The sequence below is a fragment of the Anabrus simplex genome, chromosome 14, assembly GCF_040414725.1.
Source record: "Anabrus simplex isolate iqAnaSimp1 chromosome 14, ASM4041472v1, whole genome shotgun sequence".
Lineage (NCBI taxonomy): Eukaryota > Metazoa > Arthropoda > Insecta > Orthoptera > Tettigoniidae > Anabrus > Anabrus simplex.
In genome coordinates, this window is record NC_090278.1 from 21,204,277 (window position 1) to 21,272,563 (window position 68,287).

General features: G+C 40.7%; 1 protein-coding gene across 1 annotated transcript; it reads right to left on the bottom strand.

Moving 5' to 3' along the window:
* Positions 1-375: 375 nt before the first annotated feature.
* Positions 376-41,685, bottom strand: LOC136885501 (zinc finger protein 182-like). Its single transcript, XM_068230334.1, has 4 exons — positions 41,604-41,685; positions 38,429-38,558; positions 24,624-24,706; positions 376-2,288 (listed from the first exon to the last, which is right to left on the bottom strand). The coding sequence occupies exons 2-4, from the start codon at positions 38,492-38,494 to the stop codon at positions 1,343-1,345; spliced, it is 1,095 nt and encodes a 364-aa protein (XP_068086435.1). The 5' UTR covers positions 38,495-38,558; positions 41,604-41,685; the 3' UTR covers positions 376-1,342.
* Between the last annotated feature and the right edge of the window lie 26,602 nt (positions 41,686-68,287).

Genomic DNA, 68,287 nt, shown 5'->3' on the forward strand with positions numbered 1-68,287 from the left:
TGTAATATAACCCGTTAGTGGCAATTATGAATTATAAACCGCCGGGCTGAGTGGCTCAGACGGTTAAGGCGCCGGCCTTCGAACCCCAACATGGCAGGTTCGATCCTGGCTCAGCCCGGTGTTATTTGAAGGTGCTCAAATACGACAGCACCATGTCGGCAGATTTACTGGCACGTAAATGAACTCCTGCGGGACTAAATTCCGGCACCTCGGCGTCTCCGAAGACCTTAAAAAAGTAGTTAGTGGGACGTAAAGCAAATAACATTATTATTAATATTATGAATTATGAACCGGATACATCAGAACCTCTAACGATCGTAACACATCCTTTCGTATCATTTATTCCATTTTAAATCTTGCAAGTACATGGAAACATTCTAAATCTATAATGTACATGCAGAGGAAAATTATTTCCAGGCAACAGTTGTTACTTAATCGCCTACAGTATTTAGGTATACGTTACTGTATAAACGAAAACCAAAGCTTTGTTACTGGTAAGAAATGACTTGGTATCACAGTCTGAAAGGATGTAGTACATTCTTACACACAGAATTCAAAAATTTGAACACTACGATTTTTCAACAATTATACACACTATATTCAAGTAAATATTCCTCTAGTGACATTACAATTGATCATTTTAGTCTATTATTGCTTTTACCAAGAAGTAAAATATTTTCCTTAATCAGGGAAATCACTCCCCACCTTGGAGTGAGCCAGTGTTTACCGAGCTTCCCACCTGGAGTTAATTTACTCGATTCCCTGTATATTTCGGAGCATTACTTAGCACGCGTTTGCGTTCACACACGTGTTCGTTCGCATGTGAACTGTTAGACTGAGTTTCCGGTTGAAGGATTTGCCACAGACATTTCATCAGTACGGCTTCTCTTTTCGTCCTCATGTGTTTCAGGGCGTGCACATCCCCCAGTGAAGAGTTTGGTACAGATAGTGCTGTGTGGCGTCTCGCCGGTATGCACCCGCTTGTGAGCTGCTACGGGAAATTTCTTGCTGAAGGATTTGCCACAGATATATAAAAGTTTCGGCTTCTCTTCTGTATGCGTCTGGATGAGTTTCCAGAGTGCACTGCTGCCGGTTTAGAGCTTAACAAAGATGATGCAGCGGTGTGGCCTCTATACAGTGAGAGCTTCTCTCCCGTGTGAGCCGCATGTGTTGTGTAAGGCTGTCTTCCCGGCTGAAGGATTTACAACAGACATGCACCAGTTTGGCTTCCCGCCCGTGATATATCCGCATGAGAAGTGTCAGACTGACTATGTGGCTGGAGGATATGCTACATACTTTGGACAGTGTGGCCATCTGTCCGTGTGAGACCGCATGTTATCAATTATACCGACTTTGTGGCTGAAGGATTTACCACAGACACGGCAGCAGTGTAACTTCCCGCCACGTGAGTCCGTATGTGAACCATTAGATTGTTCTTGAGGCTGAAGGACTTGCCACAAGCATTGCAGGAGTAAGGTCTCTCGCCCGTGTGACTCCGCATATGTACTTTTACATTGCCTTTCTGGTTGAAGGATTTACCACAGACATTGCAACAATGTGGCTCCACGTCCGTATGGTTGAGAACATGAATTTTTAGATATACTTTCTGCCTGAAGGTTCTTCCACAGATATTGCACGAGTATGGCTTCACGCCCGTATGAGTCAGCATATGAACTTTTAGATTGAATTTCCGGTTAAAGAACTTGCCACAGACATTGCAGCAATACGGCTTCTTGCCCGTATTTGTACGAATATGATCAATTAGACTGACCTTTTGGCTGAAAGATTGATCACAGACAATGCAGGAATAAGGCTTTTCGCTCGTGTGAGTCCGCATGTGAACTGTTAGGCCGAATTTGTTCATGAAGGAACTACCACAGACATTGCAAAGGTGTGGCTTCAAGCCCATGTGCGTACCCATATGAAGTTTAAAACAGACTTTCCGGCGGAATGAATTGCCACAGACATTGCACCAGTGTGGCTCCTCGGCCGTGTGGGTAACCATATGAACTTTTAGATAAACTTTCTGGCTGAAGGATTTACCGCAGACATTGCAGCAGTGTGGCTTCTTGCCCGTGTGATTTTGCATATGAACTTTCAGATTGGACTTCCGGCTAAAGAACTTGCCACAGACATTGCACCAGTGTGGCCTCATGCCCATGTGAGTCCGAATGTGAACTGTTGCAGGGGCTTTTTGGCTGAAGGACTTGCCACAGACATCGCACAGGAAAGAAGCTGCTCCTTCATCCTGATGTTGATGGTCTGCACAGGTCACCTCGCGTCGCGATCTACAATAAAAACATTAAAAAAAGACGATGTTACCAATTGCTTGACAGTGAAATCCGCTACAACTGTCACTAAAAGGGAATGTTGCTGAACAATTCACTCAAATATATCACATGCAGAGAACTCATGAACATCAATTTCCTGAGGGTAAACATCATCTGCTGTCAATTTCACAGTGTAGTCGTAAATTTGAAAAGCTCTCACTTGTTACGAGGATGTGTTGCGTCTTATCTCTTGAATCATGATATCACGCGCTAGAAACTTCCGACGATTTAGGTATGTATGAGCTCACAGACCTCACTTAGAGAATTCATGAGAAGAAGTTGTCTTCGATAAAGGAAGGCATATACTTTGGAGATCTGATCCTGTTCAACTACTCTGCAGTTTGTGACAGGCGTGTTGTTTCTGAGGTTGTTTGAAAGAATCTCAGTCCTGCAGACATTAATAAAGTTGATAACATTGTTTCCGGACAGTCAACAAAATCTGTTAAACCATGGCAAATCATTTATAAATATTGCTTACTCTCACGAAAACATACGTATAGTATTTGTACTATGTTATCGTACCAGTGCAACATTATATTACATCACACTGTGGTTATTACATAGCTATGATGTGCAATTAAACAAAGCCGACATAAGTATAGGACGGTAGGTATATACAAGGAATTTCCTACAACTACCAAGTATTACATCAGTCTGCATGTTAACTGCTGTCTTTAACAGAGGCCGTATGCAATACAGAAACAATTAATCCTGATGAAATCCTCGAAAAGCTGCAATATTACATGCAGATGATGGCGGTTTCTCTTACCGTGATGCTTTCATTACACCTACAGATACTGCTGTCACAGACATTATGATTACGACAAAGAATATGGTTTTGGTTGTAGCGTCTAATTACAATGTTCTGATGTCCTGAAATATCTGTACCAAAATGCAAGCTATCACACTTTCTTGTGGGTGTTCCTTTAAGACTACAGTTAAAAGGAGCATGAAAATCAAAGTATCAGCCAGAATTCGAGATGACAGAACATTGAAGTGGTACGTAGTGGATACTTGTGCTATGTAAATGAAAGAATGAAATTCCTTAAATTCAGAAACTTCATGGAACAAATCATCATTTTGAGTTGAATGATAACATTGTTGAATAACATCCAAGTCTCCGCCAGTGTCCCCACCGCACTGTGGTTCTAGATATTCTAGGAAAGAAGAGCGAGGAAAACACATTTCTAGGTGAAATGTGAGACCCGCCTGAAACAGACATGTGGAAAAAGTCTATCACGCAGGAGAAAATACATCGTAACATGAAGTGGTACTTCCAAATTTAAGCTATATGCAATGTATTCACATGTACTGGTTTAATGCTTAACTTCCTGAACTCTTACAGGAAGATAGGTGGACAAATAAAACGGGGACAACGGTTCCAGATAAAACAAGCTACACCGTTTGATCATCACACAAGATATCGATACTGCTACAACAAGACAACACGGGACAGGAAATAGGACACTGGTTTGTATGTCGTATGTTTTGTGGCATATCACGCCAAGCAAAAGGTGCAATACTCTGCGACAATTCTTCATTACGTGATTATGTTATTTTTGTGACAAGTGATTTATCAGGTTATCAATTAATTTTTCACTAAAATGGTATTTAATTTTGTACTGATCAATATTCTCAACGAAACATCACGTGGTTCGTCCCAGGTGATGGATACGGGTATCCCAATGGGCTGCCAGCAGCCTTGAGCGAAATGTAATTGCTCTCGTAGACCAAAAACACCGAAGCCCTTAATGGCAACTTCGGCGGAGATAGAGACGTTCGGTACGGAGCAGTACGCAGGCGATGTACTCTACCTTTCTGGAAGTTAATGCAGAAAAGATCGTAGCGTACCTTCTCCAGAGGACTGCAAAAGGCGTGTGTTTTCCATGTCCGCAATGACATAACTACCTGCTGTCAAGAGTTCTAAAACTCTTCACAACATGACAGCCGTGATATAACACCACCACATCCTTATGGAAATACGTCTCATGGAATCGGAACCAAGCCTAGGGCGTCCCACGGAAGGGACGCACGTTGGCAGGTCCCAATCAGAGTGAAAATTACGCAACGGTTACCGTCGCACGGGCTGTGAAGGCTACGCAAGCGAGAACCCCCATCCTGTACCACATCAATGAACTAAGTCTGGGCGAAGTAGCAAATTAGCCAAAGCACTTGAGAGAAGGCACATAGGCATCTGTAAGGTGCAGGAAAAAGGATACAGTGGAGAAAAATCGTGTGAAATGTGGTACAGTTACTAAATGATTTACAACGGAAACTGAATAACTAATTGAGTTGTCTTTGTTACATCAGCAAAATTTTGACTGCTTAGTCCCAGAGGGGCAAATGTATGACAATCCCTTGATGCAATATGTCTACGTTGGGGTTAGAAAGAAAATCCACGTTTTCAGTGCAACGCTCCACACACTGGCCTGGGCAAGTAAACCGAAGATGCCTTCCGGCCAGTGCTTGACAAGAACACCGTTGACTTTCTTATTGTTGCCGGTGACCTGAATGGACGTCAGACGGAGGGAACAAGGCCACACAGCCCACTGCGGTCATAGATATGGACAGTGGAACGATGAAGACGGCCAACGATTATGTACAAAGTTATCATCGCGAACACACGGTTCAAAAAGCGTGATACTCATCCAGTCAGGTACTACAGTGGCCGCGACTCACAATGACTACATCGTCAAGTATTAGCAATGACACGTGGCTTCGGAATGACAATGTTATTATCCAGTAAAGTAGAAGGAACATCTGTTCGGCAAGTTTCATGCGCGTTGGAATGCCTACTAAGTGGCCAGTATTGAAGACAAGGAGGTCATGGGCATAACAAAACCAAAAAGCTATGCAGGTCTATATGTGAAACTAGACGTGTGCGAATACGAGCGGAGTATATTTAACAGCTAGTCAAGTCGAAGCATCATGAAACGGAACAAATCCAACGTTTTTACGGCATCAATAAGGTAACAGACCATTTGCTACTCGACTGGCGGGAAGCGCGAGAACACTGGCGGAACTATTTCGATAATATTTCAATCTTGGAAATTCCGTATCTACCAGTCCCAATCAACTCCGCTCAAAAATAAGGGAAGCCCTGCCGATTTTTATAATTACCGCCCGAACGAACTTCTAAGCCACGCAATGACAGCTTTCGAAGAAATTCTCGACAACAGGATTAGCAATTTAGCCAAAATTGCAATGAGCCAAGCTGTATTTGTGTAAAATTGTGGCACAACCGGAGCGTTTCACACTGCATGGCTGTTAGTTGATAGACAATGTGAAAAGAATAAGAGACTTCATCTCGACTTTCTGGATGTTGAGATAGCCTTCAATCGGGTACCTCGTGACGTTATCTGGTCAGCGCTTCAAGAACGTGGCATTCCAGAGCACCCTGTTGAGATGGTAATCTTGCTCTAGGTAGAAACAACGAGTTATGTTCAAGCTTCCGCAGGAGCATCTGATGACTTCCGCATAACTGTAGGAGTCCACAAAGGCACTGCCTTATTACCACTGCTGTTCATTCTTGTGATGGCTACCATTACACCAGACCTGCACAGGCCAATTCCATGGACACTTCTCTATGCAAATGATGCCATTTAGGCTGCAGAGAATGAGCTTGATCTGCAGCGCCAAATCGAAGATTGAAACAATCAACTAGCGCAATATATCCCCCGCCTCAACAAAAAGAAGACAGAAAACATGACATTACCTCGTCAAGAAGTTGCAAACATACACGTTGACGGTGCAGATATAGCACGAGTAGTGACATTCAAGTATCTGGGCTCCACAACCTCTGAAGGTGACCGACTTACTGATGAAGACAACTTAAGGATATACAAAGTCTGTATGATGTGAAGAATGACAACGGGCGCCCTTGTGACCGTCACATGAAGGACAATCTGAAATCTACTATCCACTGAACTGTTATCTGTTCTGTTGTTTTCCACAGCAACGAATGCTCGCCAGCTAGAATGGAGGTAGAACGCCAACTAAGCGTCATGGATACGAAGATGCTTAGGTGGAAGGCTGGCATATTTAGAGTGGATCACGTTTCGAATTATGTTATTAGGAAATGTCATAGCTTTGCACCGATCCAGGGGACAACTGAGGAAAGCCGTGTGCACTGGTTTGGACAATTGTTGCGTGCAGAGTGATTTGTTGTGAAAGTCAGCATATACACAGGAAGCCAGCGGAAAGAGGCGCAGGGGACGAACAGGACAGCGAAGGACAGATACAGGGCACAGCAAACCAAAACCTGTGGGACTGATCTGACTGGAGACATCGTTATCATAAAGCCGGACCCTGCCACCAGGCAGGACTAACACTAAAGAAGCAGAATAACAAGAAGCAGATTGATGAATATTCTACTGTAAAAATGGGATACAATTTATATTTTATACATCCTAGGATTCAATGTTCAAAATCCCTCCGATAAAGCCTATGTCCATTATGTATAAATGGCTTATTTTCAAAAAGCGTTTGAATGAGAGAACTCTTCTGGATTTCGTGTTTACATAACTGCATTAAATGTATTTTATATACAAATATCTAACTCAACAAAAGAAAATTTTCAGGATTATCTGTATAAATCGGGAGTGCCAGTTTGTAAATCCAGTGAAATAAGATGGACCAAAAGGGGGAAACACGTCAGTGTATTCTAGGCTGAATGGAATTACGCAAATCATACGTCTGCTTACATCCGTCATAGATAGCAGATGATCAGATTAATCAATTTATTTTCACCCTGATTAAGTTCATAAATAGGAAGAACATGGAGGAGTGGCACAAGTGGTCAGCTCAGTGCCATGTGACAGTCGACACACTAAAAGTGGAGGGGAACCGTAGCTGTATGTGGTTAGTTCAGGACCATGTGGCCTACACAAACGGAAGTTAACCTCATCACTAATTATTTAGCTCATGGCGATGTCTCTCCATAAGTGCAAGGCAACCTCATCGCTAATTGGAAAGCTCAGGAATATGTCTTTCCACAAGTCAGCAATTAGGAAATTTTATGAACCCTAAAACCTGTTCTTATGTAATTCAATGCCAAACTGACATGCCAGATCTCTTAGACATTTGTTAAAAAGTCATTAAGGTGCTGCATATTTGTAGACTATTGAAATGAGAGTCAGGATAACCGAGGACCAAGGGTGAGATAAAATATAATACACAAAAGGCTTGTCACATTGCTGGTTCGAGAGTATTTCTGCACAAGATACGTTTAGGGAGAATAAAGCAAAATTAAATTCCATCCAAAAATAATATTCATTTTGTGTGTGAAAAGTTTAATAAGCAACATTTTTATTGGTGGTCATATTACACGTATTAACGTAGCCTATTGTGTCCTGTTACACACAAGAATTACAAAGAAACAACACAATCCGAACCTAGAAGAGATGACGTATTTGGGCGATCTTCAGTTGTGTGCATGGTTCTGCTCTGACTACTGAGAGAGTGTAAGCTGGTACTGGGCAGTTCTGAGGATTGAAATTAATATTTCTTGCCACTAGTTGTGAATGTACAATAGGAACAATTCAATGCATCATATAACAGACGAGAAGACTAACCACTAAGAAAATCAAATAAACCTTTTAGATTTCGTACTTTACATCAATAATCTGGTTTCTAATCAAATATTAGGCTATGACTAGCGATTGCCGAACCTGCCGATACAAGAGCGTGGCTAAGAGCACAAAGCCCGAGCTTATACAAACATTCCCAGGGATTATCAAAGATCGTTCCACACAGTAACCAACAATGGTGTGACAGCAAAGAATTGATTAACAAATAGTCCAATGGCACACTTAAAAGTTCAAAACACTACGGCATTAAAAGTTTGAAAGCAGGATACATACTTGCGTTACTCTGTTATGTCACTGATAAAAATAACAATTTCGAAATAATATTCTAACATTACATCATTATTTACCTATTCCGACGAGATAATGAATACACTTACTTGACGAATTCTGTAATTTTCATGCAAACTTCACACATTTACAACCCCTCTAGTACCGGCCATTTTATTAGTTTATAATAATACTGCAAATGTGTTTGCAAACAAGTTACATGCACGACAATGAGCACTAAAATGAAAAGTGGGAAATGCGAGTGTGACCACAAAACTGGAACGAGTGGAGGCCTGCTACCCGAGGTTGTGCCGGCAGTACATACATACATACATTTATTGAACATAACAGGCGACTTCACCCCTATACATGTTCACATGCAGAGTAAAATGAATAATAAAGAATAATAATAATAATAATAATAATAATAATAATAATAATAAGAAGAAGAAGAAGAAGAAGAAGAAGAAGAAGAAGAAGAAGAAGAAGAAGAAGAATTAGCAGTCATTAGCTGTAGCAGTCACTCACTCAATGTTCATCCAGTGTCCTTATTATGCTCTGTACTTGCGTCACATTATTGTTCCTGACCTACACCTAATCAATAAATCAAACAACACCACTCAGCATTTCAGCACTTGGATTCCAGCTAACTTTAAAATAAACAGACCATGCAATCCTGTCTTATTACCCAACTCCACATAACTAAGTACTCGGTACCTATATTCCCTAATCCATTAGAATTTTATCATACTATCCCCTTCCCTTATACACATAACTTTTCCACCCCCCTATTCCCCTGCCCATCCCTCTAACTCACTCTCCTTCATTTTACTCTCACAGGTCTTTTTTGTCGCACAAAAATACCTGTTCAATTCACCCCCTTTTTCCGATTGTTTAATAATCCATCTCAGGATTGCGTTCTCATCCCCTCTCCCCAATATTTCCCGATGCTCGGCACTCAATAATCCATGTCTTAACCCCCTCGTTACCTCACAGTCTCTTAGCAAGTGAAAATCATCATTCACATCTCCACAAAGTACACACCTTGTCTTATCTCCCCCCTGTATCCACCCTGTATTCCTTGGCAAACCTAAAAGCCACCACATCATCCCATATCGTTTTGACCTATCGACGTATCTAATATTCAACCCTGCTATCTCCTCTATTTTCGTCAAAACAGTCAGCGAATTTCATAGTCTGCTTTCCCCCAATAATTTCTGCCTATGGATATCTCTAATTCTCCTTTCCAGTATATTCATCCCTCTCACTTCTGTCTTCGACCAAACCTCCCCCCACAGGTGTCCTAATCCTATCCTCTCCAAATATCCCTTTATTTTTCTAACCATCCACCCTTATACATGCTCTTACATTGCTGTGCATACGCTGCCCGTAATACCCTCCCACCTTCCTGTCTTTTTAAATTCATCCAGTATCTAACTATTCTTTTCACACCCTCTGATTCCAAATCCTCCCCACACATTAATTCCGCCCCTACATTTGCTGTACACCTCGGTAAGCCCATTACTAACTTAGCAAAACTACTAACAATCCTTCTTAGTTCCTCTCTTTTCTCATCCAGCCCCCAAACTTCTGAGCCGTATAATACCCTCCCAACGATTACCGACCTGAACACTAACCTCAGTGTTTTATAACTGATCCCCGGGTATTTGACTAGCAAATTTCTGACTGAGGCCAAGGCTGCCAATCCTCTATATTTCACCCTTTTGATCTGGTCACTCCAAGTTCCTTTATCATTAAAAATAACTCCTAGATATTCCAACTTCCTTACCTGTTCCAATCTTTCTCCCTGAATTACCCAATTACCTTCTATCTTTCTTCTTTTGTCCACCTGGACTACTAATATTTTAGACTTATTTCCATTAATTCTCAATCCCCATTTCCTCGCAAATAGCGTCACTGACTTTAAGGCCCTATTCATCGCCCCTGCAGTTAGCGTCATCAATAACACATCATCCGCAAATATCAGTCCTGGTACTTCTAAACCAATAATTACTGGCACAGCCCAATTTTCTGTCCCAAACCCCTCTAAAATATCGTTGATAAATAAAATAAACAGTATTGGCGATAACTTGCATCCTTGTTTTAAACCCACCTTGGACTCAAATGGTCCACTCAGTCCCCCTTCTCCCAATTTTACACAAAACCTGACAACCCTATATATTCCTTCCACTGCCCTCAACATCTTCTCCGAAATCCCTAGCCTGCCTAATTTCTCTAATAGGGCCTCTCTATTCACCTTGTCAAAAGCTTTCTCAAAATCTATTGCTGCTACATAAACCATACTTCTAGCCATATTCTTATACTTTTCTAGAATAGTCTTTACTATCATTATATTATCTATTGTTCTTCTGTTTATCCTAAATCCACCTTGGTAATCTGTCAAAATTTCATTTTCTTCCGCCCACCCGCTTATTCTGTTCGCTAAAACCCCAGTATATATTTTACTCAAAGAATCCAACAGAGATATACCTCTATAACTGTTCACATTGTTCCTACTACCCTTCCTCTTGTATATAGGGCATATAATTCCTGTTTCCCATTCCTTAGGGTAATTACCTCCCTCAAATATCCTATTGAATAGTTTAACCATTCCCTCTATCATTATCTCATTTTTGCTAATTTCCTTCCAAAACTTGTTATTTATACCATTACAGCCCCCGGCTGACTTTGCTCTGGCTCTGCTTGTGATTTCTTTATCCAGGTCATAAATTGCCATTCTCCTATTCCTCCAAATTACTTCTTCTCCCGAACCTCTCCATCTTTCATCCCCCTTATTCCCTAGTAATTCGTCAAAGTGTCTGACCCATTGCACTTCCTCAATACTCGTTTTCTCTGTATTCCTTCCACCCTTAATAATTTTATTAATCTTATCCCAAACTCTCTCAAAATTATTTGTCTTGCAGTCATTATTTATGGCTTCCATTTGTTCCTCTAACCACATCTTTTTTGTCTCATAAATTTTCTTTTTATACTCCTTCCTCAATCTACAGAAAAACTCCCTTTCTTGGCTCCCAACTTTCCTTCTATATTCTCCTAACGCGTCCATCACCTTCCTCCGCATTCCTTCACACTCCCTATTAAACCATTCTTCTCCCTCTTTCTTATTTCCCTTTCTAGCTTTAGCCTTCTGTGCTATTATCTTTATTGGATGTAGCAACAATTCCAAGGCACTTCTCTTCCCCCCTTTTCAGCATAACCCTCACCGGGAAATGGTGTGATTCAATCCAGTCTCTTATTTCCATTCTTACAATATCCTCAATCGTCCCTTCCGAACTTAAAACCATATCTATCACACTACCACCCTTCTCAGTAACATATGTCAATTTCCCCGTCCTGTCACCCTCTATCCACCCATTCAGAATATACAAATTTGCCACAGCACACATCTCTAGGAGCTTCTCTCCATAACTATTTGTAATTTTGTCCTCACTCCTTCTACTTTCCAACACACACATTCCAACCTCCCTACTATAAACTGGACTCTGTTCCCCTATTCTCGCGTTCCAATCCCCGAATAACAACATATCCTCCTCACCTGGAAACATTCCCCTTATCCTACCAATATCTACCAATAACTCTTTAAAAAAATATTTATTTGCATATGCTGAATTACTAGGGTTAAGCCGGCAGTAAAGTTCAACTGTGTGGGCGAGTGTCGAGTCCGAACGTCGAACTACGTACCCACGAGGTACAGCCGAGAACTCTAACTTCCACAGCGGTATAAATCCTGCATTCTAAGTCTTTCCGAATGTTTAACATTTCGCGTGACTTATAATATACAAGTGTTAGACATCGGGCGTGTTAATACCGTGTGTGATAGAACTGTTGATTATCTTACAAATAAATACGAGACTACGTGCTAACTTCCATGAGTGAATTTACCAGTTAGGACCTTCATTTTGGAATCTACATGCCTAATACTTCATGGTTAAAAGTAAAGAAAGTGCCATTAACGATTTAATACATCGTGGTGTTAGAGTGATAGTAGAAAGTTTCTCAATGAATCGGGAACATAGACTGAATCCTAAATTAAGATCCCGTGTAAAGTTGGGTTAATTGACTTTATTTCAATTTCCTTGAAATGCATTAACCTGACAGTCAGAACTTAGTGAAGTCAGAGTACCGTAAATGTTCAATTATCTTAGCGTAGGCTTTGTTTAAGACTTTTTGAATTGCATTAAACTGACAAGTGGAACTTAGTAAATTCAGTTTCTCATGACATGGTGCAAATTACTGCGCATATTTCACGTGCTACTTGGAGCGAACAGTGCAATATCACTCGAAGAGGTGTGTGTAAGCCAGTGCCCCATGCCTACTCCGACCACCCGTATTATCATGTGAAATTCCGCCGATGAAAACGTTGTAACGTCGAGGGATACTTGATAATGGTGTTCCTGATCTATGGTGTACGTGGTAACTTCCTGGGACGTAGTGATGGTGTTCCGGTCTATAGTAGACGTAGTAACTTCGAGGGATACATGTCATGGAGTTTCTGATCCATGGTAGACATGGTACTGCAGTCTGTGAGCACACAATCAAGCGAAGCCAGTTCTTCAATAAAGTGATATGCCTGTGTCATTAAGGAATAAAGTGAACTGTGTCTTATCAAATAACTTTCAATTGAGCAAGTTACTTTAAACTTTTTAGGGATTTTAATTCTCATTCAATATGATTCCGAGCTCAAGCATTCCAATTTATCAAATAATTTGCCATTTGTTAAACCCAGTGTAATAGTTTATTTATTTAGCATATGGCTAGAGATACAGCGTCTATTGTTACAAGATCTACACTACATACATATGTCCAAATTGTTTATATAGTCTACAGCCTCTGGAGTTGCAAAAGCAAAGTCACTAGCACTGTCATTGTATTTTCTAGTCCTGCATTCTTCGATGATGTGCTTCACTGTCTGTTGTGTAGCGCTACCGTTACACTCAGGCGTTGGGATTCTGTTCCACTTGTAATGGAAGGCTGCACAGTTCCCGTGGTTTGTTCGGATCCTGTTCAGTGCCGACCATAGTCTGCGAGGGTGGTTGAAACCAGGTGGCGGCGTCTTCTTCACAGAAGGCATTGTCGGGCAGTATTTTTCATTCAGTCAGTTCTGCCATTCAGCAGAAGTTTGATAGTTGTTGTTCCACAAGTTCATGGCATCTCTAGTTGGTGGTTTTCTCGAAAGCAGACGATTAATATTCGCATCGTCGATGTCATTATGTATCGGGAGTTCTGGGTTGTTCATTATTTTACTGAATTCTCTTAGGAGAGCATCTTTACGTCTGAGATCTGGGGGAGGGATATGACTTAACACTGGCAGTTACTGCGTGGGAGTAGATTTGATTGTGCCAGTGATGAGACGCATTGTAGTCTTTCAGCTGGGTATCTATGATGTTTGTGTGGGCACTATTCACCCAAACAGCAGCACATCGTACCAACAAAATAGCTAACGAGTAGGAATTTTAAAACTTAGCCACTTCGTTAATATTTCTACGAATCAGAACTTCGTTTGTCGCCATATTATGTTACTTAGCTAATTGAAGAATAAACTTTAGATCGAACGTTGATAGGCATATCAAGGTTGAATTTCATTTGCTCGCACCAATTAGTAATTCAAAAGAAACTCTAATTAATTTCGTTACTTCCATTTTAAGAATGATCTTTATTTTTAAAGGTGAACTTAATTAATGTAATTCATGAACTTCAAGAGTGAACATTATTTACTTAAAATAGCTAATTAATTTGCGGTGATCTTAATTAATGTTGTCATTTACAAACTTCAAGAATGAAATTTATCCAAGTTAATTTATTACATCAAGAAGAGATTTTTATTAATTTCATTGGTGAACTTCATTATAAATATTTGTCGCCATTGAGATTGACAATGTATTGAGTAATAAGTATGCATGAGAGTCCAATTTGACAAATATTCAAGGAAATGATAGGCAATTCATCTATTTTGACTGATTTTGATAAAGTTTATGTTGTCAGCATATAATCTCCATGCATAAGACCGCACACGCCCTGCGAAACACTCATGCTCAGTTGCACGCGTCAGTGAGTGCGTGTCAGTTGCTGATATTTAGAGAGGAATAATATACGTGGCGCCACAACGTGTTACGCTCGAAAGCAGAACTCATACTCCACAAGTAAGAGATATTCATGGCCAACCCTAACGTATTAGGCAATACTAACCGTAGAATCTTTTGCAATTACCCACGTAAGCAACATGGAAAATATACTTGCTGTTACAAAAGCCCTTCAGCTTAATACGAATCAACAACTCGCCGAAGCAAATACTAATATAAATGCTACTCTCAAAAAGAAACTCACCGAGACAAATGCCAACGTCACCTCTGAATTAATAGCATTACCGATGTGAACTCATAAATTGCGGTGGTAAATTCTGACATAAATAAAGACCTTGAATTTAAATTTGCCGATGGGAACTCCAGAATTTCAGGGGTAACTTCTGACATGAGTAAAGACCTTGAAACTACATTTGCCGAAGCGAACTCCAAAACTGAACCGAAATTCGCCGAGGCAAATAAACGACTTTCTGATTCTAATGCTATCATTGAGCAGGGGTTTTTTGGTGACTCTAATGCTACAATAGAAAGGAGGTTCACAGGAACGAATACTCAACTCGTCAGTAACTTCGAAGCGATAAAAGAAGAATATTACAGGTGGTGGATACCATCAAGGATGGTTAACAGGCTATTTTACTAGCTTGAAATAAAATATTAAAATATCCCAAGAATTAAACGATTACGTGCATAAATTAGGGAATCTCATGCCAACCTTTCATTGGGACAAGCTAAGACAGCTTCAGTCCAGGAGACATTAAGAGATTCACTCAAGAATTATATAGGTATGATTAATAGTGAAGTTAGCCTCTTTAAATGTAAACAAGGAGAAAATGACAAACGCTTCACAACTCAACTTGAAACTACGCATACTCCGATCACCCGCCTCTGTAGGGATGTAATACAGGTAAGGACGGACCTTCAAGAAGAAGTTAGGGAAATGGAAACGACGATGCAGACGCAAGTAGATGCCCTTGATAATATAAGTATCCCATTACGGCAGAGGATTGTTTCATTTTCACCCTCATAATTTCACTGGGATCATGTGGTGACAATCCTAATTTAACTACTATTACAAAGGTAAAAGATGATAGACCTGCGAAATTTTCAGGAAAAGAGAAATATACTGCTAGGGAATTCATGGCAAATGTTGAAGAGTTTTTCTAAAAAAATCGCGTTAGTTCTGATAGGCGAATTCGCACTGACTCAAAACTAGTAGAAGGACGCACATTCACATGTTTTACAGCCTTTAAATTCAGCTTCGCAACTTACTCAGAATTTAAAGATGCTCTTTCAAAAAGATTTCGGAACACTGAAGTTCAGCACTTAGTTAAGATGCAGTTATACTCGAAACGATTTAATACTTCTATTAATATGTCGAGGTACTCAGACTATTTTGTGCCTCAAATTAAGAAGATGAAACTCTTAGATCCGCCGATACCTGAAAATGAATTGATCCAAGTAATTACTCTAGAATTTCCGGCCCTTGTCCAGGAAATTTTGGTCATTGCAGACATTAAAGTCTTAGAACAACTAGATTCTCTATTGAGAAGACTGGACACTGTGAACATGCAGCCGACGCCCAGGATCAACAGGAGTACAGATATTACTGCCAACTCCGTAGAAATTAAACCTCCAGACCGCCAAGAGAGCACTTTCAGGACAGGGAAGTTAGGCAAAATACCCTCACTCGATATAGAGGATTTAGAAGACGCCCATGTAGAGGAACTCTACCTTACCGACCAACGACTACATGGAAAAAGAAGGATGAGACTCAAGAAAGAGACCAAGGCTTACATCGGGCAGAGATTGAGAAGGGGTGGCATAAAACCAAGGAATACGTAAAGGAAGGAAACCAATCCGACGACTTACCTAGAGCAGCATTCCTGGAGTACCAGGAGCACTCAAAACGGATAGAACTACCTGATCATGACTTTAAAGTCATAGTTGCGAAAAACACCGATCTAGATGAAAGGAGATCGCATGAAAATCACAAGGAAGATGATAAGGTAAAACCAATATGTAAAATGGAAATCAATAATCGGCACATAGCAGACTCAGAGTTATTATGTGAGGATGTTTCAATACCTCAACCGAAAATTCAGCGTACATTACCTATCGTTAATCTGAGGATAGCCAGAATGAATCTCGCCGCATTGATTGATTCTGGTGCATAGATGTCGCTCATATCTGAAAGATTTATTCAGGCCTTAAGGGACAAACAGGACGTGTTTGTGATTCTTGAGCCCAGCTTAAGGTTAAAGAGATTGAGTCTGATAAGGTTGTTGCAAGAAACAAGCTTTCATCGAACGTTACCTTGATGGCGTACTCTTCGAGCATATCTTCTTGATATTGCCTCGAATGAAATTTAATCTGATGTTAGTGTCTGATTCTATGTTGAGATGACGTAGGGTATTAGATTATTCTGCTAGTGTCATACAGTTTTTAAATCCGGACTCTGTGGAAACGCGAATGGTAGAGGAAGAAGAAGTGATACACAGGTTAAAAGCACTTGACAAAAAACTGGACGGTGCAATAGAAGAGCATAATGAGGATGATGCAAGGCCAGTCGGAGTTAATCCGAATGAATAGGACGTCCGGAAGGAAGGGGGATCCCTGGAGAATGAGTTTGTATCCATAGTATATGAGGTGACAGATTTTGATCAGGAATACTTCACCTCGATTACCTACGCGATGATTGACCCAGAATACCCTTCAGATATAGCAGAAGCAACTAATCTAATCTTTGAAATTTACCCTAACGTGTTCGATAGTAAACCAGGAGAAATCCTTGATTGCGAATACTATCTCAACGTTAAGGATCATTCGCCATTCGGACATAAGGCCTACCCAATACCAGAAAGGTACCGTGAGGAAGCCAGAACACTAATTCATCATATGAAAGAAATGGAATAATTTCGCCTTGCATCACCCCATTCATGAACCCTTTAGCGAACGTAAGAAGACCCAACAGCTGTTTGCGCTTTTGCCTAGATCGGAGGCGCTGAATGACAGGCTAACTTTGGAACATAACCATCCTTCTTTGCTGCAAGATATCACCAGGCGTTTCCATGGGAAAAAGGATTTCACGCGCCCAGATATGACTTAGTCATGTTACCAAATCAGGCTAGATACGAAGAGCAGATTATACACCGTTTTCTTATTCTAAAAGGTCACATATAACTTTAATCGTCTCCCATTCGATGTTAAGAACTCGGGAGCAGGCTTGATTAGGATTTTAGAGAATCAGCTGTCTGATAAAGTGAAAACTATCACTAGATTTACGTCGATGCTATTTTGATCGTGTCAGAGACGTGGGGGCAACATCAGGCAGACATTCACAAGATATTTCAGGAGCTAATGGAGAAGAATTTCAAGATCAATGCCCGCAAGAGTCAGTTTTTTTACACTGAACTTTTGTTTCTGGGACATGTATCAGTGGCAAAGGCATTAAACCTAACCCTGCAAAAAAATCAATGTGTATTGAAGTTTCCTAGGTCTAATTGAATCAATCATGTATGGCAATATTTAGGACTTTGCAAGTTTTTTGGCCAATGTTGTCCCTCAGTACACGGAAACTGTATCTGCAATCCAACAGCTGCTTAAGACGAACAACAGGTGGAAACAGATCCGATAGCGTGAACAATCGTTCATTGCTACTATGGACATGCTTCGAGATAACGTGCGCCTGGCTAATCCACATTTCTTTTGGCCATTCTATATTGAATGTGACGCAAGCATAGTGGGAATAGGGGCAGCCCTATACCAGATCAAGCCGGAAGGGCCAGATATTAAATTATTCATTTCTTTCATGAGTCGGAAGTTGAGGCCACAAGAAAAGTGTTAAATGAACACCGAATTGGAAGCTCTCGCGATTGTGTACTCGCTCCAATATTGGGAGAAACTTCTCTATGGCTACCACATCCCAAATTTCTTAGATAATAAGGCTTTGAAATGTATCATGTCTTCTAATCTAACGAGTGAAAGGATAACCCGATGGGTCGAATTTATCCCACAATTTGATCTGACTGTCATCCACAGGCCCGGACGTAAAAATTTACTAGCTGACGGCCTTAGCAGGAACCCCACCGAAATTATTGTGCTATTTCCCATTCAAATCCTTGGGGAAGAGGATGACGATTTCCTCTGGAATATACGATATCTGCCGCAGATGCAGAGGAGAAATGGCAACACCCACGAATTAATCAAGGGATCCGTTCCGGCAGATGATGAACTTCCTAGCATCCAGCAAGTAGCCCAACTGTTTTGCCTTGTTAACGGTTTATTGTACAAGTACATCGACTCTGCCAAAACTAAACGGCGAATATATGCACCTCTTAAAGTTAGATGAGACATCATTTAGCATAGACATGTTTATCTTAGGACATACCAGGAAAGATAAAGTGTCAACATGATCAGGGAGAGGTTCACCTGGGAATATATGCGGAGAGAGGTGTGTATAGTCATGAAGACCTGTGACTTATGCCAACATTTAAAACCTAGCAACTGAAGGAATCCCCCAGGCCTTTGATATCAGGGGAGGCAAGGGAATTGATGCCTGAACCATGCTAATATAGCATGTTCATTGAGATGTTGTTTCCCGTATTACAAAGAACTTGTATTGGCCTCGCCTCTATTCACTTAAGTGTTTCCATGTGTGTATCAGAGGGCAGCTCCCTCTGTCGTGAGCATGAGAGATCATTCTTTCGGCGAGAGAGTACTTTTATCTCCTTGCAGTTTTTCCTTGCATTGTTACTTGTATGAAATGTAAACATGGACCCCGTGCATAATGGAGTGGCATTTTTGTGCCACAAATGGATCCTTAACAGATTTAATCTTGATCCATATTACCTTTCTTCTTGATGTCTTAACTATTGATATGGCAGGTACAGTAAATCTTGTATTTATATTATTACTATGCATAAATAATTTGTGCACTTCCCCTTTTAGTAATGATGGCCAGTTGATATGCATCCTTGTGCTCTACTGCATGAATGGGCCGTGTGTCTGTGGTTGATGTGATTGCAATGTATTAATAACTGGGTCTCTGATTATTTTCGTGCACTGCATGGTATTGTGTCTAGCCGTCAATGAATGCACACCCTGCGTGTCAACGATCCATTCGTATTGTATGGAGTGCGTGAGACAATGGTTTCTATGTGTGACTACTGAGTCTGTATTATCTTGCTGGTAATTGTGCGTGCAAATGACGCTGCTCTGTCATACGCGAGACCCTGGTTTGTGACCGTGTGAGTCATACTACTAGTGATTGAGTTCGACTTATTTATGAGAGCTAATGCTCAGAGATTTTGCCGTTCCAGCGATGTCTGAATGTTTGGAAGTGTGCTTGTGAGTGAATGGGGAGAAGGGATAACATATCGATCTGCTTATTTTATATTTTAACCTTGTTTCTGTGCCTCATGTTTGTTTCCGGCATGATAATAATGTTTTGCCTTGGTTTTTATCGCGGCCTTTGTTTGCCTAGGAGGCCGCCATTTTCTGTTCTTATTCACACCATGGGCATGCTTGTGATGCTCCTTGAGTTTAAACTTTACTTCCGTGGTCCAGAGATGTTTGTCTATTGTTATGTCGCGATCTCTCGCATTTTTTGTACTTTTGCCCCCATGCTGCGTGTAAGCTTTGATCTGTGTTGTAATTGTTGTGGATGTGGAAGCTAAATAGACGGGTTCATAATGTTTGTTATCAATCTCGCGGAAGAATGACTGAAATAAGCCGTATGTATTGTATTTGCATTACCAGATTATGCTGTGAGATTTGAAATATAACGGCGAGCCCATGTTATGAATAATTTGAGGTTGGTATTTGATAAGTTTGTGCTCACGCATTAGCGTCATGACTTCAATTGGATGGGCTGTGTACATGCACATATCATTTATATATTTTATTTAATTGCTGGCCGCATTTCTTGTTTCCACTTGATTTTTTAATTATAATAAACTCTCATTTAAATTTTCTTGGCATTTTTTTGCTAGTAGCTTTGTGTTTTTCCTGTTATGATTTTGATATGAGCACCGTTTCCAGTTCAGGGCTATGTTTGGCCTTTCCTAGTCGAGGTCCACGCCTCGAATCTTCGACGTGTGCGTTTTATGTGTAGGTGTGTTGTCGGTAAGGGTATTGGTGTGGCTCATGGCTCTAGACCTACATGGGCCACTCCCGAAAGCAACACGGGGGTATAGGTACTTTGTTGTTGTTGTAGTAGTAGTAGATGTGTTTAACAATTATATGTTGTTTATGCCCATATAGAAGGACAATGCTGGTAATATTCTTCGCAGTATTAGGAAGAATGTCATCCCAGAAATGGGAAAACCAGAGATTCTCTTGACAGATCATAGTACACCGTTCACCTCGATGGAATTTCAGAATGCTCTTGAGGGACTAGACATTAATCACATCATGAACTCCAACATGCATCCTGAAGCCAATACTGCAGAAAGGGTTAAGCGCAAAATTCTGCAGAATCTACTGCGGTAACCAGGATCGGATATGGATCGAGGGATTGCCGATCATGCAACACAGCGTGAACTCCACCACTCACGAATCAACTCGCGACATCCCGTTAAAATTGCATTGGGATTAATTCCAAATCAACCAAGGGATCGACTACTGAAAACACCACCAGATGTGGATGTACCCAGGAGGCTACACTTAAAAAAGCCCTCAATCATCTGAGAAATAGAGCACTACTCGGGGAGCGATGGCAAAGAGGCAAGAAATTTTGACGGCCACTACAGGAATACGATCTTGTCTTGATCCGCAAACCGGCAGAGACTCTTCACGAGCAAAGGATTTACGCCAAGTTTGCCCACTCTTTGTTGGACCGTTCCGCACTGTGGAAATCCTTAGGAATTGAGTATACAAGATTGCTGGTTTAGACAATACCATCGAAGGCATATACAAAGCTACCAATTTAAACATGTACCACAAGAAGATGACATGAAAGGAAATCATCACCGAATTTTCTTTACCCCGACGAGGGGGTCATGGGACAATTTAGCAACTGACTTTAAGTCGCACCGACACAGATAGGTCCCATGGCGATGATGGAATAGGAAAGTCCTAAGAGAGGTAAGGAAGCGGCCATGGCCTTAATTAAGGTACAGCCCAAGCATTTGCCTGATGTGAAAATGGGAAACCACAGAAAACCATCTTCAGAGCTGCCGACAGGGGGTTCGAACCCTCTATCTCCCGGATGCAAGCTCACAGCTTGGCACCACTAACTGCATGGCCAACTTGCCCGGTGGTTGTGAAACAGGAACCACCCTGGATCGAAGTTGGGATCGCCCAGTCTGCTTCATCCTATCATTTTGTGCGCATTGTGAGCTATGATGCAATGCTTCCAGCGAGCGAGTTTGCAGCAGCCTGCTAAGACACGAATAGGACTTCACGAAACGCGTGGCCCACACGACAGAGGGAACCATCTCAAAGATTTTGTTACATCTATGCTTCCAGATGAGATATTGACTAACGGACAACGGGACCGTGTAGCTTACAGTAACAGCTAATGTTGAAGTGTCATGTTAATAACTATTTCATTTAAGGATATATCCCAATGTCAAGATATGCAATAATTTCAATGACATGCATGCTCAGGGTCAAGTCCGGTTATATATATGAAGCAATTTGTCCAACTAGGTCAGTATCGGGGCAGAAAAGCACAGTAGTGACCTGTTGTGTGAGGTTATGCCGTCAGTAATATTCAACTTTGTGCTCGAGTGTCGAATCCGAACGTCGAACTAAGTAGCCGCGAGGTACAGCCGAGAACTTCTAACTCCGACAGTGGTATAAAACCTGCATACGAAGTCTTTCCAAATACTTAAACATTTCGCGTGACTTATAATATACAAGTGTTACACTTCGAACGTGTTAATACCGTGTGTGGAATAACTGCTGATGAACTTACAAATTAATACGACGAGTCTACGTGTTAACTTCTACGAGTAAATTAACCAGTTAGGACCTTGATTTTGGAAACTACATGCCTAATACTTCATGGTTAGAAATAAAGACAGAGCCATTAACGATTTAATACTTTGTGGTGATAGAGTGATAGTAGAATGTTTCTCAACGCATCGGAAACATAGACTGAATACTATATTAAGATCACATGTAAAGTGGAAGGAATAGACTTTATTTCAATTTCCTTGAACTGCATTGACCTGACAGTCAGAATTTAGTGAAGTCAGGGTACCGAAAATATTCAATCATCTTAGCATAGGCTTTGTTTAAGACTTTTTGAATTGCATTAAACTGACAAGTGGAACTTAGTAAATTCAGTTTCTCATCATAAATCAATGACCACATTAGTGGACTTGGTGCAAATTACTGCGCATATTAAACGTGTTACTTGGAACGAACAGTGTAATGTCACTCAAAGTGGTGTTAAACCAACGCCCCATGCATGCTCCGACTGCCCGTATTATCATGTGAACTCCAGCCAATGGAGACGTGGTAACTTCGAGGGATACGTGGTAATGGTGTTCCTGAGGTATGGTGGACGTGGTAACTTCGAAGGAGGACGTGGTGATGGTGTTCCATTTTATGGTGGACGTGGTAACTTCGAGGGATACGTGGTGATGGTTTTCCGGTGGTGGTACCCTGATCCATGGTACACATGGTACTACAGTCTGTGAGGACGCAGTCAAACGGAGCCAATTCTTCAATAAGTTGATATGTATATGATATGTCATTAAAGAACAGTGTGAACTGCATCTCACCAAATAATATTCAATTGAGCAAGTCACTTTAAACTTTGTAGGAACTTTAATTCTCATTCAAACTGATTTCAAACTCATACATTCCAATTTTTCAAACGCCTTGCTATTCCTTAAAGCCAGTGTATTATTAAGTAGTACCGACGAACTTATGAAACTTATGAAACTTAGCCACTTCGTTAATATTTCTACGAATCAGAACTTTGTTTATCACCATATTACGTTAGTTAGTTAGCTAACTGAAGAATGAACTTAAGCTTGATCGTTGATAGGCATACCAAGGTTGAACGTCATATGCTTGCAATAATTTATAATTTCAAAAGAAACTCTAATTAATTTTGTTAGATAAATTTTAAAATGAGCTTTGTTTTTCAAGGTGAACTTAATTAATGTCATTGTTCATGAACTTCAAGAATGAACATTATTCACTTAAAATAACTAATTAATTCGCAGTGATGTTAATTAATCTTGTCATTTATAAAATTCGAGAATGAACTTCCTTTTCCAAGTTAATTAATAATATCAAGAAGAGACTTTATTAACTTCATTGGTGAACTTTATTCTAAATATTTGTCGCTAATAAGAATGACAAACTATTATCAGTTTATTGAATTCTAAGTGACGAGAGTCCAATTCGACAAATATTCAAGGAAATGATAGGCCATTTATCTACTTTGACTGATTTTAATCAAGTTTATGTGATCGGCAAATACAATCTTTTATTCCCTCTCTGTATAATCTCCTAACATAAGACCGCACACACCCTGCAAAACACTCATGCTAAATTACAAGTTAATGGTACAATATCTATATACGATTACAAGAATGTGAAATTTTTATTTGAAAACTGTGATACCTAAGGTGTAGAACTACCGAACTGAATGTCTTATTTCTACAAGTCATTATCTGCGTTGGCATTCACAAATGGAGAAATTTGACTTAACACAAAATTGAACTGGAAGGATCATTCAAAAGGAATCTAACGAAATCAATAATTTAAAAATGACATTATTTGAGTTATAACAATATTGAACTGAGCCATAAATATATTGATTTAATGAAGCTAAATTATATTAGTTGGAAATTATTACAATGTTTCCAATGTACATCAAAATAATTTTGAATTTGCAGAGTTAGTTTATAATCTAGAAACATGCCTTCTTCTGTGTGTCACTGTTGGTACAGACATACAAAATTACTGAGAATATTTGCAGGCAATAGTTGCAGATGGCATTTCAGATTATAAAATTGTGACGAACAAATGATGCAGTGACAGTGAAGGAAAGAATACATTTATGACGGTTGATTAAAGGTATTGTAAACAAATTCATTTCAGAAATATCTTGTTCTATCAGAGATATTTTGTAGATATAGGGGTATTCAATAAAATTACATGAAGGAATAATAAATTTGATCTTAAAGTTCCTGATCATTTTAGATAATTTTAACCAATAGGATTTTAAGATATTAGTGCTTAAATATAGCCTTGTAAAGAAGGGCTTAAACAGATGCAAATGGTAAGTTCCAAAGATAAAACAACCACTGCTGAACACAGCTGTGAATAGGTGCAACATATTCCATATTGTATAAGGTTTGTGGTATACATACTGTGAATCTTCTTTGATGTACGCCAGCAGCTGATCATCAGCATTTTCTTCTATAGATATTTCCTTCTTAATGTCTTTGTAAGGCTATAAGTAGAAAATACGAAAAGTAGAATAAAGAAGTAAAGAAATAAAAATACGAGTATATAGGCCTAAACAAGAAACAGCAGAGAAGAGAAATTTCATATTGGCACAATAAGAGTATAATTAATTATCTACCAATGTAAAATGTAAACATTTATGAAAGTAACAATCAAATCAAATCGAATCAAATCAAAATCACTTTATTTGCGAAAGGAGGTGTCAAATTCGGTGGCAAATGGTACACAAAAATACATTATCCAGCACTAATTTTTAATTGACAAGAGAAGAAAATATTTTCCTAAAATACAGTGTTGTACAGTAAATTTTCACTATTTGTTTATTAACTGCACAGCTCATCTTTAATAATTTTATATTGTAACAGTAAATACAGTACTTTGACGAGCATGAAGCTAGACGAATGGCTGTACCCTTTGTGACTGAAGTGCTTACAGAGGAAGAGAGGGTTTCTTGAAGTGATTCTTAAGATTGTTCAAATTCCGAATTTACTAACAAAGTTCAAAATTATAACACCTTCATAAGCAGATATACAGGTAAAGATTCTTTCCTAATCCGGGCTGGTGATGTACACGGAGTACGGCTGCTCTCCACGTATTGCCATTGGTCTCCTCTCTGCACCATGGAACCACGATTCATCCCACGATGGAAATTCTAGAAGTTCTTGAATATCCATACGACGTCTAGAAGAGCGAGATAATGTAGTAATGTGAGTGTTGAGATTTGGTTGCACAGAGAATGAGTTATGTATGTACACATTTGCACCTCAGACATGGAAAGAGTTTCCTGAATATAAATCAACAGATTTGAATGTTGAACTAAAGAATCACTCGTGATTTAGTGTCGTCAAATGTCAATAAAATTGACTAAAATAATGTGACACTTGAAACAGTTTCAAATTATCATGACGGAATATTTTTTTAAGTTTCTGTACAATTTAAACTCAATCACTTGAAGAAAATCTCTCATCCATAAACCGATTTGGCTCGTTAATGTAAACTTGAAATTATACGAATTGGATTCTATTCCCTTCACAGTCCGTAGTTTCATTATACGAAAATGCACTGTCTGTTGTAAACACATAGTTGAAATGCACAGTTCACTGCTCGTCAAAAATAAACAGCATAATTTCACAGTTCATCAGTTATTGTAAAAGCACATCTTAAACACAGTCCGATGTCTACCATGAATGCACAGATCAAATACGTATTCCACAGCATATCATTAACACACTGTTCAATGTCTACAACAATTCAATATGCAGTTCTCAAACTGAAATTAATTCACAGTTCAATGTCTGCACAATAATTAAAACAGAGAGGACTCTTTCAATTTGGGAAACACATAACCTTACATTTCACCCTGTTTACCATCATACCATTGCCCGAAATCCATCTCACAGTATTGTTAAGGTGTTTTCCAGTCGCTCCCAATCCTGAAACTTGTGTATTACAAAAAGCCATAACTCTAATTCCAGTTCATTATTCGTATCGATTATGTATATAAGAAACTAATGGTCTCATTATCCTGCCATATGGGACTCAATCTCATAATCATTACAAGATCAAATAAAGCTTCACATACTCTAATGCTCCGAATCCTATTTTCTAGAAATATAGCCACCCACTTAGTCACTATTTTACCTAGCCCAATTGCACTTATTTTTGTCAGTAGTCTCCCAAGGTCTATCCTATCAAGAGCCTTAGATATGTCCATCATGACATACTTGACCTCCTGAATCTAAAATACCTGCTATATCTTGCTGGAATCTACAAGATGAGCTTCAGTGTAATAATGTTTCCTAAATCTGAACTACCTTCTATCGAACCAGTTAGTAATTTTGCAAATGTGTATAATATAACCAGAAAGAATGCATTCCAAGTGGTTGCATGCATCACCAGTCATGATGAGTAGTGAGTAATTATTGGCATTACGTTTATCAAATTTCTTTACACACAGGGTGCTACTACACCAATTCTTTATTCATTTGGTATAGTTGCATCATACATTCACTAATCAATTAAGCACTACAGATTTTGTTCTATACCCTAATTGACTTTAGTATATCCCCAGAAACTTTACCAATCACAGCAGCATTTGTAGTTTTATATTTTTGTATCTTATTTTCAATGTTTTTGATTGCAGGTCCATGTGGACATGGCAAATTTATTTCAAAGTATTAAGTGAAACTGCCAACTGCGTCAGGTACTGCAAAAGGGCATGACCATACCATTGGTGACATGTCCTATGACTCACGACTGATGGGTGCGATGCCTATTTGTTGGCGAATGGTGTCTTTTTACATGATGCAGGACTGCGATACCCATCGACTAATGGAGTATACACAATCCCTTGTTGCACAATTGGTAAACCATACCTTTCTCAGTCTGTCGACATTCAACACTGTACACAGCCCAACAGGACATACTACCATGCACTATAATCTGGACTTCAGAAGTAGTGAATCCTTCAGCCACAGAGTATGCCTGCGATTTCTTCGTCTCATCCATGCAAACTTTACCATAATTCACACTTCAACAAATACCTCACTACCAGACTGTAGGCGAGATCCTAGATACCTGAATTGACTTGGATGAAACCATTAGATGGTTTGGATGAGTCCAATGTTTCAGTCTTCCTTATGTTCATTCTAAGGTTGTATTGTCAAAAACTGATATCTCAATCTTCACCTTGAAGAAGCAATTCTGTTCTTGGTCTATCAGCAAGTGCAACATCATCTGCATGTAAGAGAGTCTTAAGAACACTCCTTTACAGGTCCCATGTGGGTGTGTCCATGCTGAGGACAAAGAGCAATGGGAACAGAGCAGAGCCTTGATGTACATCAAGTTTGACTGAGAAGCTCTCTGAGAAGCTGAGAGCGCAATGTACACAACGTCTATTGTCTGTGTATAGTATCATGATCAACATTAGAAGCATTTCTAATACACCATGGTCACGAGTGAAGACCAGATCACACAGTGTGGAACAAAGTCGAAAGCCATTTCGAGCTCTATGAAGGCAGTAATTCCATGCAGAGCATGCTTTCCTCCCTTGAAGTCACGTTGGACTGCATACCGATGATCTTCGGTTCTAGGATCGAGGTAGCCTTTACTTCTTCACGGCTTGCCTGTATGTTGTTCATCCAGTATGTGTTTAAGAGGTCAATCAAGCAAATCAGCAATGAAATTACGATAAACTATGCTTCCAAGTTTAGCTTATATTCTTGCAGCACTATCCGAGGTATACCACACAAGCACCCTACTCAGAAAAATCGCCAAAGACAAGATTGCTGAGGTGATTAAGCTAACGCAAGTTGATCCGTACAGAACTGCCGTTGGTGTTGCTGTTGGTGTAAAACACCCAAAAAAAATTCACATTAACTAACATTTGTTGACACAGTGATCGTTCAGTACAACACGATACAACAAAAAATCCTCCTGCTGAGGGACACGGAAAAGGAGACAACAATCAAGAAAGAGGTTTATCACAATTGTTCTATGAACTTTCACTGTCCAATATCAACACTGATCTATCCGTATTAAGAAATGAAGTGTACACTTGTTTTAAGTTAAACCGTCGTCCAGATTAATCCCATGGAATATTCTGAAGCTAGTACTCAGAGAATTGTAAGAAAACATGAGTAAACTGCAGGGAATATGCTGTAACAGGGAATAATGTATCAAAGGTATCTGACCATAGAGAATTGTTTAAAATTGTCTATCCTTCTGTAGTAACTTGGGGTTCGGTCATATTTTATTGTGGTGATATCTTGACTTGGTATTTGAAATTATATCTCCTGTATGATTTATTCAGGTAATCTGGGGGCTGCCATTGGTGATGTGTTCATGTTCTTGCTACGCTATAGCTGGCCTATGCTGATTGTGAGACTGGCATTTGCCTATGGCATGAATATGTACTATTTTTACCCTGCCTCGCTGTTGGTGTGGGCTGGTGAGTTAGTGAGCAGTCACTCGAATCATTTCACCAAGGTTTCTGTTAGCGTGAGGTTATTGGGTAGGCATTGGTTATTATTGATTTCTGTCAGCTGGTAACAGTGTAGGTGACTTGTTGACCCTGTGTCTGGACCTATTCTGGTCTTTACTAGTTTACCCATGCTGTTTACTGGTTGCTGATAGTTCTCTATTTTTAACGGATCCTGTGCCCTCCTATTAATTTAACCTGTTCCCTGGTTGTAGTGTAGTTGCACCACAATACCAAAAATCCACAACCCCAAATTAAATAAAAGTACCACCACAGAACCCTAAACTTGGCAACACACCAAGTTAAGGCATACATCACATGTACTTACCAAACCAGGTCAAGACACATCACAGTGAAGATAACATAACCCCCATATATCCAGAGGTACACTTTCCTAACCATAATACATTACACTTCCTGAGATTCCAAAAGCATAGTAAATTTCAAGTTATTAGAACAAAACCATCTCAATACTACGGCTCGGTGAGCAACAAATGCATTTTAAATTTCCCAAAACTTATCAGAGACATTGAGTAAAATTTGCAGCAATTACTGGTTCAACATTCCCAATCCCAGAACATCACCTGATTGAACAAGAAAAATGAGAGGAAACTATCCTTCAATTCAACAATATCACACACCTACTACTAGTTTTAGGAAAAACTAAAATATCCTAGGGTCAAAGGTAAGGATTCTCGAGACATGATAACGTTGGCAGGACGGTAGGAGACCTCTGTTTCAATGAGATGGAGCGGTGTGCTAAATGTTTGTCATCAACAACCGAACTAGCAACAACAACACCAAGCCAAGATTAATATTGGGATGGAGAATAATAAATACATAATGACTGCTTCATGAACACCATAGGAATAACTGAATAGAAAATGGATGAAAGAAATCCCGGAAGGAAAACCAATCTGAAGTCACATAACCTCTAACTTCATGGAATTAACAATAGCATACCTTTATACAGGACACCCGATTAAATAAGAAAAGGTGATATAATTCACCTCAAACCAGATGACCTACAAGAAATTCAGAGGAGTGTCCCACTCAAATTAATTTACCGGTTGCCTTTACAAAGCCTCGGTGATAACCGGTCTAATAATAGGTGACATCCGCAGATTCACACTGTCGCATTACCGCTAAACAGGTACCTTTCTATACAACCAGGAAACAAGGTAAAATAAAATATAAATGGCAGAAAAGATAGCAGGACGTTAGAAAAATGCTCACAGTTAATGAAGAATAACAAACAGATCCCATAATCTAACAGTTGGGCGACTTCGGTACCGCCTATGAACTAATAACCCCGTCCCATACCAGATTAATAATCCCATAGAACGGCAAGATGACTAACAACCTTGTAGAAAGACAAATAAGCTCCACTGAAGAAAAGTCATAGATTGGCAGGTAAACATTAACTGAAGATTACAAGAGGTACCAATAGAACACAAGGTAACGTCGGGTCAATAGGTAACGCAGTGAGACCAAAAGCGAAGAAACCAGGACACACAAAAACAACAAGTTACATAACACAAGTTAAAACTATTCCATCAGAGCAACAGACCCACACCGAAGGTTATTTCCAAACCTACTAAGACACAAGGTACAATTAAAAGACCACAACTTGTCCATACCTGACATGTCTTAATAATACCAATATAATGGTCCGTTATTGGACATAAATTTTCCAGCTAACTCATTCTTGGTTGCCTGCGTTTCGCCCTCGTGTGCTAAGTTAGGCTCGTCAGTTGGGACTTAGCACACCACCCAAGACGCAAGACTAGTGCATACCATGGAGGCCACTGCATAGGCTATTTGAAGCCACCAGCATTGCCAATGCACTATGAGAGCTATGTCTCATTTCCAAAAATAGATGCCTGCCTGGCCATCAAATGATGTGGATGTTGATTCCCATAGGGAACCTAAAATATTTGTCCTGAATGAGTTCGTTGTATGCTATGTGTGGATAGTTACCAGTTTTTCTGAAATGCAAGTATTTTAAATACCTCTTTTGGATTTTTTCGATCTGTTCAATATATATATTGTTTGCTGGATTCCATGCGTATTTTACTTTGGGCCTGATGAGAGAGCTGTAGAGGTGTATACAGGTTTTTAGGAGTTTAAAGGGTTTGACATTCCTCATCACAAATCCTAATGTCCTGTATGACTCAGCAACAACCTTCTGTATATGTGGAGTGAAGGCAAGTTCTCGGTCTAATAATATCCGAAGGTCCTTAACCTCATTTACTGATTTCAGGTCATTGTAACCTAGTTTATAGTTAATAGAAATATACGTTTTATTTCGAGTGAACGACATGGATACACATTTCTCTACATTTAGATATAGTTGATTTTCAGTCGTCCATTGTAATAAATTTCTTAAGTCAGCCTGGAGACGTTCGCAGTCATTAATGGTGACAATCAATTTGAATACCTTAAAGTCATCGGCATATAAGAGAGAGTCCGAGAATTTTATTCATTCAGTTAAGTCATTGATTAGCACTACGAACATCCACGGCCCTAGATTAGAGCCCTGGACAATTCCAGAATTTACAGGGTATTGTCTAGACGAGTTTATTTGATATCTTACATACTGCTTAGGTAGGCATGGAAAAGACATAGTAGTGGGTAAGATAATCCGAGCGTATTTATTTTTTTAGGAGAATGTCATGGTCAACTTTGTCAAAGGCCTTTTCGAAGTCAATAAATATTGCATCTATCTGGCCACTTCTATCAAGTTCTGAGGATATTGATTGTGTAAAATTTATGAGATTTGTTACTGTAGATCGTCCTGAAATAAATCCATGTTACTGTTCTGATATTAAAGGTCGTGAATAGACTGTGAGTCTACGACATAATATAAATTTGAAAACCTTGGCTATAGCTGAAATAATTGATATTGGTCGGTAGTTTTTTATTAACATTGGATTACCCGATTTAAACACAGGTCATACTCAGGACAGTTTCCATACTGTGGGAAATACAGATGTTTTGAGAATTAAGTTATAAATGAAGGGGGGTAGCAGACTTTCGGAAGTTGCAAGAACAGCAGTCTAGATGATTGACTGATATGGCCTTGTAGTAATACTCAACATGGCTTAGCTGTGTTGATACTGCTACATGGCTGAAAGCAACGGGAAACTACAGCCGTAACTAACTCCGGAGGACATGCAGCTCTCTCTGTATGAATGATGTACTGATGATGGCTTTCTCCTGGGTAAAATATTCCAGAGGTAAACTACAGTAGTCCCCCATTCGGATCTTCGGGTGGGGACTACACGAGAGGGGGTGATCATCAAGAAGATGGATACTGACATTCTGCGAGTCGGAGCGTGGATTGTTAGGAGTTTGAATCGTTGTGGTAGATTAGAGAATCTGAAAAGAGAGATGGATAGACTAAAGTTAGATGCAGTTGGTATAAATGACGTACGTTGGCAGGAAGAACAGGATTTTTGGTCAGGCGACTACCGCCTTATCAACTCAAAATCAAACAAGGAAAATGGAGGAGTTGGTTTAATAATGAATAAGAAAGTAGGGCAGCGGGTAAGCTACTACGACCAGCATAGTGAAAGAATTATTGTCGTCAAGATAGACACCAAACCAATGCCCACCACAATAGTGCAGGTCTATATGCCTACTAGTTCAGCGGATGATAAGGAGGTAAAAAAATATATGAAGAGATAGAAGATTTAATACAATATGTAAAAGGTGACGAGAATCGAATTGTGATGGGAGACTGGAATTAAGTGGTAGGCCAAGGAAGAGAAGGTAATACAGTAGGAGAATTCGGACTGGGAAAAAGGAACGAAAGAGGAAGTCGGCTGGTTGAATTTTGCACTGATCATAAATTAGTCCTTGCCAATACTTGGTTCAAACACCACAAACGACGGCTGTATACGTGGACGAGACCTGGAGACAATGGAAGGTATCAAATAGACTTCATTATGGTTAGGAAGAGATTCACAAACCACGTGTTGGATTGCAAAACTTTCCCAGGAGCAGACGTGGACTCTGACCACAACTTGTTGGATAGGAAGAGTGGATAGTCATGAAAAATGAAGTCAGTAGGGCTGCTGAAGATATGTTATGAAGGAAGAAAAAATCAACTAAGAATCAGTGGATAACTCAGGAGATACTAGACCTGATTGATGAATGAAGAAAATACAAGAATGCTAGAAATGAAGAGGGCAGAAAAGAATACAGGCGATTCAAGAATCAAGTGGATAGAAATAGCAAGGTAGCTAAGGAAGAATGGCTGAAGGAGAAGTGCAAGGATGTCGAAGGTTGTATGGTCCTAGGAAAGTAGTTGCTGCATATAGGAAAATCAAGAAAACCTTTGGAGAAAGGAAATCTAGCTGTATGAATATTAAGAGCTCAGATGGAAAGCCACTTCTAGCGAAAGAAGACAAAGCAGAAAGATGGCAGGAACATATCCAACAGTTGTATCAAGGTAAAGATGTAGAAAATTTGGGTCTGGAACAAGAAGAGGCTGTTAATGCTGATGAAATGGGAGACCCAATTTTGAGGTCAGAGTTTGACAGAGTTGTGAGTGACCTAAATAGGAACAAGGCACCTGGAATCGATGACATTCCCTCTGAATTACTGACTGCCTTAGGAGAAACCAGCATGGCAAAGTTATTCCATTTAGTGTGTAAGATGTATGAGACAGGATAAGTCCCATCCGATTTTCGTCAGAATGTTGGTATACATATTCCCAAAAAAGCCGGTGCTGACAGGTGTGAAAACTACTGAACTATTAGTTTAGTATCACATGCCTGCAAAATTCTAACATGTATTATTTACAGAAGTATGGAAAAACAAGTCGAAGCTGAGTTGGAAGAAGATCAGTTTGGCTTCAGAAGAAATGTAGGAACACGTGAAGCAATCCTGACTTTATGCCTGATCTTAGAGGATTGAATCAAGAAGAACAAGCCCACATACATAGCATTCGTAGATCTAGAAAAGGCATTCGATAATGTTGATTGGACCAAGCTATTTACGATTCTGAAGGAGATTGGGATCAGATACCGAGTACGAAGAATTATCTACAATCTGTATAAAAATCAGTCTGCAGTAATAAGAATCGAGGGCTTTGAAACAGAAGCAGCAATCCATAAAGGAGTGAGGCAAGGTTGCACTTTGTCCCCCCTCCTTGTCAATGTTTACATAGAACAGGCAGTAAAGGAAATCAAAGAGGAATTTGGAAAGGGGATCACAATCCAAGGAGAGGAAATCAAAACCTTGAGATTTGCCGATGATATTGTTATTTTATCTGAGACTGCAGAAGATCTTGAGAAGCTGCAGAATGATATGGATGAAGTCTTGGGAAAGGAGTACAAGATGAAAATAAATAAGTCCAAAACAAAAGTAATGGAGTGAAGTCGAACAAAGGCTGGTGATGCAGGAAATATTAAATTAGGAAATGGAGTCTTAAAGGAAGTAGATGAATACTGTTACTTGGGTAGCAAAATAACTAACAATGGCAAAAGTAAGGAGGACATAAAATGCAGATTAGCACAAGGAAATTTGCTCACTTCAAACATTGATACTGGAATTAGAAAAATGTTTTTGAAGACTTTTGCATGGAGTGTGGCATTGTATGGAAGTGAAACATGGACGATAACTAGCTCACAAAGAAAGAGAATAGAAGCTTTTGAAATGTGGTGTTACAGAAGGATACTTAAGGTGAGATGGATAGATCGGATCACGAATGAAGAGATACTGAATTGAATTGTCGAGAGGAGATCGATTTGACTAAATTTGACGAGAAGAAGAGATAGAATGATAGGACACATCTTAAGACACCCAGGACTTGTTCAGCTGGTTTTTGAAGGAAGTGTTGGTGCTAAGAATGGTAGGGGCAGACCAAGATATGAATATGACAAGCAGATTAGAGCAGATGTAGGATGCAATAGTTATGTAGAAATGAAAAGGTTAGCACAGGATAGGATGGCATGGCAGAGTGCATCAAACCAGTCTATGGACTGATGACTCAAACAACAACAACAACAACATGAAGAGGAGAGGATATTTCAGTACATCCTTGCAACCTTTTGTAACATACGGCGGTATTTGATCTGGTCCCGCAGAAGACTTTGGCTTGAGCTTTTTTAACGCTAGTTCAATACCCCGCACAGTAATGCTGTCAATGAGGATATTGCCAGTGGTTCCAGATGGAACGTTTGGAATGTTATACTGAGATCTATCTTGGGAATATACAGACTGAAAGTATGTTGCAAACCCTTCCGTAATGTTCCTACCATTCTCTAATACTTTAGAGTCCTATTCATAGTTATTGCGATTATTGTTGTTTTTTCTTTTATACTTTACCCACGTCCAAAAGGTTTTGGTGTTATCAGTGATATCCTGCTCTACAGTTTTTACATAATCATTATATGAGGATTTAATTGCAGACTTAGTTTTGGACCTTAACGTTTTAAATTGCCTATTGTAATATTCTGAGAGGTGCTTCCGTTTTCGGTAGTATTCTTTCTCTTTCAGTTTTTGTTTTATACCCTCCGTGAACCAAATTGGGTATTTCCTGACTTTCCACGAGCCACTTTTAGGAACAGTCTCATTTAATACTGCATACATTTTAGTATAAAGACAGGCTACTGCTTCGTATATATAAGTGCATTCGTAAAGGTCTTCACAAGAAAGATCTCTTAGTCATGTGAACAAGGGTTCAAATTTAGCTTTTTTGAAATTATAAGTATTTTGAGGTTCCCTTTTGCAGTTTCCACGGCTTGGAGTGATATGTACTTCTATTTCTAGGGGGGGCAGGTGATGGGAGTCTTTAGGTAGCAGCAGATCAGTGTTCTTTTTACAGGTGACATTCCTTATTGTCTTACTGGCGAATACTAAATCCAAAGTTTTACCATTACTATTGGGAACGGAATTATAGGAATTCAAGTCGTGTAAACTGAGTAAGTTGTTTTGTTCTTGGGTTTGTCTTGTTAAATTTAAGCCACTGTTTTCTTTAATTACTGTTGGCATGTTAAAGTCCCCAGTAATGATTACATTGCTATCAATTATTTCATAGTGAGATTCCATCCACCTAAATACCTCACAATGAACCTCTAGTTTCGCGCTTGGAGGTACGTACACGTTAATTAGATACCAGACCATTCCCCGAATATTTACCTTCAGAAATAACCCCTCGAAGTGTTCCGTAGTTTGCTCGACCTTGTGGACACCTAATCCGCTTCTAATTGTTATGTCTACCCCACCTCCCCGCCCCGTTGAGCCCCTTACTCTGTCAGCACGGTATAGTTTGTACTTATTACAACAGACCTCACTATCATAGACACTAGCATCTAGCCACGATTCAGTGAGCATTATAACATCGAAATTATTACTAAGAATGCTTACATTTAAGTCATCTAGTTTAGTCTTAAGACAACGTACATTCTAGTAATAAATGGAAAGCCTACTCTTCTCTCTTGATAACAATGACTCCAGACCCTTCGGTCTTGCGTATTTTAATTATACCATTCCTTACCCAAATGTAAGCGTAATTCTTCTCCCTCCGAACTGCATGTGCCTGGGCCGGCAACTCCTAAGGGGACAGACACTCATTTACACTGACTGACAGTGACAATGCAACACCAAGGAGGAGTGGTTCGAAAGGGATGAAAGTTGGGGAAAAACAGAGACGGCACGGATGAATAATTGATGTTTATTTCAAACCGATATGCAGGTTACACAATGCGCACGGCATCGACTCAGTAGGATGTAGGACCACCGCGAGCGGCGATGCACGCAGAAACACGTCGAGGTACAGAGTCAATAAGAGTGCAGATGCTGTCCTGAGGGATGGTTCTCCATTCTCTGTCAACCATTTGCCACAGTTGGTCGTCCGTACGAGGCTGGGGCAGAGTTTGCAAACGGGGTCCAATGAGATCCCACACGTGTTCGATTGGTGAGAGATCCGGAGAGTACGCTGGCCACGGAAGCATCTGTACACCTCGTAGAGCCTGTTGGGAGATGCGAGCAGTGTGTGGGCGGGCATTATCCTGCTGAAACAGAGCATTGGGCAGCCCCTGAAGGTACGGGAGTGGCACCGGCCGCAGCACATGCTGCACGTAGCGGTGGGCATTTAACGTGCCTTGAATACGCACTAGAGGTGACGTGGAATCATACGCAATAGCGCCCCAAACCATGATGCCGCGTTGTCTAGCGGTAGGGTGCTCCACAGTTACTGCCGGATTTGACCTTTCTCCACGCCGACGCCACACTCGTCTTCGGTGACTATCACTGACAGAAGAGAAGCGTGATTCATCGGAGAACACGACGTTCCGCCATTCCCTCATCCAAGTCGCTCTAGCCCGGCACCATGCCAGGCGTGCACGTCTATGCTGTGGACTCAATGGTAGTCTTCTGAGTGGACGCCGGGAGTGCAGGCCTCCTTCAGCCAATCAATGGGAAATTGTTCTGGTCGATATTGGAACAGCCACTGTGTCTTGCACATGCTGAAGAATGGCGGTTGACGTGGCATGCGGGGCTGCCACCGCTTGGCGGCGGATGCGCCGATCCTCGCGTGCTGACGTCACTCGGGCTGCGCCTGGACCCCTCGCACGTGCCACATGTCCCTGCGCCAACCATCTTCGCCACAGGCGCTGCACCGTGGACACATCCCTATGGGTATCGGCTGCGATGTGACGAAGCGACCAACCTGCCCTTCTCAGCCCGATCACCATACCCCTCGTAAAGTCGTCTGTCTGCTGGAAATGCCTCCGTTGACGGCGGCCTGGCATTCTTAGCTATACACGTGTCCTGTGGCACACGACAACACGTTCTACAATGACTGTCGGCTGAGAAATCACGGTACGAAGTGGGCCTTTCGCCAACGCCGTGTCCCATTTATCGTTCGCTACGTGCGCAGCACAGCGGCGCATTTCACATCATGAGCATACCTCAGTGACGTCAGTCTACCCTGCAATTGGCATAAAGTTCTGACCACTCCTTCTTGGTGTTGCATTTACTCTGTCAGTCAGTGTACACATACGATGTTGTCGCCAGGAAATCCTAGTTGTCTGTTGGAGAGATTTCGCTTCACTCGCCTCCGCTCCATGAAGTGGTCTTTGTCCGTTCATCTTACAAATTTCACTATGATCCCGCAGTGTTTCTGGATTGGTGCCTTAGGGAGTTGATGGCAAGCATCTACCATTTCTTCTTTAAGTTCTATGTCCAATACACGCCCGACTTTATTTGCCATGTCTAGAACAAATTCATTCGGTATATCCGGAATCCCATGTATTTCGAGGGTATTCCTTCTCGTATACTGTTCAGCTTCCCCCACACGGATTTCTAAGGATTTTATTTTATCCTTCAGAAGATGATTTTGCTGGGTGAGGTTTTCTATATCTTGAAAACACTGTTCCATATCTTTTCGTTGTTTGGAGATCACAAGTACAGTATCGTCTAATTTCTTGTGACACAGTTCAAGGGAAATACCTAAGTCTGTCTCTCGAGTCTTCTGGTCTTCGTTCATTTGCCTCAATTCTTCAGTTAACTCTTTCAATAATTCGTAAATGCTGTCTTTCAAATGCTTTCAAGACCAACAAACAAAACAGAGACAATAACCTAGATGCCCATGCAGCAAATGGTGATTGCTGGTGTTAATAATGGGGAAGGACATAGTAAATTATGCCCTTAACTAACTTATTCACCTAATAAGGGTTAAATTCTGATATCTATAAAGTTATCTAGAATGAGACTTACAAGTGATGCATTTGTGGTTTCTTCAAGCCAGGCTGGTTCCTCCTTGATCTTTACTTCCAGATCCATTCCACACTGCAACTGAAGTAGTTGGATGCTACTGGGGTTGTTGATTACTTCTAATGAACTTACACTGAAACAGAAAAATATATTACATTATTGCTGTCATTGCTACTTAGGTTATTTGTCAGCAGACTAAGCAAAAAGCTGGTAATTTTATATGACCATCAATATAATGATCATACCGAAAAGTCCCGCAATTTTACATGGCTGCTGATATCGTGATCATACCTCCAGGACCTCAAGTTTTCTATGACTGATACTATAATCATAGCTAAGGACCTCCAGTTTTACATGACTTCTAATACAGTGGTCACTTCAATAGGAAATCTAACTAAACATATCTGTCAATATCGAGATTACAATACCAATATAAATGGTCCGTTATTGGACATTATAAATTTTCCAGCTAAGTCATTCCTGGTTGCCAGTATTTTTCCCCAGTGTGCTAAGTTGGGCTCATCAATTGGTACACAGCACACCCACCAAGATGCATGGCTAGTGCATACCAAGGAGGCCACTGTGTAGGCTACTTGGAACCACCGGCATTGCCAATGCTCTATGAGAGCCTTTGTTACAGTACAAAAAATTGATGCCTGCTTCGCCATCAGATGATATAGATCTATCTATATCATCAATATGATCAAGATCGTAGTCAAAGGACCACTAGTTTTACATGAAAACTTATGTTATATTCACAGCTATATAACATACAGTTTTATATGGAACTGTAGCCACAGCAAGATGACTTTTCCTTTTGAAAATCCAATGTACATTGATTGTGATTGAAATCCACAAAACTTTTTGAAACTTCAGTCACTATTCCGTTTGCATTTCACCCTGATCACCCAGGTCTTGGAATCATTCTACCATTTTTATCCTTTGCACTTTGCTTCAGTGCCTTGAGATTTCTTCCATCAGAATTTTCCTACTTAGGATCAAATTCTCTCAAGCAATTCTCATCTCATCAAGCTAATTCACTATCTCTTTATTTGAGATGTTCTATTGATCTTCAAACACTTCTGATAACATGGCATTCCAAAGCTGTTTTTCTCGGCACCAGTTATTATCCACATATCACTTCCATATGGTGCCATACTCCACACTCATTGTAAAGATAATTTTTAAGTTTCTAAGACTGTAGATTCAAAGAACATGATGGAGAAAAGACGGGATTTTAGGCAGGATTTAGTGATGATATTTGTAGATAATGAGAAGGCATGTGACGGTATACCACAGCAAGTGGTCTTGGATGCATTGATAAAAGAGAAGCCAGGGAGAGGAGAAGAACAAATTATAAAAGCAATAAAAAAGTGAGTATGTCGTATGAAGACTACCATAGGACAAACAAAATTATTCAAAGTAGAAACAAGACATCAACAAGGATGTGTATTATCCCCTTCAATCTTCATTACAGTCATGGATGTTATCCACAAGAGTATACAAAAAAATATGGTAACCAAGGAGGCAGATAACACACAAATATGGGGAGAAAATGGAATGGAAGTACAAGGACACGATACTCCAAGGAATCAAGAGAGAGAGGAATATGGAATGAAAATATGTATGGAGAAGTGCATGGTAGTAGTGGAGATGAGGGTTAATAGAGAAAGCAGTGGGAATACTGAAGTAAATGGTAGACCATTAGAAGTTGTGGAAAGCTTTAAATCTTCAGGGAGAACAATTGCAGAAGATGGGAAAATAAATTAAGAAATTGGAAAGAGAATTGGACAAGACAATGGGTTTTACCAATGTTTGAGAAGTATAGTCTGGAACTGGGACATCTCAATGGAATGAAAGAAGAAAAGAAAATGTTATACCCAACGTATTACACACCAATTTTGACACATGTCGCAGGCACATGACAGCAACAAAACATCACAAAAGCAAAATCCAAAAGGCAAAGATGAAATTTCGTAGAGGAATAATAGGGAAGACATGAAGGGATTAGATCAGAAACATAGAAATCAGGGGGAGAATTAGATTCCCTGAACTATACGGCAAGATAGAGAGCAATAAGCTGAAACAGTATGGACATATGATGAGAATGGGAGAAGATTGAGTTCCAAAGTGAGCATTTACAGAAAAACAATATGAGAAAGACATCAGGTAATGACCAGAAGAGGTGGATGGATACGGTTAAGGAGAGTTCAGAGAAGAGAGGAGTAAAAGTAGAAAAAATATTGGAGGAAGAAGACGAGTGGTGGAGAGAGAGAACTGAGAAGGTCATTGAATAACAACTCAACCCACAAGACTAGGAACGGAAAATGAAGAAGAGGAATCTGTAATTTAATGTTGCACTTACAAATCGAAGGGAAAGGGTAGGGGCAGGAGGGAAGGGGAGTTAATTAATGAGAAAATAAGGGAAACCATGGAAACGATTTTAAGGGCTGCCAATCCTGGGATTCAAACCCATGGAAACTCACTGCCACTCACCTCTGAAGAAGATCTTTTACACACCAATAAATCAGGAAATATCTTAGGAAAGGGAGTCTACTGTTAACTGAAACATCAGGAGTAAATAGCTGTTGTGGGGTGATGATGTGATACAGAATAATCTCCGTAACACCACTGATATAACAATAATTGTACATACAGTATGATAATATTACAGATATACTAAACGGAACAACTCTCAAGATTCCGAACCCTGCTACCTACCATCTTTCGCAGCATACAGTGTAAAGTAAATCTCAACATTCACGGCGTCACTTTTAAATCGCACACAGAGGTAAATAACACATCAATATAATAATTAAAATTATACTCTACATCATGTAGTTTCTTTCTGAAACTACCATCCGCATCTCTTCACCGGCGTAGTTCTTCAGAAAAATTCCTCATGCCACTGAATTTGGATATACGCTTTATTGTTACAACACATGCCTTGCCAGCACTTGCAACGCAAAGGCTGGGAGTTTTCTAAAAGAAAGCTAGTTACATAGGCCTAAATATACATTTTTGTGCTTGATTAAAAAGAAAACGTAAGAATATTAAAAATATGTACAGTGTATGCAAATGCCGAAACTGAGAAAAGTTGGTATTAACTTGTTACGGATGTCAATTGAGATCTGTAAGTTTAGCAAATGTAAATTATTGAAATTTGAACATTACCAACAATGTGTTCGAGGTTCTGGACACAGCGTAAAATAATTTCAATCGCAATTCCCCAATGATGGAAATCTGTAGCACAATTAACGGAACATGCTGTACAACTGGCGAATAAGTTACGCGTCTTACAGAACAACATACCTGACACATCGAAACAAAACCTTATATTTTAATGTAGTTTAATCACTTAAAACAAACTCTTGTATAAAACAAATTTCATTTGTATCAGTCTCTAGAACAGCTGAATTTAGGAAAGGATGTATTACCAGGGACAACTACAGAGTATACGACACTTTTTGAAAAGACAACTTGGTTCAATGTCACGCTATGTCAGGCCCAAAGGGGATCTATAAGAGAGAGATTTTTTTTTTTTTTTTTTTTTTACGGGGGGGCCCCGTAGCCCGCTCCCCCGCCGTGACCATCGGCTCAATCTACATTGCCTCCGGCATGCTATTAATTTCTAAGAAGAAAGAAATAGCAGGGAAGAGTGGGAAAGTGATACAAGGAGTATCTGCCGGTTTCCGAGTTAGACTCGCTACCACGGCAAGATAGTGATGGGACTATCGAATGAAAACTACCGAATTATTCGATAGTCGTCAACTACCGTTACAACCGATTGTTTCCGTTTGCATTCGGTTTTTCATTCGGATCGCAAATTCCAATTGTTTCCACCACTGGCGTAGCCAGGGGGGGGGGCCGAGGGGGGCCGGGCCCCCCCCAAAATATTTCCTGAAACTAGAGCGAGGATCAGCCGTTGTTTTACGTACGGTACGAACAACTTAAAAACGTACGCCGAAATGTTAAATTAACGTAGCGACAAGAATCTATTAGTAGGGCTCAATACGGACATACATAATTCTCCATATTTGTACTGCTTGAATGAAAGGAAGACACTTCTTAGGATTGTGTTGCGCGAGGATATTTTCCTGTAGAGGCCTCAGTATTGGGAATGAAACCGTGTATTGACAAATGTCAAGACATGAAGAAAGGGCCAATTAGCAAGGGATTACTCAGTAGGGGGCCGGAACGTGACCACCGAGATTCGGGGGCCACGTCCAGAAACAGCTGCAAGCTTACAACATCGTGTCAGCTTTTGCAGATCGGTTCCAGGAAACAACAATGTCCTAGGGATCCTCGGGTTGCACCGTGGTTGAGAGATGTGCTGTGTTTGAGTTGCAGCGTTGGGAAGACTGTGACAGGATTGTGATCTGCACGTTAGTTCCTCATTTTGTGCCATATAAGTAACATTTTTTGAAGAGGGACCGTTTTGTCACTGAAAAGCCAACACTACGTGCATCCTCGGTAAGTTATGAAAAAGTTTTTTTTTAAATTCTTACAGTGCCAAGACAATCGCGGATGCGTGCCTAAGTTCGATAGGTAGGCCTATATATTTTGTCAAATGCCCGGGGACTGATTGGAACCTCAAATGGCACCACCAAAAGTGCGGGTAAATACTTTATAATTGGCGGGCATGATAACTCCGTTCCAATGCTTCCATCTTCTCATCAGGACGGCCCAGGCTTGAATCGCAGTCGATACATGAAACATTTTTAAAATGGGTAGTCACGTTCTACTGATACGGATTCTACTTAAAACACTAGATCCCGTCCCTTACCTTTCTTTATACTTTTGAGTCTGAACCGCATCATTTATGGTGGTGTATTTTGAGTATCCAACCATTCTTCGGACTTACCTTGTACCTTAAATGGTGAGTGGATGTAGTGGCGTACCCACAAAATAATTTCAGTGGGTGGGGTGTAAGTCCAGGCCAGTAGTGTGGATACAACTTTCCCTTGAAAGGGGTTGTGAAAAGATTTTTTTTTTAGAATTTGCTTTACGTCGCACCGTAGGTCTTCAATGGCGACGATGGGAAAGGAAAGGACTGAGAGTGGGAAGAAGCGGCCGTGGCCTTAATTAAGGCACAGCCCCAGCATTTGCCTGGTGTGAAAATTGGAAACCACAGAAAACCATATTTAGGGCTGCCGACAGAGGTGTTTGAACCCACTATCACCCGGATGCAAGCACACAGCTGTGCGCCCCTAACTGCACGGCCAACTCGCCCGGTGAATATGAAAAGAAAGCCGGTCCTACCGAGTGCGGTGACGGATCTTCAGTAGATATTGTTGGTTTTGATTGTTACCATGTACAATCAAAGCTTTTGTACTTTTAACATAAACCGGCTGCATTATTGAAACTGTTCGTAAAATTGAAAATATCGTTCTTCGTTTGTGAGGAAGTAGAATCTTCATTTAATTTGTCTTCTTAAAAAAAAAGGAACCACTTTGGTACTACACCCCGTGAAGGTGACTACCTTCCAGGCCGTATATATTTCGATTACGAGAGACTCAAGGAAAACTCTACTGCACCCAAAAACAAGGTTGTATCCTCCCCATCCCATGCCTTTCTTAACTCTGTCAGTGCCGGGAATCGAATGCAGGATGTATTAAGTCAAATTCGAAAATAAGGAGACCTAAAAGTACCAGCCGGCCCCACAGTGTACGGGTAGCGTGCCTGCCTCTTACCGGAGGCCCCGGGTTCTATTCCCAGCCAGGTCAGGGACTTTTACCTGGATCTGAGGGCTGGTTCGAGGTACACTCAGCCCACGTGTTTATAATTGAGGAGCTATCTGAAGGTGAGGTGGCGGCCCCGGTCTAGAAAGCCAGGAATAACAGCGGAGAGGATTCGTCGTGCTGAGCACACAACACCTCGTAATCTGCAGGCCTCCGGGCTGAACAGCCGTCGCTTGGTAGGCGATGGCGCTTCGGGGCTGTTTCGTCATGGAGTTTAATTTGGAAAAGTGAATAGAGAAGGAAGCGACACCCCTGCAAGGTTCCTTAGCTTCCAGCTAGTTCTTCTGTCCGGCCTCGTGCGTTTAGGACAGTAAGAAAACGTACGCCTTAATAAATGCTCCTCATAAAACCTTTGTAAAAATACTAGCTGCATCTATTCATAACAATAATCACAAACGCCTCCCTTTCATGTGGCTCAGTTGGTTGAGTCGCGGTTCTTCTGAGTCTGAGTTCGCAGGTTCAAATCCCGGATTGGATCGGTAACCCTTAAAACGGTGTTGAAATGGCAACAGCTCAGTGTCGTTGATTTCTGGCACGTTAATAAAAATTGTAGATACGAATATTAGCGTCACGAAACTCGAACTTTATACTAGGTACTATATTCTGTATCCCAGACTTGCGTGGAAAAGTAATTAACAATTTACTTTACGTCACACCGACACAGATAGGTCTTATGGCGACGTCGGGATAGGAAATGCCTAGGAGTGGGAAGGAAGCGGCCGTGGCCTTAATTAAGGTACGGCCCCAGCATTTGCTTGGTGTGAAAATGCGAAACCACGGGAAAACATTTTCAGGGCTGCCGACAGTGGGGTTCGAATCCACTATCTCCCGGATGCAAGCTCACAGCTGCGTGGCCCTAACCGCGTTGGGAACTAACAGGACAAGGTAAACCCTACATAGCATTTGTTGTAACGTGTATTTTTCTTTACCAACTAACAAAATATCTATACCCATACGCTTTACATTATTTATTTATTTATTTATTTATTTATTTATTTATTTATTTATTTATTTATTTATTTATTTATTTATTTATTTATTTATTAGTGCCTTCAGTACAGTGGCGAAGTTAAGGCTCCAGGCCCTCTTGTACACCTAACCACATACTAATCAAAATCTTAAATAAAATACTGAAATTCTTAAAATAGTTAAAACTACATAAATTAATAGAATTTAAAATAAATTTAAATAAATTACTTACTAAATATTCGGTGGTGGGGTCATGTGAGCCGAATGGAGGATAGGTTACCTAGGTGAATAATGGACTCTGCTATGGAGGGTAAAAGAAGTAGAGGTAGACCAACACGACGATGGTTAGACTCGGTTTCTAACGATTTAAAGATAAGAGGTATAGAACAAAATGAGGCCACAACACTAGTTGCAAATCGAGGATTGTGGCGACGTTTAGTAAATTCACAGAGGCTTGCAGACTGAACGCTGAAAGGCATAACCGTCTATAATGATAATGTATGTATGTATGTATGTATGTATGTATGTATGTATGTATGTATGTATGTATGTATGTATGTATGTATGTATGTAAATTAATATTAGAACTAATTAATATTAAAAACTCTTAAACATGGCTATTCCTCAGGAACGCATACATTCATACTTCAACCTTTCAGTCAGCTGTCCTCAGCAGGTAGTCTCGGCAGGTGACCTTAAATCGTGATTTAAAAAAGTTAGTTTCTCTGACCTGAACTGGCAGGGAATTCCATAATCTGGCGACAGTCACCACAAATGATCTAATAATTTTATTTGTGCGGTGCAGTGAAATAGAAAGAATGGATCTAGAACGTGTATTTAAGTTGTGATATGATGATAAAAAGACGAATTTAGAAGAAATATACATTGGCTGACTTTCAGCTACCACTCTGATCACCATCGTTAAAGTGACAGCTGGCGACGTTTATCAGACATCAGCCATGAGACAGCCTGATAGTATGGGGTGATATGAAAATCGTACGGTACTCGATACTGTAAATAGATCGCAGGCAGGAATTCAGTGCTCGTTGAAGTTTAAGTGTTTCTTCTCTCGTCATGTCAACTAAAACAACGTCACAATAATCAAGAATAGGGAGAATGAGTGTCTGTATTAGTTTGGCCTGTAGCTCAAATGGAAATACATTCCTCTGTCGTTTAAGAGGGTGAAGTACTCCAAAAATCCTTTTACGTATTTCTTTCGATTGATCAGACCAATCAACTGTTACATTCATCATTACGCCGGGATTTTTAACCGTTTTACTGTAGGGAATAATGTTACCATTCAGTAGGATAGGCGGGATTGCGACATTGTTTGAGAAGCTCAGTAATTTTCGTGATCCAATTATAATTGTTTGAGTTTTTTTTGCAGTTTAGTACAAGAGAGCTTCGTTGTGCATATACACTGAGTCGTCGGAGGTCCCTGTTAATATCTTGTCTTGCAGTGTCGATATAGCCTATTTAAAGATCGTCAGCACAGAGGTCATGTGTGTTATATCCTGTCACAGATGGTATGTCATTGATATAAATACAGAAACTTAGGGGCAGTAGAATACTGCCCTGTGGGGCAACACTAAGTTTCATTTTCCATTTAGAGGCCTTGTCGTTTACTGTTACACGCTGTTGACGGTTACTCATAATGTTATGTATAAAAGTAATAGGAATATCATATACACCTGTAGTCTTTGATTTTATCTAGTACAAAGCCTTTTAACCTGATTTTCTGTGACACTGTGAAATGTGAATGGCAGATTGGCTGGAGGGGAGGGCGGTGAGTCGGTGCAGTTAATTTGGGTAGGTTGAATATTTATTCTACTAAAGTAATCGTTCAGTTCGTCAAGTGGAATGTCGGGAATTGTCTGTCTCTGTTGATGTTTTCCTATTCCCAGAGCTCTAAGTTGGTCCCATGCGCGATTAGAATTTATGTTGTTAGCTGAAATCCGAAAATATATGCATTTTTTAAATTTCTGATTAACTGCTTTGTGCGATTTCTTAAGATGCGGTTAGATTTGAAGTCTGTGTCATCTAGGGTTTGTTTATAATGTCGAAATAACGAGTCATGGTGGGCCATCATTCTCTTGCCTTCATCATCTAGCCATGGACAAGAAGGACGAGAAACCTGTATTCGACGCGCGCGCAAGCGCGCGCAAGTGCGCGCGTGTGTGTTTGTGTGTGTATCTTTGCCGCATTATTTGTATAAAATGTCACTTCTTTATTGCTTATCACATGACCATTATTATTATAACATTACCGTATTTGTTCTAAACCAGAATATTGCATCCTTACTCAAAGTGTTTATTCTTGCATTCATTTCACTTCTACGCGGAATATATGAAATGCTGCAGTTATGTTGGGATGGGAGTAACAGAGGTAGCCGGGGGACCGGTGGGTTGTCGTCCAAGGAGTCCAGACACCCCAGGAGTTTTAACGAAAGTTCCTTTATCGAGCATTTTATATATAATGTGCATTAATATTAGCTTCCGGAGTCCGACTCATTGGCTGAATGATCAGTGTTGAGGCTTTCGGTTCAGACGGTTCCGGGTTCGATTCCCGGCTGGCGTCTGAATCTGGCTTGGGACTGGGTGTTTGTCCCAACATATTCATATTCAGACAACATACTACATTACAAACCACCAAATAAACACACAACACTGATCACATCCCCTATATAGGGTTGGCGTCGGGAAGGACATCCGTCCGTAAAACAGGGACAAATCCACATGTGCGACACATTTCGCACCCGCGACCCCACAGATGTGGGAAAAGTGGGGAAGAAGAAGAAGGAAATTACTATTAGCTTCCGGAATCCGCACGATTCCACCACTCTTACTTGGATCCAAGGACACTCATTTCCTTGTTCGGTATTCTACACCACCTAAACTAAGGAAGTTTGGACACCTATCAAAATAAAATTCTGGATGAATGGCCCCCCCCCCAAACTGAAATCCTGGCTACGCTACTGGTTTCCACCAGTCAGCGCTAACATCGCCACCTCTTGAGTCACGGAGTGGTCAGTCATTTATTATAAAAATGGCCGCGGTAGTTTTCAACATATAAGTGTACGCGCAAATTCACTCCGCTTCTGTGTATTTCAAGACGGTAATCAACCAAGTCTCTAATGAAAATAAAATGCAATTACCTACTTATATGAAGGTTTGTCAGTAAGTTAATGAGCATGCACTTTTAGGAACACTGATAGCGCAACGGTTAAAGCAACGAACTGCAAATAGCGAGAATGTAGGTTTGAGTCTTCATCTTAGCGATTATTTTAAACATAGGAATATTGTTTTATCAAGGAGAATTATTACCGTTTTATATTTCGTTAGTGAGTTATGCAGCCGTTTGAAGGAATTATTTCTTCCGTGCAACTGGTAAGACAGTTCTTCCCTCATTATATGACCGGCGCGCATGCGTCATTAGCGATCTTTTGGTGCTCTCAGCGAACGAACCCACCTCTACCGCTTCAAAGGCAGTGTCCTGGAGCTTCAGACTCTGGGTCGAGGGATACAACTGGGGAGGATGACCAGTACCTCACCCAGGCGACCTCACCTGCTATGCTGAACAGGGGCCTTGTGGTGGGATGGGAAGATTGGAAGGGATAGACAAGGAAGTCGGAAGTAAGCGGCTGTGGCCTTAACTTGGGTACCATCCCGGAGAAGTGTGAAACCACGGAAAACCACTTTGAGGAAATCGAACCCACCTCTACTCAGCTGACCTCCCGAGGCTGAGTGGACCCCGTTCCAGCCCTCGTACCACTTTCAAATTTCGTGGCAGAGCCGGGAATCGAACCAGGGCCTCCGGGAGTGGCAGCTAATCACACTAACCAGTACACCACACGGACAACTTTCACAGTACAAGGTCAAATTTATCATTCCATAGGCAGTCTATTGCCAAATGCTCATCAAGATCTTGAATTTTTGCAGATTTACTTTGTTGGTGAAGATGAAAGAGAAGCACTAAATGCAATTTTAATATTGTGCACTTTGTCAATGGATAATCATGTTATAGTTTATATAAATACTTTCCATATACGAACCATGAACCTCTAATGATTGAACGTAACCTTACATGAATGGAATTATTTTAAAATTATTATATTCACTATATTTGGTCGTAGGAAAAAGCGTTGTCTTTTTATTTAGTTTGCTGTGTTTATATTACTTTAATATGTGGTGTCATTACAATAAGGACATAACCTTCGTCTGAAATTACCTAACATTTGTTATTTTATGAACAGACGATCTTACATCCATTAACTTGTGGTTAGGGACACAAAAATGCATTTTATTTAAAATGAAACATAATGACCACAGTTACTTTAATCGGGACATTTTATCTTATTTTAGAGACCAACGTATTTCAGTTTCCAATTACTTCACTCGAACATTGTGTAACGTTGGTTACTAGTCGTAGTCTCTATATTTCCGTTTATATTAACAAAACAAACATGCTATACAAATCGGTAGTATAATACAGCAATCCACATTTCGGTAGTTACTAGCAAATGACTTTATAGTTACTAGTACTACCGCAGTACAAAACGTACAGGCTATTACTACCGATTTCAAACCGAATGAAAACTATCGAATGTTTTCATTCGATAGTCAAGCCTCACAATCGGTAGTCTACCGATAGTTTAAAACATTCGACATTCCCATCACTACGGCAAGAGTTTGTATTGGTCAGGTAGTGTTGAGGTGTGGTATTGAAGGGTCAGGGAAAAACCACATAGGCAGAAAGAGAAAGAGCCTACATGTAAAACCTGACATTTTGTGATAGTACATGCAAGGATGTGGACTGGGAAAGGTCCAGTGGTAGTGTTAGTTGAGAAGAGGTATCGTGCACCAGCTAGCCATGAACCATAGTCTCGCCGTTCCATCTGCCAGGGGATCAGTCCGTCTGGGCACTGCCGTGACTAGCGCGGGCCTTGCCGGCTGCAGAGCCATGCGTCGAGTACCAATAGGGCCTGCCGCACCGCACCACCTCCTTGGGGTCCCTCGTACCCAGTCTCCGATCCCGGAGAATGAGGCCAAGCCCGCCGAGGCGGGAGCCTCCTGGAAGGGGGTGGGTGATGACGCCAGGCCTCCTTCCTCTCTGCCCGCCCCATGGCCCGGTAGACTGGGCAACTGCGATGGGAGGACGGGTAGCCCCCCGCGCAGTTGGCGCAAACCGCCGCCTCCTTAAGTGTCGCGCAGGCCGTGTAGTGGTGATCACCCCCACAACGGTTGCACTTCACTTGGAGCCCACAGCTGACCTGACGGTGGCCCCACCTCAGACAGCGGAAACACTGCAAGAGCTGCTGAGGGGGACGTTTCCATCTCACCTGGCTGTCGCTACCCGCTGAGGTCCTCTCCTGATTTGTTCCTCGGCAGACTGCTGTCCTGGGAGCAGTCCTGGGTTGCGGCTGGGCGGCCCTCTCCTGGTGGGCCGGCGTCGCCTTCTGCTTCCTGGTCCGGCGTCGTCTTCTTCTTCTTCTTTCCAGGGGTTGCTTCTCGGCAGGGGAAGAGGCCTCGTCCTGGTGGCCCTTTTCCCGGCCTGGGGACCCCGGGGTAGTTGGTGGCTCCGCTGCGTTGCCGTCATCTTCCATCTCCTGGTTGGCGGCGTCGGTCGGTGCTAACACTCGACTGCGTTCCCTGTCCTGAGGGGCGCATATCGAGGTCTGTAGCTCGACAGACATGCAGGCAGGCTGGGCCTGGGCAGCAGTCTCAGAACGCCAGGGGGCGTCCTTCTCCACTGCTGTGCTGCTGTCCACCATCACGGGCGCATTCCTGGCTTGCGGCCGGGTAACAGGCCCTTCCTGGTAGGCCTGCGTCTGCGACCACTTCGCCTTGGTAGGTGGTCGACGATCCTGGTTGGCGGCCTTGTTGGTCTGAGTGTACTTCGTAGAGTACAGCCTTCCAACTGGGGTCGCGCCGTCGCGAGCGCCACCGTCGTACTCGGTCCTCGGCTCCGTCTGTATGGCTGCCTCCTGGTAGCCTGAGACGTCCAGATACTCCATGAGTCCTGGTAGCCGGCAACCTGGAACTCCTGGGACGCGCGCTCCTCGTAGACCTTGAAGCTAGCTGAGTCATTAGGGCGAATGATGATCGCGCAGGCAGGGACCATATGGCCTATGATCTGCAGGATTGGCTCCCCGATGGACTCCGCGATCGCGTTGAGTTGGTCGAATACTCTCAGCGTCCCCTGGTGGTTGTCCTCCCCCCACCGGTTGAACACCACCAGCCCCGGGCGTTCATAGTGGGGGGCTTCCATCGTGTAGAGCGCGTCTTGTAGTTTCTCGAAGGCTGCCTCGTAGTCGTGGTCGACCAGTCTCACTGGTAGGGTCGGCTTCTCCATCCCCTGAAAATAAAGCTCAAGTACAGCTGCCTGACTAGTACTGGGAAAGTACAGAGCGCCTGGCGAGGAAAGAGAGAGCGAGCGAGAGGAATACGTCCTTCCACTACGGCTGTCGAACTCGTCCTCAAGAGAGAGAAGGAACCTTTCCAGATATAAACAGACGAGAATACACAAATTCGACGTCAGTTGCTTGAGGGGAGATAAAGAATACGAAAGCAGATCCATAAAGGTAATCGCCCACTACACCGCGCCGTGCCGCGCGGAACAAGCTTGTGGAATTTCCGCGCCAGAAGCCTCCTGGTTTCTGGAACGGAAATTTTTACTTTCGGCGCGCTTATATGGGCGAGGGTAGAAGGAAGGAATAACGGAAAGAATGTGGTTTCGTGCCGTTCCGGCAGTCCTCGTGAGTCCTCGACTAGTGCCAGCACGCTCGTACCTTCACGCGGTTAGTGGTATTGTGCACTGTACGCCTTTCTCGGCGGAAGGTCGTATTTTCTCGCTTTACACACGGTTTTTTTTTTTTTTGCTACTTGCTTTACGTCGCTCCGACACAGATAGGTCTTATGGCGACGATGGGAGAGGAAAGGGCTAGGCGTGGAAAGGAAGCGGCCGTGGCGTTAATTAAGGTACAGCCCCAGCATTTGCCTGATGTGAAAATGGGAAAGCACGGAAAACCATTTTCAGGGCTGCCGACAGTGGGGTTCGAACCTACTATCTCCCGAATACTGGATACTGGCCGCACTTAAGTGACTGCAGCTATCGAGCTCGGTACACACGGCTTAACTAGGTTCAATAGTTCATAGAATTTTTCTTGGGACATACGAAAGTAGTGGGAAAATTTATTTCGGTCTTTTAGTACATCAGGAAATAAATGGTGAAACTCTCCGTACGTTTCCCTTTTCTCATAAATGTTGTGGACCCAAACTTTTCTTTCGCGTTTTCCTTCTTCGTCATCTGCAAGTAGCGCAATCGCAAATAATAAGTCCTCCTCGGAACTGGAACTCATATTTCTGTGTGAGCTGCACTTCCCCAACTGGAGAGAGGCGGCGCGGTGAGGTGTGCTGTATGGGCGAAGTCTCGGAAAATGGCCCGTGGAATGTTCCACAAGCTAGTTCCGCGCGGCGCGGTGAGGTGTGCTGTATGGGCGAAGTCTCGGAAAATGGCCCGTGGAATGTTCCACAAGCTTGTTCCGCTCGGCGCGGCGCGGTTCCCTGCAGTGGGCGATTACCTTAAGGCGTAACGTATGTGGACAGGCATGGAAGGACGGGCACAAGTGAGTGAACATTATGATCAATTCTTCGTATAATGGAAATAAAATCGTACAGTTTTATGATTATGATTATGATTATTATTATTATTATTATTATTATTATTATTATTATTACTATCGTTGTTCTAAAAATATCGCGGATCACAGAGGTGTAAGTAAGTACTGGGGTGAATGGGCGGGAAAGAAATTGAGCCGAGCATAATTTAATGCACTAAATATTGAAATTTTATTTCTTCCTGTTACGCGGATATTTTGGAACGTAAAGGTTAAAGAAGGTGCGGGCATGAATGGGTGGATATGCAAAAGATTTAAGATTATTTTAAAACTTTAGCATTGTCAGTTTTATTTCCTTTATGCCCAACGTTTATAACACTAACCTAATGAAGAGTAGCAGTCGCCATCGTCCATTCTCATTGGTCGACGTGAACGGAATGTGACCTCATTGCCGTCAATTCTGATAAATACTTTGCGTCACTAACCCCGGCTCAATAAAAGCACAAACAAAAAACACCATGAAAATAACAATGCTGCTTGTAACCGTCCAGACCAATCGTGTTTCCACGTGAAACTAGGAGCCTAGGGCCGCTTCGCGGCTTCTAACCGTCCAGGCCAACTATCCTAACCGTCCGCACGGCAAGAACACTCCAGACTAATCGTGTAACAATAATCACCACCACCAGCTATCACTCATTAGTTCCTAAGTACAGAGATTGGCAGAACTGTGTAAACAAAAGACAGTTGCGGCTAAATGTAGCGAGTACTGGGCTGCGAGAAGTAAAGCATAGATTATACCCTTTTTCAGCCTGTAAATTTTACAATTTGCTAAGCGAATAACAAAATCTCAGGTACAATAGTGTGTTCGAGAAGTAGTGTTAAAAATTTCCAAAACAATTACATACATACATACATACATACATTATCATTATAGACTGTTATGCCTTTTGAGCGTTCAGTCTGCAAGCCTCTGTGAATTTACTAAACGTCGCCTCAATCCTCGATTTGCAACTAGTGTTGTGGCCTCATTTAGTTCTATACCTCTTATCATTAAATCGTTAGAAACCGAGTCTAACGATCGTCGTCTTGGTCTCCCTCTACTTCTCTTACCCTCCATAGCAAAGTCCATTATTCTCCTAGGCAACCTATCCTCCTCCATTCGCCTCACATGACCCCACCACCGAAGCCGGTTTGTGCGTACAGCTTCATCCATCGAGTTCATTCCTAAATTAGCCTTTATATCCTCATTCCGAGTACCCTCCTGCCATTGTGCCCACTTGTTTGTACCAGCAATCATTCTTGCTACTTTCATGTCTGTTACTTCTAACTTATGAATAAGATATCCTGAGTCCACCCAGCTTTCGCTCCCGTCTGAAAACAGACCGATATAAAGATAGTTTCGTCTGGGAGCTGACTTCCTTCTTACAGAATACTGTTGATCGCAACTTCGAGCTCACTGCATTAGCTTTACGACACCTTGATTCAATCTCACTTACTATATTACCATCCTGGGATAACACGCAACCTAAATACTTGAAATTATCGACCTGTTCTAGCTTTGTATCACCAATCTGACATTCGATTCTGTTGAATTTCTTACCTACTGACATCAATTTAATCTTCGACAGGCTAATTTTCATACCATACTCATTGCACCTATTTTCAAGTTCCACGATATTAGACTGTAGGCTTTCGGCACAGTCTGCCATTAAGACCAAGTCGTCAGCATAGGCCAGACTGCTTACTACATAATCTCGGCTCCATTCAATAATACCCATAGGAGCAAGTTTCCAAAATATCTAGGCAACTACACTCTAAACCTTATAAAATTCCAGCCTTTAACTTCTATATTAGAAGGAAGCACGTCTTTACTCCCCAAATTTACATGTTCCATGTCCGAAAGGCTCAACCTATATTTTAACATAATTAATAGTATTCACTGTCTTAATCGCTCAACAATCAGCTCTACCTAGACACACAATTTAAAAAAGAGAGGCGCTGTTGACTTTTACTATTCATCCCACGTGGCCTTATTTTAAAACTAAAGGTTAAAGTTACTGTCAGAAATAGCAAAATGTTAGAAGGCGAACACTTGCACTCCTTTGGAATTCACCAGAACATCATTAAAATCTTATGTGGGATTAAGGCCCGAAGTTACAGAGGCTAATCCCATCTTAAGGAGGTGACTAGAGGGAGAAACAAAATATTTAAGTTACAGAATTCCCAAGATAGATTTATCGGTTACTAAATCGTAGTCACCTCGACACCAAGTTGAAGGAGACGTCTCACTCTTTATTCCCTGTTTAGGCTAGAGTCCTCGGACTTACTTGAAATTTACAGGAACCTTCCCCTCGGACTATCTTTCTGAGACTGTCACGTGTTAAAGGGTATTTACACATATCCGTGACGTGTCAGTGATGACTCATATCGTTCCCTTGAGTCTGACTGTCGTGTCCGGCGCAGAATCCGTTCAGTGATATTCAATATTGTCGCCAACGATATTTTTGCTGTTTCATGGACGTATTCTGCTGTGAAGTTTTTACGCGCTTTTGAATACAAAATGAACGTCGAACAACTTACTGAACTGGTTCGCAATCATCCTGTTCTTTATATTCCACTTGACGAACTGAAAGATTACTTTGGTAGAAAAAATATTGAACCTGCCCCAATTAATTGCACCGACACATCACCTTCCTCTCCGGGCAATCCACTTAACATTTCACAGCGTCACAGAAAATCATGTTAAAAAGGCTTTGAACTCGATTAAATCAAAAGCTATGGTATTTCATTTTGTATTGATGAATATTCTCCACGAACCATTTACACTGACATTACACTCTATCCACAAGTTCTCCACTGGGCTGCCGGCAGTCTTCAGCGAAATATAATTGCTCTCATAGACAAAAACACAAAATGTCCTTAATGGCAACTTAGGCGGTGATGGAGACGTTTGGTACGGAGTAGTTCGAAGACGAGGTACTCTAACATTCTGGAAGCTAATGTAAAAAGGAGCGTAGCGGTCCTCCTCCACAGGAGGGCAGCAAAAGGCATCTGTTTTACATGTCCGGAGCGACGTAACTACCTGATGTCATGAGTTCTAACATTCTTCATAACAAGCCGGCCGCGAAATAACAGTCATATCCTCATGGAAATATCTCTCATGCAATCGGAACCAGGCCCAGTGCGTCCCATAGAAGGGACGCACGTTGGCAGGTCCTAATTAGCGTGAAAATTACGCAAGGGTTACCGTCGCACGGGCGGTGAAAGCTTAACAAGAGACAACCCCCATCCTGTATCGCATCACTGAACTACGTCTGGACAAAGTAGCGAATTAGCCACAGCACTAGAGAGAAGGCACATAGGCATTTGTAAGTTGCATTAAAAAAAGATGGAGTGGAGAAAAGTCATATGAAGTGGAATGCAGTTACTAAATGATGTACAATGGAAACTGAAGAACAAATAATTGTATTGGCATTGTTGTATCAGCAAAATCTTGACAGTTTAGTCTCCGACGAGCCAATGTATGACAATACCTTGATTTAACATGTCAACGTTGGGGATAGAAGGAAAATCCAAGTTTTCAGTGGAACGCTCCACAAACTGGCCTGGACACGGAAACAAAAGGTGCCTTTTGGGCAGGGCTGGACAAGAAACCTGTTGACTACCTTATTGCAGCCGGTGATCTGAATGGGCGTCAGACGGAGGAAATAAGATCTCACAGTCCACTGCGGTCATGCATTCGGACTGAAGAACGATGACGACGGCCAACGAATTCCTGATTATGCACAAATTTATCATCGCGAACACACGGTTCTAAAAGTGTGATACTCATCCAGTCAGGCACAACAGTGGCTCCGATCCAACTCACAATGACTACATCCTTGTGAAACGACAGAATCTCAATGATGTTGCAGACAAGTTCACAAGAAATGGACGAAAAGTGAGCAAAGGGTGTCACCTGAATGAGGCCGACGTTGTTGCGAAAATTACAGTGCCACCAATCACCACAGTTGAAGTGAGCTGGACTAAACCGTTGGACGCCATATGCCCCATTCTTGGAACAACTAAACGACGGTGACGACGAAGGATTAGCAGTGACACGTGGCTTGGGAATGGCAATGTTAAGGATCCAGTAACGTTGAAAGAACAGCTGTTCCACAAGTTTCTTGCTCACTGGAATGCCTACAGAGCAGCCAGTAGTGAAGAGAAGGAGGTCATTGCCATAACAAAACCAAACAGCTATGCAGGTCTCTATGTGAAACTAGACATGTGCGAATACGAGCGGGATATTTAACAGCTAGTCAAATCGAAACGGAACAAATCTAACTCTTTTACGGCATCAATAGGAAATAGACGATTTGCTACTCGATTGGCGGGAAGTGCGAGAACGCTGGTGGAACTACTTTGACAATATTTCAATCTTGGAATTTCCGTATCTACCAGTCCTATTCACCTCAGCTCAAAAATAAGGGAAGCCCTGCCGATTTTTATAATTACCACCCGATCAGACTTCTGAGCCACACAATGACAGTTTCCGAACGAATCCTCGACAATAGGATTAGTTATTTAGCCAAAATTATGAGCCAAGCTGGATTTGTGTAAAATTGTGACACAACCGGAACAAATCACACTGCATGGCTGTTTGTTGCTAGACACTGTGAAAAGAATAAGAGGATTCATCTCAACTTTCTGGAGGCTGACATAGCTTTCCATCTAGTCAGCGCTACAAGAACGTGGCATTCCAGAGCTCCTTGTTGAGAGGGAAAACTTGCTCTACGTAGAAACGAGTTATTTTCAAGTTGCCGCAGAAGCATCTAATGACCTCCGCATAACTCTAGGAGTCCACATAGGCACTGCCGTATTACCACTGCTGTTCATTCTTGTGATGGACACCATTACATCAGAGCTGCACAAGCCGATACCATGGACACTTCTCTATGCAAACGATGTCATTTTGGCTGCAGAGAATGAGGTTGATCTGCAACGCCAAACAGAAGATTGGAACAATCAAATAGCCCAATATGTCCCGCGCCTAACCAAAAAGAAGACAGAATACATGACATTACCTCGTCAAGAAGTTGGAAACATGCACGTTGGAAGTGAATATATAGCATGGGAAGTGAAATTTAAGTATCTTGGCTACACAATCTCTGATGATGGCCAACTTACTGATGAAGACAACTTATGGATATACAAAGCCTCGCTGATTTGGAGAATGACAACGGGCGCCCTTGCGACCGTCTGATGAAGGAGAGTCTGAAATCAACTGTCTACTGAACTGTTATCGGTCCTGTCGTTTTCCACAGCAACGAAGGCTGGCCAGCTACAAAGGAGGTAGAACGGCAACTAAGCGCCATGGATATGAAGATGCTTAGGTGGAAGGCTGGCATATCTAGAGTGGATCAAGTTTCAAATTATGTTATTAGGAAATGTCTTGGCTTTGCACCGACCAGAGGAAAATTGAGGAAAACCGTGTACGCTGGTTTGGGCAATTCTTCCGCAGAGGGTGATAAATTGCGCAAGTCAGCACATACACAGGAAGCCAGCGGAAAGGGACGGAAGGGACGAACAAGGCAGCGATGGAGAGATGCAGAGCACAGCGACCGAAAAGGTGTGAGACTGATCTAACTGGAGACAACGTATCACAAAACCGGACCCAGACACCAGGCAGGCCCAACACTAAAGCAAAATAACAAGAAGCAGATTGATTAATATTCTACTGTAAAATATGGGATACAACGTATATTTTACACATCCTAGCATTCAACATAATACGTTCAAAATCTCTCTGAAAGAGCTTATGTCCAATATCTATATATGACTTATTTTCCCAAAATAATGTTTGAATGACAGAATACTTCTGGATTTCGTGTTTAAGTAACTGCATTACAAGTATTTTATATAAAAACATATAACTCAACAAAAGGAAAACTTCAGAATTATCTGTATTAATCGGGAGTGAGAATTCGTAAATCCAATGAAATTTTATGGACCAACAAGAGGGGAGTCCATCAGTGTATTCTAAGCTGAATGGAATTTCGCAATTCATATTTCTGCTTACATCCGTCATAGATAGCAGATTATCAGATCCATCAATTTATTTTCACCCTGGTCAAGTATACAGATAGGAAGAACATGGAGGTGTGGCATAAAGTGGTCAGCTCAGGGCCACGTGACAGTCACACTCTAGAATTGAAGGAGAACCGTAGCAGTATGTGGTTGGTTCAGGTCCATGTGTCCCTACACAAACGCAACCTAACCTCATCACTAATTATTTACCTCATCGCGATGTGTCTCTCCACAAATGGAACGTTACCTCACCACTAACTGGTTCGCTCAGGGCATGTGTCTACACAAACGGAAATTTACCTCACCATTAATTGTTTACCTGAGGGCGATATCTCTCTCCACAAGTGGACGGTAATCTCATCACTAATCGATAGAGTTCGGGAATATGTGTCATTCCACAAGTCAGCAATTAGGAAATTTTATGAATCCTAAAACCTTTTCTTATATAATTCAGAACCAAATTGACACGGCAAATCTTTTACACATTAGGAAAGAAGTCCTCTAAATACCTGCATATTTCTAGATAGCTGAAACTGGAGTCAGGCTAACACAGCGCCAAAGGTGAGGTATAATATAATAAACAAAAGGCTTGCCACATTGCTGGTTCGAGAGTGTCTCTGCACAGGATACGTTTAGCGAGAACAAAGCTAAATTAAACTCCATCCAAAAATAGTAATTTTCATCTTGTGTGTGAAAATCTTAATAAGCAACATTTTTATTGGTGGTTATAATACAAGGCAGTTCTCTAACGTAGCCTATTGTGTCCTGTTACAAACAAGAATTAGGAAGAGAAGAGATGATGTACTTCATTGTGTGCATGGTTCTGGTCTGACAAATGAGAGTGTGTAAGCTGGGACTGGGCAGTTCTGAGGACTGAAATGAATATTTCTTGCTACTGGTTATATGTATACAGTAGGAACAATTCAATGCATCACATAACAAAATCAAATAAACCTTTCAGATTTCGTAGTATACATTTACAATCTGGATTGTAGTCAAATATTAGGTTATGATTACCCATTGCAGAACCTGCCGATACAAGAGCGTGGCTAAGAGCACAAAGCCAAGCTCATACAATCATTTCCCAGGGATTATCAAAGATCGTTCCACACAGTAACAAAAAAGGTGTGACATCAAAAAATTAATTAGCAGGTAGTCCAATGGCGCAAATACAGGTCAATAATACTATTGCAATAAATATTTGAAAACAGGATAGATGCTTGCGTTACTCTGTTATGTCAGTGATAAAAATAACAATTTCGAAATATTATTCTATCATTACATCATTATTTAGATATTCCTACGAGATAATAAATTCACTTACTTGAAGAATTCCGGATTTTTTTAGGCAATCTGCACACATTTCAAACCTCTCTTGCAGCTGCTATTTTATTAGTCTATAATAACTGTGTAAATGTTGACTGACAATGAGCACTAAAATGGAAAGTGGGAAATGGCGACAATCAGCAAGTGTGACCACAACACTGGAGCAAGCATACATATACCGTGATATTGAAACAGGAACCACCCGGGATCGAACTGGTGATCGCGCGGTCAGCTCCGTAATATAATCTTGTGCTCCTTGTGAGATATGAAGGCCGCTAAGACATGAGTACGATGTCACAAAATGCATTGCCCACATGTCAGAGCGAAACTTCGGGATGAGATGTCGACTAAGGGACAACGGGACCATGTAGCTTACAATAACAGATAGCTCATATGCAAATTTCATTTAAAGAGATATCGCAACGTCAAGTTATCAGGCAATTTCAATGGCATGCATGCTCAGGGTCAAGCCCGGGTATATGAGACGAACCAATTTCTCCAATGAGGTCAGCAATGGGACAGTACAGCATAGTGGAGACCTGCTGCCCGAGGTTGTGCCGGCAGTTATGTTCAACTTTGTGCGCAAGTGTCGAACTAAGTACCTGCGAGGTACAGCCGAGAATTTCTAACTCCGACAGCGGTATAAATCCTTCATTCTAAGTCTTTCCAAAAACTTAAACATTTCGCGTGATGTATAATATACAAGTGTTAGATAGAACATTTGATTAAATTACAATTTAACACGAATCTAGTGTTAACTTCTAGGAGTAAATTAACCAGTTAGGACTTTGTAGAAACTATATGCCTAATACTTCATGGTTAGAAGTAGAGACAGTGCCATTAACTATGTAACATTTCGTTGTGATAGGGTGATAGTAGAATGTTTCTCAACACATCGGGAACTGACTGAATTCTACATTAAGATCACGTGTGAAGTTGAATGAATAGACTTTATTTCAATTTCCTTGAATTGCATTAACCTGACAGTCAGAACTTAGTGAAGTCAGGGTACTCTAAAGGTTCAATTATCCTAGCTTAGGCTTTGTTTAAAATGTATTGAATTGCATTAAACTGACAAGTGGAACATAATAAATTCAGTGTCTCAAGAAAAGCACGTGCTACTTGGAAAGAACAGTGTAATATCACTAGAAGTGGTGGGTTTAAACCATGGCCCCGTGCATACTCCCACCGCCCGTATTATCATGTAAACCTTCGCCAATGGAGACGTGGTAAATTCGAGGGATACGTGGTCATGGTGTTCCTGATCTTTGGTGTACGTCGTAACTTCGAGGGACGTGGTGATGGTATTCCAGTTTATGGTGGAAGTGGTAACTTGGAGGGATATGTGGTGGTGGTGTTCCGGTAATGGTGTTCCTGATCCATGGTAGGTATGGTACTACAGTCGATGAGGACACAGTCAAGCGGAGCCTCTTCTTCAATACGGTGATATGCTTCTGTGTCATTAAAGAACAGTGTGAACTGTGTCTTATCAAATAACTTTCAATTGAGCAAGTCACTTTAAACTTTCTAGGATCATTAATTCTCATTCAATATAATTTCGAACTCATAAATTCCTATTTTCCAAATGCCTTGCTATTTCTTAAAGCCAGTGTAATAGTAAGTCGTACCGACGAAATTGCTAACGAGTGGGCGTTCTGAAAGTTAGCCACTTCGTTAACATTTCTACGAATAAGAAATTTGTTTATCACCATATTGCATTAGTTAACTTAAGAATGAAATTTAGCTCGAACATTGATAGCCATATTGTACCGGTAACGGCGGTAGAAAACTAAGTCCGCGTAATGAAAATTTAAAAACTTACGCGTTACGCTCCAGACCGGCAGCGAAAGACTGACTGAACAGCGAGCAACAGCTGTGTGCGTGTGACGTAGAGCGGGCGACGTCACAGCATGCCTCACCACAACACAGAGCCTGGACTGATGTAGAATGTTCCTCGAGCTTCTATGGATAATAACTTTTCCCATAATAATAATTATACAAATTTAACCATATCGTCGTGCAGCCAGATCCTTTATCTACGTTCCTGCAAAGTTTCACGTAAATCCGACATGAGACAACGAAGTTATGGAACGAGATGTGAAGGCACGGATCGGGTATAAATACAGTACTGTTTCACTTAGCAGAGCAGTGTGTGACCAGCGCGTGTATGTGCACACATGGCAGTGGAATTCGTGCAGTCGGTTCGCGAGGACCGCGATATAGCGTGAAGCGGCCGTCATACTTCGAGTCCGTGGACTTTAACCCAATCGCGACGAGTATGAACTTGTACGGGTTTCTTTCAACTGTGAGTGATAAACTTCTGTTCCAACGGGGCGTGATATAAATTGTGCTTCATCTGAGCATCAGCAAGTGACTGTTTATTCTACACGAGTGTCTAAGACTTGTGAATATTTTTCAAGTACTCGTAATTTAAAGTTTAATGTTGTAGACAGGATTTGGAACAGTTTGCTCCTTACAAAGTACTGAATACTTCAAGTTAACGAGACTGTGCTTTAATTCAGAATTACTCAAATTGCAAGCATGACTACGTCACTAATTTACCATTTCATGAACTGTGTAAATATTTGTAGGTAATGAACTGAAGACTGCGTGCGTGAACTGTGCATTTCAATTCTACTAAGAACTGTACATTTCAATTCTACGAACATTCAGCTGTGCGTTTCGATTCTATGAATAGTCGAACCGAGGACTATTGATGCATTATTAATTTCGTTTTTTTGTGTGTGTGTGTCATTACCAATGCGTGAACAAGCCTGAATTCACGAGTGAAACACCCTTATTTTTCCCTATCCAAGTGATTACATTGAGCAATGCTTCAAACTAAGAACTAAGTCGTGTGGCGTAACTTCACATTATGCCAAGTGCTACAAACTTTAAGTGATTATTTTGAAATTCGATAAGTTTCGAGTGGACTTTCATTTTATGAATGTTAAACGTATATACTCATTCAAGTTTAATGACCTTCTTCTTCATTTCAAATGATTGAGGATTTAACACAGGATAGATTTCTACCGTGTGATATACCTTCAAACATACATTCTCACGTGTCATGAACCTTGTTAAAACCAGTGATAAACCTTTCTCTCATCTGTGCAGAAACAGTTTTTGCATTAACTCGCTCCAAGGCTTAACGGTGTTCATTCACGTTCGTCATTTACGTAGTCTGTCTCAACGCCCTTCATCAGCACCGTATGGATCATCTAGAATTTCCGTCGAGGGACAAATGGTGGTCCACTGGTATGGAAGGGAGAGGAGCTGCCGGAATCCAAGGACGTCGCCAGCCCTAGGACGAGGAACACTTTCTACTGTATCTTCTGTACAGAGGTGACACGATTTGAACGTATTTATGAACTCAGAAAATTTTTTTTGAAAGATTTTCTCTAAAATAAACCCTCTCCCTCTGTATGCACTTCAACAAATTGGTACACGCCCTGCGTTTCTCGTGCTCACCGAAGTACCACATTTACTGTTAAAATATCAAGGTAGAACTCGCACCAATTAATCATTTGGAAGAAACTGTAATTTCGTTAGTTCCATTTTAAAAATGACCTTTTTTCAAGGTGAATACAATTAATGTCCTTATTTATAAACTTCAAAAATGAACGTTATTCACTTAAAATAAATAATTAATTCGCGGTGATCCTCATAAATGTTGTCAAATATAAACTTCAAGAAAGAACTTCCTTTATCCAAGTTTTGTATTTTATCAAGAATACATTTTATTAATTTCATGGCTGAACGTTATTCTAAATATTTTTCGCTAATAAGATTGACAATCTATTAACAGTTTACTGAGTTCTAAGTGTGGATGAGAGTCCAATTTGACAAATATTCAAGGAAATGATAGGCCAGTCATCTACCTTTACTGATTTTAATAAAGTTCATGTTGTCAGCATATAATCATTTATTCCCTCTCTGTACAATCTCCTAACATAAGACCGCACATACCCTGCGGGCCCTCATGCTCAATTACAAGTTATTGGTACGCTTACAAGAATGTGAAAGTTTTATTTGGAAACTATGATATTATCTAAAATGTAGCCCTACTCAACTGAATGTCTTATTTCTATAAGTCATTATCTGCTTAGGCATTCACAAATGGAGAAATTTGATTTAACACAAAATAGAACTGGAAGGACCATAAAAAAGAATCTACTCAAATCAATAATTTAAAAAATGACATTTGAGTTATAACACTATTGAACTGAACCATCAATATATTGATTAATGAAGATAAAATGTATTAGTTTGAAATCACTACATTGTTTGCAATGTACATAAAAATAACTTTGAATTTGCAGATTTAGTTTATAATCTACATATATGCCTTTTTCTGTGTGTTACTATTGGTATTGTTCCCTTCAAATTCGGCTATCTTTAGAATATTTACGACGAGCCAACATTAAAAGTTTTATTGTTCACCAGGCGGTGTATTCATCATTTGAAAAGCTGTGTGTGGGCATCAAACTGGTTTTTTCTATCATTCAGAGGGGCGATGTATTGATCCGTGTTCGACTGAGTGTGGGGTAGATCACGTGACGAGCCTGTGTTTCCAGCGTGCCATGCGCGGACGACCTGGGCTGCGAGCAAACTTCGAGAACAGTCACAGCCAAATATAAGAGACCCCGTGAACCAATGATCGTCTTTAAAAAGTACACGCCTCCCGAGCCAAGACCATAAAATGCCATGTTCGAAGTAAATCGCTCTCTGCTCTACTCTACTCTGCTGCTGATATCTACTATCTCTGCTGCTGCTACTTTTCATCATAACCACGTGGAAAGAGAACTCTGCCGTGCAAGCAGACATACGCTCTGCTAAAATTAGTGAAAGTTTATTAGCAACTCTTACTGAGTGAATCTCAACATTGGAGATCCACGTTAAGTTTCTTTCTCCACGAGAACATTTATTACTCCAGCGTGAGTGAGCATATTTTAATATATGTCGCCTACACTACTGGAACGTGACGGAATTCATCCCAGTGAATCGCTGTGTACATCAAGGTGGATTATTCCTCTACAATGTGTATCTTAATTTCATCGTGAGACGTATACTGCCATGTCTCCATGACCTTCTAAGTATGTGAGGCGCATCTGGTCAGAGAGGGTGACTGACCGGGGAAATGCCGGAATGACTGACTGCAACCTGGAGTCGAACCTCATCTAAAACTTGAGTACCATTTAAATGTTTATTTTCTTTCTGGTCTTTATAAAGCTAGAGGATCTTTCTTCTCTAAATCGTAGCTCTATTAGTTCTTGTTGTAGAGAGAATTATTTCATTTTCCATTTCTTGAGATGTCATTGTAGTCGAGTTACATGTGTGTGACAAATTTGAAACCTATTAGATTAGCTGTGTAGTCTGTCTTTGAGTGAGTTCCCATAAATAGGAGTTAGACATATCTAAAAATCACTGACCACGCAATAAACTTCATTTGTTTGCCTGTGATATTGGAATTAATCTGGATTGGAGTTACGTGTAAAATTTGTGAGATAGGATCGAACTTAAGTGTCATTTTAAGATCACTTGTATTCTTCAGGATGGAGTCATCTAATTTCACGACATTTCATGAGGACTGATAGATCTAATAATCTCTTAAATAATAATAAAATCATGTAAAGATCGGGTTAAAAAGGGAATTAAACGGTCGTGAGCTATATATTATCTTAGATTCCTTATATGTGAGATTTAATGTACACAGTTCATGATGAGCCTGGAATATGGCTGTCCTGCGGGATGTTAATTGAATAATTTATTAATTGGAGAATTTATTATTGGTGAATGACTTGTTGTTGTGTCTTTGGGAGCACAATGTAACTTCTTATAAGCGGAGCAAACGTTGACACTATTTCATGAATAGAGAGTAATAATAACGTGATTAAGGCTCACGAACGCGATATTTGCGACTTGTAACCCACGTGATGGCAATGATTATGGAATCCAATTGGAATCTTCTAATAAATTTCAGAAATTTAGATGAATCTCCATCGTTGTTTGAGGAATATTTCAATCCAAGTGATATCACGAATTTCGATCACTAACCACTATTGAAGAAAGAATAATTTCCGTACAGGAATTCATCCTCCGGAAACTGTTGATGTGACCATGCTAAAAATAATGAATAAATTTATAACGGCAGGATTCGGTGTAAATAGTGTATATAAAAGTACGTGTTACCTTATGCGAATGTAGTGTATGTGTGTGTTGTAATTATGAATATTTTCCATGTTTTTCGATTGTTTAATGTGATTTGATCTGGTCGTGCATTTATGGCAACGGCTCAGATTGTGTTCAACGTTGTTTGTCACCATGAGGACTTATTTAGCGCACCTTAAGTAAAATTTTTATGAGATTAATGTCGAGTAAGACTAGACTATGATTTAATTTGCAATTTCTAAAGATTTCGGTGAAAGATCGTCTCGTTATTTTTTCGCAAGGGCAAGCGATATGTAAATTAATCTTCAATTAACTCACACGTGGATGAGGAATTTTTCAATACATTTATATTCAAATTCCAAAATATTTTCAAACTGACTTAAACGTTGAATGCTATGCAAATATAAAAATTAAATGTTCACAAATGGCATAATCAACTTGAATTCAAGTGATAATGAATAATAATAATAATAATAATAATAGTAAATTAATTGGAGGGATAATTATTTAGGAAATGTGAATTATAGTTACCATGAGAATTATTTAGTGAGCTACACTAATTGGTAAACACGATCGAGTGATGATAAAGTAAAATGCTACCCAGAAAAGTTTACAGATTCATAATAATAATAATAATAATAATAATAATAATAATAATAATAAATGAAATAATTATAACATTTTTGAATTCATTTTCATTTTCCATCAAAGCTTTTACTGATGTTACTGATGAATGTTGTGCACTTTAAATAGTGAAATTCATCAGAATTCAATATTGACCACGTGTTGAGATTATTATAAATTCATGGAACCTTAGGTTAATTTTTCTGTGGAATAATAAGCGAGATAGCTGTCTACGAACTTTTTGCAAATATTTACTGAAGTCTCAGGACTCTTTCAGTTAAATGCTTCAATTTTTAAAGGCGGTAAAGGCCTATTTCTTGTTAATTTTCATTCCAGAACAGTAAAGCTGGATGACGAGGATTTGTTTGGTTATAGAGCGCTACATGATGATCAGAGATTATGAAAATTCATTGAAATAAATCCAGCAAGGATATTTTTGTGTTTTAGAATGCTTGTGTTAATAAATGTAAGAGTGTTGTTTTTAAATTTATTTTATTTTGCTTGGTCGTCACCCCTGTCCCCTTAAATGCCTCTAAAAACGGAAAGCCAGGAACGAACGGTCAACCTCGGGATCCCTCGTTCACTGGCTGGGCTTAGCCAGGCAATAACGGGGGCATTTAAGATGGCTTATTCCAACGTGCGGCTCGATGATGGGCTTATCCAAGCTTAGAAATGATCTTGTGCTGTCCAGTGTTCATGACGTTGACAAGATCAGATGAACGATTAAATTGGGCTGACTCTGACACATTTATTCACCCCAATTCTTGTGGCTAACATAAGCACGTGTGTTTACGTTGAATGTGGTGGTTGTGCGCTATGCATGCAGCTCACTCCGTCTGGCGTGTGTGCGTCAATGAATATTTGAAATTTATTTCTCATGGCCAATGTTAAGTGTAGAGAGCTTTTTCGGGAATGTATTGATCTAGCAATGGAATACTGGACTGCTCTGCAGCTTGCATTGGACCATGGGATGGGAGGCCAGCAAGGCTTTGTAATGGCCCGTAAACTGCCAGAGTTGGTGATGACTATGTTCAGTCAAACATTGATATCGGAATTAGAAAGATGTTTTTGAAGACTTTTGTGTGGAGCGTGGCATTGTATGGAAGTGAAACATGGACGATAACTAGCTCAGAAAGAAAGAGAATAGAAGCTTTTGAAATGTGGTGTTACAGAAGAATGCTGAAGGTGAGATGGATAGATCGAATCACGAATGAAGAGATACTGAATCGAATTGGTGAGAGGAGATCGATTTGGCTACATTTGACGAGAAGAAGAGATAGAATGATAGGACACATCTTAAGACACCCAGGACTTGTTCAGTTGGTTTTTGAAGGAAGTGTAGGTGGC

Bases quoted from the DNA above. Each gene is read 5' to 3' on its own strand.
- LOC136885501 (XM_068230334.1), bottom strand. From the start codon at position 38,494: ATGGATCTGGAAGTAAAGATCAAGGAGGAACCAGCCTGGCTTGAAGAA. The intron at 24,707-38,428 runs GTAAGTCTCATT...TTCTACTTATAG, and splicing joins AAACCACAAATGCATCACTT to CCTTACAAAGACATTAAGAA. The intron at 2,289-24,623 runs GTATGTATACCA...TTTTTATTGTAG, and splicing joins TACATCAAAGAAGATTCACA to ATCGCGACGCGAGGTGACCT.